This window comes from Nuphar pumila, chromosome 7, assembly GCF_984573655.1.
Source record: "Nuphar pumila chromosome 7, dmNupPumi1.hap1.1, whole genome shotgun sequence".
NCBI lineage: Eukaryota > Viridiplantae > Streptophyta > Magnoliopsida > Nymphaeales > Nymphaeaceae > Nuphar > Nuphar pumila.
The window spans coordinates 110,382,144-110,454,232 of NC_143255.1; the positions used below are offsets into that span (position 1 = coordinate 110,382,144).

Below are 72,089 nucleotides of genomic sequence, written 5' to 3' on the forward strand. Positions count from 1 at the left end.
GATGATTCAAGTGTTGACTATAGTCTTCCCCTTAGAAAGTTTGAACGTTGAAAGATAGCTTGATGAGTTTGAAAAGAGTAGAGATTGATTTGGAAATCAAGTTGGTCGTTATACTTATTAAAGAAAACTAAGGTCGAATCAACCCAGTCAAGTAATTCACAATTAGTACATTACTTACAAATTTTTTATAGTAATATGTGCATTCTTTTCCCTTGACTTGACTCACCCATGTGCTTTACTCTGGCTGATCATTCAACTCATTCAATTCTAATGAGACAATTCTTGCATGACTGATGACCAAGCTTCGTGGGGGAATGCCCACAAGGATTCTGCTCATCTGGTAAGGGTGACTTATGAATATCACCAAGTTGACGAGATGTCACAAGTTCGAAATTCATCGGTGGTAAGGTCTAATCTGAGCATCCTTCCCTGTGAGAAGTGAGGAACTCAAGGATTTTACCAATCGGAGGCCAGTCAATGTGCTGTCGGTGATTGGGGAGGGGGTGTTGATTATCGAAAAAGAAAAAGAAAACTTTGGTAGAGTCAGGTTGGATCAGTGATTCTTGATTTGATCCACTAATTTTTTGAACGGGAACAATCAAGTAGATATTTTTCTTTATGGTTTTCTTTTTTATTTTATTTTATTTTATGAGAGATTCCGTATGGAAATAATTAGATGATTGAGAAGTCTCAACTGCTATCTACTGGCAGAGTCTATAATGACAAACAATTGAATTTCCAAAGTCTTCTTGACTTGGACCATCCAGACGTGTTAAAAAAATAAGTTGGCAGTATTTTGTCCTCTAGAAACCAAAAGAGGAAGGACATTGTTTGTCAAGAGGGAAATTTGGAGGAAGCAGCGAGGGAACACTCGGATGACTTGGTTGAAAGAAACAATTAAAGAGGACAAAAAAATATGGATTTCTTTGTTGACTTGGACATGACCATATTCCATAACTTAAAATGTGAAGGTTCCTAAACTGAGTTTGGTTGGGATCATCAAACAAGGATTCAGCTGAGTATCGGTATCAGCTAAATCGACAGCCCAACGTACTGAGGGCCGATACCGATACTAACAACATTGGTATATATGGTCTTTGTTTCTGGGTAATTTCAGAAACATGTTTGTTCTCTGGAAAATATCAGTGGCATTGTTGCAGTTTAAGGATTTTCTTAGAACTGCTCTTAGACTTTTTCCAAATTGCAAAAAAACACACTCTAGATAGGGTTGTAATTTCTATTTTCTCAAAACAACCCTTGAACTTTATGAAATTATAGAAAAACCACACAAACTTTTTTGTTTAACTTAGAAAGTTTTAAAAATTCTATTTTAATGTTTTGATTTATTATTTTTGCCAAGAACTACCTTCTGACTTTTTTTATTTGGTAGAAAAGCATCTATGGTTTATGGAATACCTCCCAATACTTTATCCAGTTAGGTTTGGATCTGAATTGGATCAAGTTGGTACAAATAGTTTCCTATAGACCTAGTTGAATCCGGTAAATTTTTTTGGATCTAGTTATAATATGCATTGGATCTCTACCTTGGTATAGGAGACCGATCTTTAACATGCATATATATTGGATCCTGAAATATTGTGTGTAATTGTTTTTTTTTATATGTTTTATATGTTTTGGATTGTAATAATATGAATATGGTATGGCTTAGTATTCATCTAGTTTTTTATGATGGATCAAGTTTAACTGGACTAGGATCCATTAGATCTGATGTTTGGATCAATATTGGATTTGATGTTTGGATCTAGTAAAATATTTTAGATCCGATTAAACCTGTATTGATCTAAATAGTCCATTTGAATGACTTTAGATCTAATGAAATATTTTTTTATCCAAAAAACATCATTGAACATGCTTGCACTATTATTCCACTTGAATGAGTCATTTTATGAGTTTTTAAGGTTATTTTAGATGATGAGCAAATAACTCAACATGGATCAAATATTGAGATCTAGTTTAAAATTATTTTTAGACTCAAAGCTCATAATTTTGATATGAACCCGGTTATGGTTTGATATATGTATAATTTGGATAGTTCGTGATTGGGTCCTCTTATTGAATGAATCTAGTGATGGATCATGATAGTATAATGTCTGGATATGAGATATAGATTTAGATTTAATTAAGAGACATATCTGATTAATATATTGTCAGATATATTATATGAATTTAGATTTGATCTAGGTTTTATGTTAGATATGAAAAGTATCAAACCCGATATTTGGACCCCAATAGTATATTCTGTATGAGTCCTAGTTTGACCTGGATAGATCTAGATAAGTATAATGTTGGATGTGTGATGTGAATATATTTGAATTTGGAATATATAGATATGAATTTGGACAATAGTCAAATATCTTGTAATGCATAATTTTGCATGAGTTATTTAAACTTGCATGTGTATCTATTTTTTTAATATGGATGATGTTGGATATGATGATAACATCTCAAGTTAGGTTTTGAATATAGATTCATACAAATCCAATGGATTTGGATATAGACTTTTGTGTAGATCCTGTAATGGATCTAATCTTATATGTTATTATACTTATTGTTTAAGTTGCTTGTTATCATAAGTTAAAACTTTTGAATTGACTTATCATATTTGGCATATCGAAGTGGTAATTGGATCACTCTTATTGGATATAGATTTGGTGCATAACAAATTTTGATTTGGATATAAAGACTTAAGTTTTATTACTTATGCATATTGCTTTTAGTTTGTGATGGCTTAATGAGATATTGCTTAAATGCAATGCATTGGAAAGTAGGAGCTAAATCATAATTTTACATATGCGGATACATATTATTTGTATATGATGATAAATAATCATCATAAGTTATGATCTTTGTGATTTGTTATATAAATGCATGAAAAAATATTTTTATACTTTAGAAGCTTATGTATAATATGCAACATGGCGTTTTTAGTAATACTTATGATTATTTAGATTTGCATATATATCAATCCAAAATGATTAAGTGGTGGTCAACCTGATGACAATTTAAGTATGTTTCCTGTGATGATGATGCACATAGTAAGAGTATAGACTATGATGAAAGTTTTGAAAAGTAAAAGTATTTGCTATGAATGACAAATCATACTTTATCTGAGCTGACAAAAATCTATAGTACTCAATTAGTGTGCATGCGGAGATGATGATGTACTAATGTATGGTCATGAAAGAGCAATATGAAATCTCATGACTAATTAAAAAAGTGAGACCTATATTATGATGCATTAAAATGAATATAACAACTTTATGATATATAACATGATGTTGCATATTAAGAGTTAGTTTTAAAATTTTTGACATGATAAAAAATTCATATAGTCATGTGAAATAAGTGCATGAAAGGATGATGTCATGATGTGAAATAAATCATGGTTAATAGAGAAAATCCACATGACTATGTGCAAAAATAACCCATAGTGTGCAAGAAAGTCTCTTATTTTTTAAAATAAATGATGAAAAATCCAAATGACTACAAGAAAAATAAATATAAATTATGCAAAATTTATATTATTATGTGAAAAATAACTCATAAATTGTGCATCACTTATTAGGTGAATATTTTATCATGAAGTAATATGATAAACTGATTATGATAGAATATGATTGTTCGACTCGTATGGCCAAGTAAGAAATGTTGGATCTAAATAATGGATCCTATGTGGTCATAATGGTCTCACATTGGAATCCAAAGAGGCATACAATGGTGGGCTCGTAACTCACAAGAAACCCAAGATGTATGCATTGAAAATGCATTAAATATATTAAAATATATTTAAATAAGGGTGCAAACGGCTATACCAATGGAGGTAAAATATTATCCATGTGCATATACTTACAGTGAGAAGATGTAGTACGAGCTATCTCCCATTTAGGAGATCCCTCTGTGTACACTCGATCCAAAATTTCCTACAAACTAGACCTATTTTAACTAAACCAACCTAATTTTAATGTGTTCACATAAAATGCAGCACGACTGCATCATGCATTGCCCACACAGCCACCCATCTTGGCATTTTTCAAGATGGGCATGGTATCCATCTCAAGAAATGTTGAGATGAGTGACTGTCAGTGGCACTGCATATGCAGATATGCAGCATTATCATATTCTATAGGCCCGAAGGCAGTGATAAATGGGCAAGGGTTGCTAGGTCGTCGCCCAAAAGCGACGCGTCACACCGGCGCCCGAGTGTGGGGGCGCCCGAGTGTGATGTCAAATAGGCAAGGGTTCTCTCACTTTATTGGACGAGTGGGGGTAAAGAAGATAATTCAAGACCATAAAATTAGGTTAGCCACTTGGAACATAGGGTCTTTAACTGGTAAGTTGATAGAGTTAGTAGATGTTATGTGTAGGAGAAAGATGGATATTTTATGTCTACAAATGACCAAATGGGTAGGTGAGAAAACAAAAGTGATAGAACCTTGGGGATATAAGATTTGGTATACAGGAATAAATAGAAATAGGAATGAAGTAGAGATTGTTATGAGTCGTGAGTTTATAGATAATGTAGTTGAGGTCCGTAGGAAGGATGATAGGATTTTACTTATTAAATTAGTATTAGGTACGGATGTTATTAATATTATTAGTGTTTATGCACCTCAAATAGGTTTAGATGATTCCATTAAGCGTCAATTTTGGGAAGATTTAGATGGAGTAGTACAAGGGATATCTTATGGTGAAAAGCTTTTCATCGGCGGTGACCTTAATGAACATGTAGGCATTAGTAGAGATGAATTTGAGAGTATCCATGGAGGCTATGGTATAAGAGAAAGAAACGAAAGTGAAGAAAGGATTTTAGATTTTGGTTTGTCCTATGATATGATCTTAGAAAACACTTGGTTTAGGAAAAGGGAGTCTCACCTAGTAACATTTAAAAGTGGGGTTAATACGAGTCAGATAGATTTTTTCCTACTTAAAAAGAGAGATATGGGTTGTTGCATCGATTGTAAGGTTATACCGGAAGAAAGTGTAGCTACACAACATAGAGTTCTAATTTTAGATCTTAGAATTAGACAATGCCACAAAAGGGATAGACATAGGATAGATCCTAGAATTAAGTGGTGGGCACTAAAAGGAGCTAAACAAAGAATGTTTGTAGAGCAGGTAGTTAAGGAAGTTGATTGGTGTCTCGAGGAGAATTCAGACTCAATGTGGAATAAGATAGCGGGTGGCATGAGAAAGGTGGCTAAGGAGGTATTGGGTGAGTCTAAAAGCGGTGAACCGCTAGGTAAGGATACATCATGGTAGAACGAGGATGTCAAATTAGCTATTAAGGTTAAAAGCGAGTGTTATAGAAATCTAAGTAAGAGTCGTGATAATGAGAATTTGGAGAAGTATATGATGGCAAAAAAGGAAGCTAAAAAAGTAGTTCGAAACGCGAGGGATAAGGTATATAAGGAGGTTTATGACAAGTTGGATACCAAAGAGGGCGAGAAGGATATTTATAGGCTTGCAAAGATGAGAAATAGAAAATTGAGGGATCTGGGTATGGTTAGATGTATCAAAGATAAAATGCAAAGGGTTTTAGTCAAAGATGAGGAGATTAAGGAGAGATGAAAATATTATTTTGATAAGCTATTTAATGAAAGTCATACTCAGGATCTTGGAGACTTCTCCATTCTTTTTCATGGGCTGAATTGTGACTTCATGCACAAGATTCAAAAGAAAGAAATTATAGAGGCTTTGAAGAAAATGAAATCAAGAAGGGCAGTTGGCCCAGATGGTATACCTATCGAGACTTGAAAATGCTTGAGTGAGAAAGGTTTAGAATGGTTGACAAATCTTTTTAACAAGATTTGATGAACAAATAAGATCCATAATGAGTGGAGGAAGAGTACTTTGGTGCCTCTATATAAGAATAAGGGTGATATACAAGATTGCACAAACTATCATGGTATAAAATTCATGAGTCATACTATAAAACTTTGGGAGAGGGTGATTGAGTATAGGTTGAGGAAGGTTGTCATGATATCGGAGAATCAATTTGGTTTTATGCCTGGAAGATCAACTATGAAAGCTATACATCTTCTTACACAACTTATTGAGAGATATAAAGAGATGAACAAAGATTTGCATATGGTTTTTATTGATTTGGAGAAGGCATATAATAGAGTACCTAGAGATGTTCTCTGGTGGACAATGATGAAGAATGGTGTTTCTCTCAAGTACATTAGTATAATTAAAGATATGTACGAAGGAGTAGTAACCAATGTCCTCACTTGTGGAGGGGTGACAACCAATTTTCTTATAACGGTTGGGTTACATCAAGGATTTGCATTAAGCCATTTCTTATTTGCTATAGTTATGGATGAGCTTACGAGACCAATTCAAGAAAATGTGTCATGGTGTATCTTGTTTGCTGATGATATTGTTTTGATTGATGAGTCTAGAACTGAGGTTAATGCTAAGTTAGAATTATGAAGACATACATTGAAAGCAAAAGGTTTTAAGTTGAGTAAGACAAAATATATAGAATGTCGGTTTAGTAAGCAACGAAGTAGTGATGGGAGTGTAGTGAAGCTTGGTGAGCATGAAATACTGGTGGATGACTGTTTCAAATATTTGGGATCTATCATTCAAAAATACGGAAAAATTGATGGAGATGTAAATCATAGGATAAAGGTTGGGTGGATGAAATAGAAAAGTGCAACTGGAATGTTGTGCGATCGTAGAATGCCATTGCGGTTGAAGGAAAAATTTTATAAGACGACAATTAAGCTCACTTTACTATATGGTACGGAATGTTGGACTGCCAAGATACATCATATTAAAAAAATGAGTATAACTGAGATGCATATGCTTAGATGGATGTGTGAAAATACAATAAAAAATAAGATTTGAAACGAGGAGATACGTAAGAAGGTAGGCGTTGCATCCATTAAAAATAAGATGAGAGAGAATCATTTACGGTAGTTTGGACATATTCGGCGAAGGCCTAATGATGCTCCAGTTAGAAGGATGAAGAAATGGGAAAATATATTAGTTAAAAGGGGTCGAGATAAGCTTAAGAAGACTTGGATGAAGACGATAGAAAAGGATATTAATGCTTTGAACCTCACCGAGGACATGACATTGGATAGAAATGATTGGAGGAGAAGGATTCATGTGTAAGACCCAGAATGATTTTCTTTTTTGGTTCATATCGTCGACCCCAATTGTTTTGGGATGAAGGCGAAGTAGTTGTTGTAAGAGTTATACACAAACATTATTGATAAGGGGGCTCGAGTTTCTCTCTCTCTCTGATGGACGCATCCAGGCCCATCACATTTGTTAATAGGCTGGTGATCTGCTTCTACCTTGTGATACCAGAATAATTATGTGAGATCAAGTTGTGGGGAGCAACCCATTGACAGAGACTAATCTAGCTGCAAAAAATAAAACTCAAAACTTTGGAGAACATATTATTCTTTCCTACATACAGCAGGATCACACCAAAATGATCACAAGAGTACAAAGTGGAGAAGAGCGACAAAAAAAAAAAGGACGAGCTAGACCACAAATAAATAAACACGTTTCCTCCAATGGGTGCCTTATTCAACTCATCATAGTACAGAAACCCAAATATCACCAAACAAACGATGAAGCAAGCAACCCCAACATGACGTAGAGGCTCAATGGCCAGCCCCAACTTGCTCCTTGCATGCGTAAAGCAGCGTTTGATGGACCCCCAGCTGCATTTCATGAAAGGAGAAATATAGACATTAAAGTAAAGATGTTGAAGTTCATAATAAATTATTCAAGAGAAAAAAAATATTAGCTCACATTTCACACGAAAAGTGAGAGACGGGAACCCTTTTTCGTTAGGTTTCAGAAATCATAGTTGCATGTTTTTGCCCTTTTAAAATTTGAAGGTCCCTATCTTGCCCTTTAAAAATTTAATTTGACTATTCTTGGTCTTATAAAAAAAAAACTAATCCATCTTTAAAATAACTATATATTTCCAAAAGACAAAGTATTTGCTACCCCCACAAAATTTGCCATATTGTCAACTTGTGTATTTTTCAACCCCTAGAAAATCTCACACAAGTGTTAGAAAAACATGATTCAAGGGCTACGTTCTACTAAACCAAACATGTAGATGACGTCTACAAGGTTAAATGTCAATAATAATAATTACAAATTTTCACTAGAAGGTTCCTTACCTACGAGGGTAGCAAACATTACCCCTTTCCAAAAATACCACAACTTTTTAGGGTGTATAGGAATTTCTATCAATTGAATGCTGATAAGATATATACAAAACTAAAACATATTATCAACGGTACACAAAAGTGTTTCTACCGCGCTAATATTGCTCTAAAAATGAGATATTTTCAAAGTAGATGATATTTTGAAACTATGCATTTTTTGGTGAATTCCCCATAATATTTTCCAAACTTCGCCGATATTTTTCTAAACAGCAACTTTAGGTAAGCAGGAAGCAACTCACTGGTAGAAGCAGGGCACGTTGATCTGTTGACCAAGGCAGTGAGGATGCTCTGATTTGTATAACCAGCATAAGAGCACACGCTCGCTTCACAGGCACCAGCAGCCGTCGAGTTCCCGATCACCATCTCTGTACCACTGCACTTCATGGAGGAGCATGCAGAATTCTTACCCACAGGATTACAATCTAATCTGGATATCACCAACACAAACAAAAAAAAAAACACCCCAAAAGAAATCAGCAACTCAACAGAAACCCTCCTCAAAAGACAACACCAACATGAAGAAATTCAATCTGCCCCCAGTGAAAAAAAAAGAACCACAGAGTACTAGGATTTTACTGCCAGGAAGAGCTGCTGCATTTGCAGAGGACGCAGTTTTTAGCAGTAAACGCGTAGCTGCCATTAGCCACCACCAAAGAACTGTCCAACGACGTATTCTGGATCTCAGAAGAGCAAACTACATCACATTTCAATCTGTTAGAAACTTGCAACGTCATCTTCAACACAAATATGGATAAGAACTGATCTAGGATAAAAGAATTCCGTTTTACCAAGTTAATCTTGTGATAAAATCATGATATTTAAACATAAAGGTTGTGATAAATTTTTGACAAAAAATTACAGCAACCCAATGTCCACAACAAGACGTAGAATCACGAGTTAGAGGGAGACACGCGTCGGATGAAGGTAGCGTCGGAACTTTACCTCGCAATCAAACTCAACACAACTATACGGGACATTGAGTTTTTAGCAGTCAAACTCAACACAACTAAGCGAATAGGGTGGATCTGGTCATTTCACACTCGCAACTTTACCTTCGAAATCAAACACGCCCGAGATCGTGCTTCAGTTCACCGAAATCGCGTTTTTGTTGGGTTTTCTTTTCTGTTCTGTTAACTCAAAAAACAAACTCAACACAACTAAACGGGCAACTGTGGGAAACAGGAAGCCGAGGGGGAAGTGGGGGTGGGGTCTCTCTCTCTCTCACCTCTGATGGGGACGTCGAGAATATCTTCGGCCTTGAGTTCCTTGGGGTCGGTGATACCGTTGAGCCTCATGAGCTCCGACTGGTTGGTTCCGAACTCCGCCGCGATTCCGGCGAGGTCGCTTCCATTCGCCACCACGTGGGTGTAGTGCGCGACTGGGAAGCCCTCGCCGCCCTCGTCGCAGCTGCAGGGCAGCGGGATCCACAGCTTCTGCCCGGGAAAGATCTTGTTGGCATCCGCGATGTTGTTCACGGAAACGATGGACTGGTAATGGACGAGGCCAGAGAACACCTGCGTGGCAATGAGGTAGAGGAACTGTTCGGGCTTCACGACGTACACGGGCGAGTGGTCGGAGTAGCCGGTGCCGTTGGAGCAGAGGCAGGGGATGGGCACCCGCACCGTCTCGGAGGCGTTGATCGTGTGGTACTCTAAGGTGTCGAAGGGCAGGGAGTTGGGGCCGAGCAGGGAGGAGTGGGACTCCAGGCCGAACAGAGTGGCGATGGCGGAGAGGGTTGTTGCGTTCTTTGGGGAGTAACCCACCAAGGCTTGGCATTTTTTGGTGTTGCTGCTGCACTTGAACCTCAAGTCGCCGTCGCTGGTGGCGAGGGTAGAGACAAGCAGGAAGGTGAGCAAAAACAGGGCAGGAATCATGAGAGGAGAAGACGTTTTTACCACGCTCCCCATCTCTCTCTCTCTCTCTCTCTTACTTATGGTTTACAGAAGAATGGTGGTCGTATTAATACTACACTGGCGATGGCGAGGGTGAGTTTCTGCATAGTGTTTAGTTAAGAGGAAATTATGTAAGAAGCTTCCGTATTTTTGAAAAGGACGTTTTCCTGTTTATTGACGTGGATGTTTTCTTTATTATGTCCATAGAATTTTGGGAGATAAAAGAAAATCTAACGGTACCTTTAAACAAAACAATCCCACTGTTTCGTTTGGTTTTAACTTTTAATCGTGAGTTTTTTTTTTATGGAGCTTAAATTTTTAAATGATCATATTATCCTTATATTTGTAATCCACGTGGTAGACCAAGTCAATGAATTTTAATGTTACGGTGAGCAAATGTTTGGGTTCAGCCCATCCTTCCATTAATAATGTAGGGCAGGTGGAATAACCACCCATGATTTTCCATGAACCTAGAAGAACTTGAAGGGTTCCTTCATTAACGATGGGAAAAAGTAAAATAATCGACACTACAAGAAAATAGGTTATTAGTAACTAAATTATTCTTTCGAAACGGATTAACGAGCGAAACACATTCTTCTCTATAATCAATAAAATTTACGAAAATAACGACGAATTTTGCGAGAAAATATTTTGTCGTAATGAACGCACCATTTAGCGACGCTGTTTGCGACGAAAAATCTTCCATCGCTAATTTGCGACGAAATTGGCGATAAAATATATTATGTCGCCATTTACGTGTTTTGATTTACGGCGGTTTAGCGACGGAAATAATCCGTCGCTAAGCCGTCGTTAATTATTGCATAACCCTAATCCCAGACCTCTTTTTCTTTTCTTCTTTCGCTGCTCCCGCTCCTGCCCGCCGCCCTATCCGTCCCGTTGGCCTCTCTCCGGCCCCCACCGTCCACCGTTCGCCAGCTGCCGATCCTCGTCAGCCTTCCGCTGTCGCCCAGAGACAAGTAATTTGTAAAATTCTGATAAGGGGTTGACCCCTGCGTTTTCGACAGGGGGTCAACCCCCTACGTTCCGGCAGGGGGTCGACCCCCTGCGGTTTCCGGCAGGGGGTCTACCCCCTGCATTTCGGTAGGTCATTGGGTGCTAGGCTTCTCAAGGCCTATGCAAGATGTTTTCATTTGCCTCAGTTTTTTTTTGGTGACTTCATTTTAAAACAGTGTTTTTTGCAGATTTCTCAACGGAACCCGCTTGTGCTCAGCCACCCGTGGTAAGTAAGTGATAAAAATAATGCAAATCAGGTAAATACCTGTGGTGAGTAAGTGATGCAAGCGCATCACATGCTATTTAATTTATTAGATGTAACACTTTATTGTTCACACACTCACTTAGTTGTTGATATCTAGGGCTGCTTTGTTGGAGTTCGAAGATCACGTTGAACATGATTTTAATGTATGAATATAGAAGTGTTCTTATTTTTGGAGTACGGATTTCATGCTAGGCATGGTAGTAGTTAGTGAAATATTGAAGTGTGTTTGCTGCATGTATATGTTTGACATTTGTTTGATATGAATGATTTCGATGTAATTGTATCAATGTTTGCATGTAGTTACTTTCAATTTGATTATGGATTCCATGTGAAATTGTATAATGAAAGCATGCTTCAAATGAATGTATCGTGTCATTAATAGTTTGCACATGAAAATATTAAGTTATCAATGCATGCATCATAATTCTTGTTATTGTATGACATCATATATTGCATAATAAATTTGATATTTTCTTCATCATAGCATTCTGATGGTTCTCTTTTAACTGGTTAGGTTATTATTCGTAACATCATACGAAAATGACTGCAAACCGTGAATGAATGTACCGTAGGATAGTGAACAATGAGTTATCGCATAAATATATGGATGGTGTTAAAAGTTTTATTGAATTTGCAATGGCAAGTGTCAGTACAGTGGATCCCACAGGTCGGATTAGGTGTCTCTGCAAGATTTGTAAGAATAATCAATTTGTAGAACCTTACCATCTATGGAACAAACATTTTCCATGTTTGTTCATACAAGTCGCTCCGCTACTTTCCTATCACTCCTAGATTGCAACGATTGTATATGTCTTCAAGGACAGTTAAACACATGAGATGATATGCAAATAAAGTTCGACACGATGAAAACAAGATCACACATCCTGTTGACGCTGAAGCTTGGAAGTACTTTGATCGTACTCATCAGAACTTCGCAATAGAAGTGCGAAATGTTAGACTCTGTCTATGTACAAATGGATTTAATCGATTTGAGGGTAGATCAACTCCATACTCATGCTGGCCAGTATTTGTAACTCCATACAACCTTCCACAAAGCTTCTGTATGAAACGTCCAAATCTTTTCTTGTCTCTGTTGATCCCTGGTCCAACCTCACCTGGACAAAATCTTGATGTATATTTAAGGTCATTGATTGATGAACTAAAAGTACTATGGGATGACAGTGTTACCACGTATGATGCCCACAAAAAACAAAATTTCAATATAAAGATCATTGTTTTATGGACAATCAGTGACTTCCCTGCATATGGTATGCTATCTGGTTGGAGCACACATGGGAGGTTGGCATGTCCGTACTGCATGGAGGATTCCAAAGCTTTTAGATTGACACATGGAAGAAAGCCTTGCTGGTTTGAGTGCCATCGTCGATTTCTACCCAGCGACCATCCGTTCCGACGACAAAAGAATGCGTTTAGAGCAGACACAACTGAAATGGAAGATTCATCCACAAGTTTGTCTGGCATAGAGATTCTAAGAAGATTGCGATACTTTCCAGATGTATTAACAGATGCCCACAGTCCAACACCCTTCCGTGGATTTGGAAAGGATCACAATTGGACAAAGAAATCTATTTTTTGGGAACTACCATATTGGTCGACCCTATTGATACGACATAATTTGGATGTGATGCATGTGAAGAAAAATGTGTTTGATAATGTGTTCAATATAGTAATGAATGTTAAAGGAAAAACAAAGGATAATCCGAAGGCCCGTATGGATTTAATGACAGATATTGCAAATTTGAAATGTATATTTTTGCCAGATGCATGTTTGACCTCAAAAAAAAGGTTCGTAATAAAGCAAGAGTAGAAGACTATTTGTGAGGCGTACACTTTAGAAGAGATTTCAAATTTCTCATCTATGTACTTTGAACCTCACATTCCAACACGTTACACATGCATGCCTCGTAACGATGATGGAGAACAAGTAACTGTAGCTGACAAGCTGTCGATATTTCAACCACTTGGGCATGCATTTGGTAGTTGTCGATCAAGGCTCTTGACAGATCGAGAGCAAGACGCAACACACATCTATATTCTTTTTAATTGCTCAGTGATCGACCCATACATTGAGTAAGTATATGTAGACGCAACACAATTATAAATCCTTTTATGTTCTATACATGCATACATGGTTCGGTAATATAAGTATTTGTGGTTTGCAGACGATTTGAACTAGAGTTGCGAAGAGAAGTTACACATCTCACTGATGCAGAAGTACAAAAAGAACGTGAAAACTAAGTTTGTGGAGTCGTTGAAACAGTTGGTAAGGACACTAACATAAATTTTGTACTTGTAAGCAATACTAAGTTACTTAATTGGTCGTGATTACAATCATTGTTTATGTCTGTGCGTAGGTCCGCCATGGTGATGTTAAAGATCAAGGAATATGTGATTTAGAAAATGGTCCGACCAAAGTTGTGCAATGCTATAACGGGTATATCGTAAATGGTTATCGATTCCATACAAAAGATTATGGTATAAACAAATCAACGATGAATAGTAGCATGTGTGTCAAGGGTAACAACTATGGTGAAAATGAACCTGATTACTACGGTGTTATAGAGGAAATCATGGAGTTGACTTACTTAGGCATAAATAATAGGGTAACTTTATTCAAGTGTCATTGGTTTGGTCCAACTGCAACACGACTCGATAAAGCCTCAGGCATTGTGGAGGTGAATCATAAATCAAGGTTTGGAACATATGAACCATTCATATTAGCCTCGCAAGCTCAACAGGTTTATTATACTTCATATCCGAGTATAAAAAAGTTAGATAGAAATGAATGGTGGGCAGTTTGCAAGGTGAAGTCCAAACTATACCCTGAGTATGATCAGTTACAGGAAGACAAGTTAGCTGAAGACAGTGATTACTATCAATCAGATGATATCTATGACTTCTCTTATGGTCACGATGTTGCGCATGATATGCATGTCATATCTCAATTGACCGATGAAACATTCATAGAAGAATGTGATCCAAATGATATACCAAGTGGATGGGTAAACAATGAAGAAGAAGAAGAAGAAGAATATGAAAGTCAAACAAGTGACGAGGAAAAATTCTCAAGCTAGTGAGTAAAATCTTGTAATACAAACCTCTATTTGAATGCATTGCAATACTTGATGTGAATGATTTGAATTATTTGAATGTATTGTAATACTTGATGCGAATGATTTGAATTATTTGAATGTATTGTAATACTTGATACGAATGATTTGAATGCATTGCAATACTTGATGTCAATGATTTGAATTATTTGAATATATTGTAATACTTGATGCAAATGAATGAGTTGTATTGCAATACTTGATGTGAATGATTTGAATTATTTGAATGTATTGTAATATTTGATACGAATGATTTGAATGCATTGTAATACTTGATGTGAATTATTTGAATGTATTGTAATACTTGATGCGAATGAATGAGTTGTATTACAATACTTGATGTGAATGATTTGAATTATTTGAATATATTGTAATACTTGATGCGAATGATTTGAATGCATTGCAATACTTGATGTGAATGATTTGAATGCATTGCAATACTTGATGTGAATGACTTGAATTATTTGAATGTATTGTAATACTTGATGTGAATGAATGAGTTGTATTGCAATACTTGATGTGAATGATTTGAATTATTTGAATGTATTGTAATACTTAATACGAATGATTTGAATACATTGCAATACTTGATGTAAATGATTTGAATTATTTGAATGTATTGTAATATTTGATGTGAATGAATGAGTTGTATTGCAATACTTAATGTGAATGATTTGAATTATTTGAATGTATTGTAATACTTGATATGAATGATTTGAATGCATTGCAATACTTGATGTGAATGATTTGAATGCATTGCAATACTTGATGCGAATGAATGAGTTGTATTGCAATACTTGATGTGAATGATTTGAATGCATTGCAATACTTGATGTGAATGATTTGAATGCATTGCAATACTTGATGTGAATGACTTGAATGTTTTGTAATACTTGATGTGAATGACTTGAATGTATTGTAATACTTAATGTGAATGACTTGAATGTATTGTAATACTTGATGCAAATTATTTGAATATATTATATTGTACTTGATGTGAATGATTTGAATTATTTGTAAGTATTGTAATACTTGTTGCGAATCATTTGAATGTATTGCAATACTTGATGCGAATGATTTGAATATATTGTAATACTTGATGCGAATTATTTGAATGTATTATATGACATTTGTTATTTGTTAGAATATGGTTCGTGGAGGTTACAGTGGTCGTTCATCCAGTAGTAGCCAGGCCCAGCCTTCATCTTCACGGGCTCCTGTGATATGTATATCATTTAACTAATTGGATGCTTGATTAGTTGAAATGCACATTCTGAGAATTTCTAACGTATTTTTTTACAGATGATGTTTCGCCTGTACACGACCCACCTACACCAGTTGATCACACAAGTCAGGAGCCAACACAGGATGCAAGGTCTTTTCAGTCTGGAACAAGAAGACTCATTCGAATAGTGTATATCGATAATCGACCGTAAGTATTTTGTTTTCAATTATTGCATATCTTATAAATATTTTATATTGATATTTACTGTCTACCAATTCATATACAACAGGAGGTTTGAGCCACAAGAAGTAGTACGCGAGATTAGAAATTCACTTCTTCAACATCTATCAAGACAAGTCGCTCAATGGAAAGAGTATCCAAAAGAGGTCATAGACAAATTGTGGTCCTCATTCACAGTATACAGTTGTTTGTCATAGTTAATGTGTTTCATATTTAAATTTTTTTTATAATCATGTCTACTAACTTTTTGAAAATATATATAGGCTTCGAATCGCTTCGCGACTACGGTGGAGGAACATGATGCAAGGAAGGTATGGCAAAGGGTGACTGCCAATCGATTTGCAGACATGTTGCATAATATGAAGACTGCAGCAAAAAAAGCATCTGGCGGAATAGATGATCCACTACAGTGGAAAGGCCATGACCCTATTACTATAAGGAGAGATTATTGGGATGGAATGTGCGACAAGTGGGTGGGGGATGCATTTCGAAATCACTCTGCGAAGGATGCACAAAATCAAGCGAAAATGCCCGAAGCCCATCTACACACAGGAGGATCTAAGACTTTTGGGAGCCATCTGAAGAAAATGGTAACTCATCAATATATAATATTAATTTTATAAGTATTGCTGCAAACTTGTTTACTAAATCTTTTATCATTTAACTTCGCAGGAAGCAAAAAAAGAAGGCATTGTACCATATAAGGATGTGTTTGTTGAAACATATAAACGGAAGACCACAAGAGACTTCGTATCAGAGAAGGCGAGAATGACAACGGTATGTATTTATTCTATTAATAATCATTGCAATATGCAAGTTATCATAATGTTATCATTAATTATTAATGCATACTTTAAACATTATTTTGTAGGAGACATATGAGCAACAAATGGTAGAGCGATATGGCGATGACGCTACTCAGCATCCATCATTTGATCCTGCATCATGGGTGACTGCAGCAGGTGAACCCAAAAAGGGTCGTGTGTTCCGGTTTGGGAGTAATATGAACACTTCACCTGTTATTGCTTCTTCCAGTTACGGCTCACAGACTTCTTCCGTCGACATAAGCTCCAAGCAGCATCATATTCTTTCCGGTGATGATGTACACCAGATCGTTAAGGACACATTGCGTGACTACTTCCATGAAACCGTTGCCGACGTTCTCTGAGCTGAGTTCAACAATTTTTTGCTGAACAGGGGAACTTCGATTGCAGGTCCCTCTCAGGTATGAAAGTTTCATGCAATATATTGCATGTCGTTAGATTTCATGTAGCTTTGATTGCCTTAACATATTCAGTTTTTTTGACTGCCTTAGAACACATATGAGCATGCTATAATCACATATTCAGTTTTTCGACTGTCGTAGAACACATATGAGCATGCTAGAATCACATATACAGCTTTTTGCCTGCCTTAGAGCACATATGAGCATGGTAGAATCACATATAGAGTTTTTCTGACTGTCTTAGAATATATATGAGCATGTTATAATCACATATTTAGTTTTTTGACTACCTTAGAATACATATGAGCATGATAGAATCACATATATAGCTTTTTGCCTGCTTTAGAGCACATATGAGCATAGTAGAATCACATATAGAGTTTTTTGCCTGCCTTAGAGCACATATGAGCATGCTATAATCATATATAAAGTTTTTTGCCTGCCTTAGAGCACATATGAGCATGATAGAATCACATATAAAGTTTTTTTGACTGCCTTAGAACACATATGAGCATGTTATAATCACATATTCAGTTTTTTGACTGCCTTAAAACATATATGAGCATGCTAGAATCACATATAAAGTTTTTTTACTGCCTTAGAACACATATCATTCATGATAGAATCACATATAAAGTTTTTTGCTTTGCCTGCCTTAGAGCACATATGAGCATGATAGAATCACATATGGAGTTTTTCTGACTGCCTTAGAACACATATGAGCATGCTATAATCACATATTCATTTTTTTGACTGCCTTAGAACACATATGAGCATGATAGAATCACATATATAGCTTTTTGCCTGCCTCAGAGCATATATGAGCATGGTAGAATCACATATAAAGTTTTTCTGGCTGCCTTAGAACACATATGAGCATGATATAATCACATATAGAGTTTTTTTACTGCCTTAGAACACATATCATTCATGATAGAATCACATATAGAGTTTTTTGCTTGCCTTAGAGCACATATGAGCATGATAGAATCACATATAGAGTTTTTTTACTGCCATAGAACACATGATAGAATCACATATAGTGTATAATTTATTTTAATATATTTTGTTTATCAATACTGACTATTCTTTTCTTGTGTAGGTTGCTAGCGATAATCAGCGTAGCGGAGCTGAAGGGACAAATCAAGGCAATGAACAAGAAGACGCACAAAATCTTGGCGATGATTAGATTAATATGTTGAATTTGTTCTATTTTTTTTTGTTTCGAAAATATAATTGTTGAATTGTAAATAATTAAACTTGTTAATTTTAAAGTGGAACGATTAATTGTTTTAGTTTCCTTTTATATGAAATTTTATGTGTACTTTGTTTTTTATTTACAGAAAATATAAATTGTACAGGAAATATAAATTGTAGTGTTCTCGATATTTAATTTTCAAATAAAATTTTTTATTTTTTTTTCTTGTTTGCGACAGATTAGCGACGGATATATCCGTCGCTATACATATAATTTAGCAACGACTGTAAATCTGTCACCAAGACGAGGTCGCCGTTTAGTACCGGCGGATTTGCGACAGAATTCATCGTTCGTTATTCCGTCGCAATTAGCGACGGAACTGGTGACAGATTTATTTCGTCGCCAATTAGCGTCAAAAAATTCGCGACGTAAGCTATCCGTCGCTAAGCCGGTTAGCGACAAAATAGCGATGGAATGAAGTCATCGCTAATCCACTGCTTTGTTGTACTGATCACTCACTGCCTTCCATTAATGCAGAAGAAGTTGGAGGACCAAAACTTCTTCAATTTCTAAAATAAGTCTAGAAGGTTCACATTTAGAAGGCTCTATGCCATCTATAAATAAAGGTGTAGAAGTTGTGTGCTGGAATTAGAAGAGCAGAGTGTTGTGAGTAGAGTGACAATGTGCAGAAAGAAGAGAGAAAGTAAAGAGAAGAAGAGGAAAGAAGGTTCGTCATCATGCATTGATCTTCAGATAGAAATGTTGGTTGTGGTATGGGTTTTGACTCGGGTTGTGCACCTGAGAGGTAATCTTGTATCCATCTCTTCCTGTGATTCTTTTGTTGTTATTCTCTTTAGCTTTGAGCAAGCTATTGGATGTCCCGTGGATGTAGGTCGTGTTGACCGAACCACGTAAACCCTTATGTTGTGATTTGATTGTGCCTTTGTTAGATCCTATATTGCTTCTGCGAATATTTTTGTTATCTTCATTACTCTACAACATAGCCCAGGTTAAAAACTGTAGTTTGTATTTCAAAAACAACAAGAATGTGTTTGATATACAAACAATACTTTTTTATTTTCCTATAATTATCCGTCCCTTGTAAGGCAAAACCAAAATCATCCTTTCCTTATTCTATACTTCAAAATCATCCTTCTGTTTTTTTTTATACAGTGAAAGGTGGGGTTATGCAAACCCCTACCTGTTTATTGAAAACTTAAACAAAACTATGTGAATCTAGTTGCATAGAGAGGACACAATCAGGATCCATGATGTTGTTTCAATGTGGCTGCTATGTGACGACAAACCTAGGATCTTCCCATCCCTAGAGAGTTCCAGCTCATGATTTTCACAGGGCGATGGTAGGAGAGACTGGATTCAAATAGGAATGGCAGTGGGCCGGGGTGGGGGCGGGAAATTTCATCCCCACATGAGTTTTGATTTAAACTTCCATCCCTGCCTCCATCTCTGTTTCATGTCCTCCATTCTGAGTCCAAACAGAGTGTGGCGGGGTGGGGCCCTATTTTCCCTCAGTTCACTGCTATCTCTAAAGAAGGATCAAGGATGGGACAGGGCGAGGCAAGGCCGAGATCGAGGACGAAGATGGGGCGGGGTAGAGGAAAGCATAAGTCCATCTTTGGATCTATCCCTATACGAGTTTTGATTTTAACCTCCATCCTCGTTTCATGTCCTTCATCTCCGGTCCAAACGAGGCAAGGCGGGGGCGGGACCCCATTTTCCCTCAGTCCACTGCCATCACTAAATTCAAAGAGAGTGGCTTGTCTTCTGATAGAGGGGATTGGTCTACTCCCACATATGGGGAAAGGGTCACCACACATCCTAGTGAAGTAGGGCGAAGCAGGTTATATGCCCCCCCCCCCCCAAAGACGGTCGTTAGCTACATCTTGTGTTTGGGGGTCCTAATGAGTGCCACGTATGTAAGCACGTGTGGCTAGTATCCCCATGTTTGTCAGCATCAGTTAGCATCAGAGTCTGGTGCGGTTGCAAAGACTTAAGTACCCTTTCCTCCATTGGTGCCATAAAACGACGATTCTAGAAAAAGAGCGGTTGCAAAGACTTAAGTACCTCGAAGATGGTTATTTAAGACCCAGTCCCTGCACTGCAGAATTATCCGAGAAAGGAATCCCCCCTAAAGAAGGCCATGAACATCAACCCTCTCTCTCTCTTCATTCTCTTTCTGCCTCTGTGCACATCCAGCAGACGATCCTACACTGCTCCATCAAGCACCGACTGACTGTAGCATGATTCAACTTGATGAGTTATGGAGCTTGATTCAGAGTTTTTGCCCTTACAGAAGGGGGGTCCGGGGGATCCCCCCGGCGTGGGTCCCGTTGCACGATCAACAAGCGGGGGTCCACGGGGTGCCGCCCCTGGCGGGGGAAACAAAATTTTTTGGGGGGGCTTGTATAAATTCTTTCTTTTCTTTCCCTCTTGTAACTGTCGAAAAAGAGCAATAAAGTGTTTTGTTTGATCGTGGCGCTCATATGTTTCCTTCGGTTGTTTTTTGCTTGAGGTTTTCGTAACACCCTTTCCTGCAATTTTTTATTTTTAGTTTTTTGCTACCTGATTTTCGTAAATCTTTACTCGATTTAGCAATTTTTTATTTTTTTTTTATACGCAATTTTTGTAAATCGCTAGTCGATTTAGCGATTTACGAAAATTGCATAGCGATTTGCCATTTATTTTCGCTATGAGATTTTGTTAAATTGCTACGAAAATCGCATAGCCGTTTGCCATTTATTTTCGCTATGAGATTTTTGTAAATCGCTACTCGATATAGCGATTTACGAAAATCACATAGCGATTTGCCATTGATTTGGCAGAGAGGTGGGTCCTGTTAGAGAGCACGGCGTTGGAGGTCGAGATGAGGACCTTGCGGTGCTAGAACCCGACGAATGCCCACCAAGACTTGAGGGTGCAAACACACGTGTTGAGCAGCGCCAGGGTGCCCTGGAAGGCATAGCCCTGATTGAAAGTATTGCTGACGTAGAGGTAGACGGATTGTACTTTGAAAGACTCTGTTGTAGGAGTACTTGAAGAAGATTCCGTTGTAGGTGCCCTTCGAAGGCAGTGGAGGGGGCACCGCTAGGGATGGCAGTGGATCGGAGGAAAGCGGGGCCCTACCCCGCCCCGTTTGGACCGGGGATGAATGGGTATGAAACGGGGATGGAGGCGGGGACGAAGGTTAAAATCCATCCCCATTCGAGGATGGATGTACCCTTCCCCCCCCCCCCCCCCCGCCTCGTCCCTGCCACTTTTCCCCGCCTCATCCCTGCCCCGCCCTGCCTCATCCCCGTTTGAATCGGGGATGGAGGACATGAAACGGGGATGAAGGTGGGGGTGGAGGTTAAAATCCATCCCTGCCGGGGATGAAGGCGGGGATGGAGGTTCTAATCTTGAGGCGGGGCGGGGGTGGAGACCTTGTCCCCCGCCCTGCCCCACTGCCAACCCTAGCCGCCGCAGCCGGTTGCTCGCTGAACGAGGACAGCATTCTGGATACTGCTATCAGAAAGATGACGACGATCACCATCGGATTGCCGGCTCTTTGCTCCCCTTAATACAGTGTTTCACAGAGAAGGAAGAAGAGGAAGATGACGACAGAAAGTTCAAACGGAAAAGAAAGAGAGCGTTTTAGGTTTGTTTCGCTGTTTAGACTTTGAAGAGTTAACATCATCCCCGACTTTCTAGATGAAGAATATTTTTGTCCTTTTTTTGAATCGTCGTTTTTCTTTTTTTGAACGAAGGACATTTTTGTTATTTTCTTGAACCATCATTTTATGGCAAGAATAGCAAGAAAGGGAAATTAAGTCTTTGCAACCGCACCGGACTTTGACGCTAATTGATGCTCACAAACATGGGGATACGAGCCCCATGTGCTTACATATGTGATGCTCATTGAGACCTCCCGAACACGCGATGTAGCTAACGGTCATCTTCGGGGAGAACACACACCACCCTCTCGAAGTAGGAACCTCTGTAAGCTGGGTTGAGGATTCGGGAGGGCTTTCAGTCATTAAACGCCTTTGTTGTAGGCATTTGGAACAGTCTTAAGTAGATGAGGATACGTTGTCACGAACAGCGGCCATGGTTCATTCAAAGGCACCTGCTTTATATCGCCTTCTACTTCAAAGTAAAGTGGACAAAGTAGTCAAAGTTGCAACAGACAAGCCTTTGAGAGGAACATTTTCCTTTGATTCTTGCAAGCAGAGAAGAATAAACCACGTGACACTGTTTTATTTGGATTCTTCTGATCGAGCTAGTCAAGGTGAGGAGATGATGTGGTCGGACCAACCATGTACAAACCATCTAGAGGTGGGCAATAAGCTAGGCGCCTGCCGGTCAGGTCTGGGGTTGGGCCTATAAATTAGGCCCAAACCGGGCTTTTGGCCAGCCCCGACTTGAAGCTAACTGCTACTGGGTGGGCCATGGGCTGGCCCAACTCAACTCGTATATATAAAGAAATTGGTTGTTGCTTACACGTTAGGTGCTAAATGGATTTTTCTACCTTTTCAGTATTTTTTAGGAGTTACGACCTCATAAATGTGTTGGGAATGGTTGATTTACGAGGAATCCAAACCTGTACATATATAGATCACATTTGTAAGGTCAGAATTTATAAATAAAATGAATAAAGACTGAAAAACCCATTTAGCACCTGAGCAACTACCAATCTCTCTCTCTCTCTCTCCTGTCTCTCTCTCCTCTCTCTCTTGATCTTCGTCTCCTTCAGCGGCCAGATGCGGAGGAACACACAGAGAGTTTCGGCCTCCGCGGCAGTTTCGGCGGCAGGTTTCTTCTGGAGAGGCTTCTTCTGGTCAGCGGCTGCGGGGCTCTCTGGGTTGGGATGGATCGCGTGAAGGGCAGGTCGAGCGGTAGCAGAGGAAGGGGCTAGGGTTTCGGGGGGTCTGGAAGTGGGAGTCTTGGCCTTGCGAGGAGGATTTTGTCTCACCGTCGGCGGAGGGCTCACGATCTCCATCAGATCGAACGAACACACCCGCCCGTCTCTGTGTGGGAAGGTCCTTCCCCCTTTTGTTATACAGTGATTCTCCTTCCCATCTTCCCTCTCCATCCCGAGTTTGATCAGACGACCACCTCCGGGGACGAGCACCGACGATGAGAAACTCGCCGGAGATGAACTCCCTCTTCTGCTCTGTTGAGCACCATGCCATCGCCTGCTCTGTCTGATACCTCTCTCTCACCGAATCCAGTCGTGGGCGGCCTTGATGCTCGCACTCTTGTCGGTGCCTGCTCGCCGATGACTCTGCCTTCCCCCACCCCCGTTGCTCGCCGGTCATCGGAGCCCATCTCTCTCTCTCTCTCATGACCTCTCGACCTCCGATCTGGATTGACCGGACAACCACTTTTTTTGCCATTTCCCGCCCATCGTAAACCTGTCCCCATGCTCGATAGCCTCTCTCCTCCCTCCCCAGGCATTCTCTGTGGTGTTGAGGCTAGTTGATTGACCACTCTCTGTGGTGTTAAGGAACCGGAGAACCCTAGCCCCATTGGAGGTCCAATTGCCGGGTGTAGGGGCATCAACAGCGATCCAGCGGTGCGGTGGCGGGTGAGTTGGTGATTGAGGCATCGTCAGCTCTCAGCGATGCACGACGGGAGGTGGAGTACGTGCTGGAGGCCGTCCGGAAGGGATACACGGCGGTGGGCGTCCGCGGCACCGACACCATAGTCCTCGGCATCTAGAAGAAGTCCTCCGCCAAGCTCCAAGTCTCCCGAGTGTAAGGGGTTTCGGCCATCGGCGTCAAGGATTCCGACCTCCATCGCCAGTCCTACGGTGGGACACATGCCTCTCTATCTAGTTTAGAGGATAGAGCATGTTGGTTGGCCTGCAGGGAGTTGGCCTGCAAGAATAGCAAGAAAGGGAAATTAAGTCTTTGCAACCGCACCGGACTTTGACGCTAATTGATGCTCACAAACATGGGGATACGAGCCCCATGTGCTTACATATGTGATGCTCATTGAGACCTCCCGAACACGCGATGTAGCTAACGGTCATCTTCGAGGAGAACACACACCACCCTCTCGAAGTAGGAACCTCTGTAAGCTGGGTTGAGGATTCGGGAGGGCTTTCAGTCATTAAACGCCTTTGTTGTAGGCATTTGGAACAGTCTTAAGTAGATGAGGATACGTTGTCACGAACAACGGCCATGGTTCATTCAAAGGCACCCGCTTTATATCGCCTTCTACTTCAAAGTAAAGTGGACAAAGTAGTCGAAGTTGCAACAGACAAGCCTTTGAGAGGAACATTTTCCTTTGATTCTTGCAAGCAGAGAAGAATAAACCACGTGACACTGTTTTATTTGGATTCTTCTGATCGAGCTAGTCAAGGTGAGGAGATGATGTGGTCGGACCAACCATGTACAAACCATCTAGAGGTGGGCAATAAGCTAGGCGCCTGCCGGTCAGGTCTGGGGTTGGGCCTATAAATTAGGCCCAAACCGGGCTTTTGGCCAGCCCCGACTTGAAGCTAACTGCTACTGGGTGGGCCATGGGCTGGCCCGACTCAACTCGTATATATAAAGAAATTGGTTGTTGCTTACACGTTAGGTGCTAAATGGATTTTTCTGCCTTTTCAGTATTTTTTAGGAGTTACGACCTCATAAATGTGTTGGGAATGGTTGATTTACGAGGAATCCAAACCTGTACATATATAGATCACATTTGTAAGGTCAGAATTTATAAATAAAATGAATAAAGACTGAAAAACCCATTTAGCACCTGAGCAACTACCAATCTCTCTCTCTCTCTCCTGTCTCTCTCTCCTCTCTCTCTTGATCTTCGTCTCCTTCAGCGGCCAGATGCGGAGGAACACACGGAGAGTTTCGGCCTCCGCGGCAGTTTCGGCGGCAGGTTTCTTCTGGAGAGGCTTCTTCTGGTCAGCGGCTGCGGGGCTCTCTGGGTTGGGATGGATCGCGTGAAGGGCAGGTCGAGCGGTAGCAGAGGAAGGGGCTAGGGTTTCGGGGGGTCTGGAAGTGGGAGTCTTGGCCTTGCGAGGAGGATTTTGTCTCACCGTCGGCGGAGGGCTCACGATCTCCATCAGATCGAACGAACACACCCGCCCGTCTCTGTGTGGGAAGGTCCTTCCCCCTTTTGTTATACAGTGATTCTCCTTCCCATCTTCCCTCTCCATCCCGAGTTTGATCAGACGACCACCTCCGGGGACGAGCACCGACGATGAGAAACTCGCCGGAGATGAACTCCCTCTTCTGCTCTGTTGAGCACCATGCCATCGCCTGCTCTGTCTGATACCTCTCTCTCACCGAATCCAGTCGTGGGCGGCCTTGATGCTCGCACTCATGTCGGTGCCTGCTCGCCGATGACTCTGCCTTTCCCCACCCCCGTTGCTCGCCGGTCATCGGAGCCCATCTCTCTCTCTCTCTCATGACCTCTCGACCTCCGATCTGGATTGACCGGACAACCACTTTTTTTGCCATTTCCCGCCCATCGTAAACCTGTCCCCATGCTCGATAGCCTCTCTCCTCCCTCCCCAGGCATTCTCTGTGGTGTTGAGGCTAGTTGATTGACCACTCTCTGTGGTGTTAAGGAACCGGAGAACCCTAGCCCCATTGGAGGTCCAATTGCCGGGTGTAGGGGCATCAACAGCGATCCAGCGGTGCGGTGGCGGGTGAGTTGGTGATTGAGGCATCGTCAGCTCTCAGCGATGCACGACGGGAGGTGGAGTACGTGCTGGAGGCCGTCCGGAAGGGATACACGGCGGTGGGCGTCCGCGGCACCGACACCATAGTCCTCGGCATCTAGAAGAAGTCCTCCGCCAAGCTCCAAGTCTCCCGAGTGTAAGGGGTTTCGGCCATCGGCGTCAAGGATTCCGACCTCCATCGCCAGTCCTACGGTGGGACACATGCCTCCCTCATCCCTCTTCTTCTGGGGCTTAGGAGCTTCCAACTCCCTGCAGGCCAACCAACATGCTCTATCCTCTAAACTAGAGGCTTTGAACGATTGGGGACTCGCTTTCGCCCTTCGCTGCCAAGGTGCTTTTGTTGCTCTCCCTTTTCGCTTATCTTTTCGTGTGTTTTTCTCTCTATCAGAGGCCTTCGCGTCCTGTCTCGCCGCCGGTTCTCTACTGGCTCGTGATGTCGGGCGATTTCTTAGAGCTGTCAGGGTGGAATCCCTTCAGGCATGCTCTGTTGGCGCCACTCTACAAGCTCCATTTTTCTTTCGTAGGCCGCCCAGCTCGATCGACGGTCGGGGCTGGCAGGAGGTGCAAGCTACCTGGCAACGGTCTTTCTCCAAAAAGCTTTCTCGCTCTTGTCTTTCACAGGCGAAGCTGGGTGACTGGTGGTGCGCGGGTTGCCTTTCACTCAACTTTCGCAGGCGTCGTGCTTGCCTCCATTGCGCCTCGTTGTTCAGGTCTCGGCGACACCCAGTGTTGAGGCACTCGTGGGCGGTAGTCCCTCCTCCCTCCCTCGGTCGAGCCTCTTCGCGAGGTATGCACCACCCTCGCAAAGCCTCTTTCGCGCCTTGAGTCCAGATCGGTATCTTGGAAGATCCTTCGTCGTCATTTTTGGGATTCAAGATCAGCTCCGTTTGGGTGCCGATGCGATCGTCTATGGCTGCTCCGATGTCTTTCACAGGGAAGCGTTTCAATCTAAACCATCTTTGTCGTGACCGTACCAGTGGCTCGCCTGCCATCTTGGGTCAGGACAGTTTCTGCTCTGCTGTGTCGGGCCCGCCTGTCCTTTGTGCTGCCTCTGTCTCTGAGGGTTCCGCGTCCGTTGACTTCTGCAGCCAGGGAGTGCCTGCGACATGCTCGGGGGGTGCAGGCGGCTTGCTCGGGGATGCCTGCGATTTATCCATCCTTTTCTCCTCGGCGTAGATCGGGGATGCAGGTCGCGCGCTCTGGAGTGCCTTTGATTTATTCTCCTTTTTTTGTTCGACGAAGGTACTTTTTCTCTTCTTTCGCTCTTTTTGATGTGCAAGGAGTTGTTTTGGACAGAGGTGAGGCAAGCAGGCTCTCCCCGATTCAATTATCGAGATCTCGCCTCTCCTTGTCTTGGTGGTCGTGCTGGCCACTAGGTTTTCAAGCCGTACGAAGATCGGTGGATAGCGTGGGTCCCTTTAGCGACGTGGTGAGGTCTTCTTGGGTGAGCAGGGATTCTCTTTGTCCGCTGTCGCCATCTTGCTCTCCTTCGGGGGCGTTGGGGTTCGGGCTACCGCGACTCCTTGGCGGTGTTTGTGTCTCTGTGTCAGCAAGGGGCGTTTTGCAACCTCGGGGTGCGAGTCTGCTAGCATCATCATCATCTGTAGGGTCTTCCTTTCTGGGCTCGTTGTTCGAAGCGGGGCGGGTTTTCAGGTGGAATGACGGGTGTGACGAGGCATCTTGGCCTCGGTCAGGAAGATGTTGGCTGTCGTGGCTTCCCGGGTGGTCTGAGTCTTGGGCTATGTTGTTGCGGAACCTTTTGGTGGATCCTTTCTTCGAGCCTGATGGGGATCGGGGACCGTCAGGTGTCGCCTTGGCGTCTAAGGATTCTCTCTGCCTCTCGGCAGCTGCAACATCCTCTATTTCGTTTGCTTCAACCTATGGGGCATCTGAGTTTGGGACTTTCTCACATAAGAGGTCTCATCTCTCGGAGGACTCTCTCCTTGCTCGGGCCCACAGGTCGCCTATTATCGGAGTCCCGATCCGACAGTGTTTCTTCTTCAAGCTGGTTGATGGCCTTTCAGTCTTGGTTTCGTCTTTCTCAACAAAGTGCATCGTCTGTCCGATTCGCTTGGTCTCCATCAGTTTGGTAAGTGCCCCTCTGTTAGCCGTGTTTTGCAGGGCTCCGTTGGCATTGAACTCCTTCTCTTTCATCCAGGAGGGCGACTTCGCAGGCCTGGAGGGCTCCCCAAACTTGGTCTATCCGTCAATTGCGGGTTCGTCATCTATGAGTGGTCAACTCTCATCCTTTTTGGGTCTGTCTGTGGACGATGCAGCTCGGCGGCTCAAGCTTGCGCTTTCCCAAGCCCAGCTCCTCAACGTCGATTTTGTTATGCGTGAGTCCTTGGCCGCGATCGCAGATCGTTTACCGACCTTGGTCGCGGATGCTGGGCGTATCTCGTTCATCAACACCCCATCTCCTTCGGTCGAGGGGTTATCTCCTCCTGGGTGGGGTGGTCTCCCTATTAGGAGACGTCGTCGACCTTCGCTATCTCCATCCGGCGAGTCTGGGGTCTCTCCTAGGCGGTCTGTGAGGATCCACACTCGGGTATTTCTGGACTTTCAGTTATGAAGATCTCGTGTTGGAATATTCGGGGACTGAATTGCCCCACCAAACGTCTTTTCCTGGCGAGTTGGATCCGTCAAGAAAAGCCCGATCTTATTGCTCTTTGTGAAACGAAGATGGCAGATATCTCGAGCTCCGTCGTCTCCGAAATCTGGCGTGGTGCAGATTCCTTCTTCAAGCCTGCGACTCAATATGCGGGAGGCATCCTCATCCTCGGAAAGCATTCTCTAGCCTTACAACAGGTGGACGAAGGTACGTTTTCCATATCCATCACTCTTCCCTTACCTACTTAGACTATTCTAGTTGTGGTTACTATGGTGTATGGTCCCCACCGTCAAAGCCGTCGGGAGGAGTTTTGGTTGGACTTAAATAGGGTAATTGCTTCATTCGGGGACCAACATATTGTCATGGGAGATTTCAACTGCCTTATGTCTCCTATCGATTCTAGCTTTCCGATTAATTTCTCGGCTTCAATGAGGGGCTTCCAAAATTTTATTCAGATGAACCGGTTGTACCACGTTCCCCATGTTGGTGAAGCTTTCTCGTGGTCCAATCGACGATCTACACCGTGCTTCCGTCTGCTAGACATGGTGCTCGTTTCGTCAGAGCTGCTGTTAAGGATGAAATTCGTTGGAAGCAGCGGTCAAGGGTGAATTGGCTCAAAGCGGGTGACGAGAATACAAGGTTCTTTCATTCTTTAGCATCTCACAGGCATCGAAGACATGCGATTCACACTATGTATATCAATGGTGTCTCCTTTTCGGGCGATTAGGTAATCAATGTTGTCTCCAACTATTTTTCTAACCTGTATTCCTGCAACCAAGCTGTAGGTGGCAATATGGGTTCAACTTTATTTTTGTCCATGGATCGAGCGCTAGCCAACTCGATTCAGGGGTTGTTCACCGAAGAAGAAATTATCTCGGCGGTGCGGGAGTCGTCTGGGTGGAAAGCTCCAGGATTTGATGGGTATCCTGTGGATTTCTTTCGCATATTCTGGCAATGCGTTAAGAGTGACATTCTTAGTGTCTTCGCCGAGTTTCATCGTAATGGCCGATTGCCGGTTCATTCTCACCTAGCAATTGTGTCGCTTATTTCTAAGGAGGAAGTCGCATCGGATATCTCGCGGTTTAGACCTATATCAGTGTTAGGGAGTTTATATCGCATTATCGCTAAGGTCTTAGCTAACAGGATGCGGTCAATTGCTCCTAGGATTTTCTCAGAGGCTCAGTTCGCCTTCATTCCTAACAAAAGACTTCAACATTCCTTCATTTTGGCCACAGAAGTGTTGCACTCTCTCAAGATCAGCGGGGGGGCCTTTTCACTCTGAAGCTTGACTTTCATAAAGCCTACGACTCGGTTCATTGGCCGTTCCTCTTCAACATGTTGGCAAACTTGGGCTTCAGTAGGTGTTTCTCTAGCTGAGTGCATGAGCTGGTAACCAATGCCCAATCACAGTTTCAGATCAATGGGGTCAAGGGAAAACAATTCAAACTTGGTCGTGGTCTTCGACAAGGATGTCCTCTGTCTCCGTTACTCTTTAACGTCGTCTCTGAAAGCCTGGTGGTCTTGGTTAAGAGGGTAGTGGAGGGTGATCTAATTGAATCTCTCGGTATTCAAGAGTGTCGTAGTCAGATCCTGACATACGTTGATGACATAATTATCTTCGGAAGGGCCTCCATCCAACAAATGTTAAGATTCAAGGTTGTTCTTCTTTTTTTCCAATCGATGTCAGGTCTATCCTTGAACTACGAGAAGTGTTGTCTTTCCATGGTCAACGCCCCTGCTTCAATGTTGGACTTGGGCCAGCGGATATTCGGATGCTCGGTTTCGGATAACTCTTTCTCTTATCTGGGTCTGCCGCTTCAAATCAGTCGTGTATCAACGGCAGCCTGGAGCACCACTATCCAAAGGGTTCAGAAAAAAATTTTGGGCTGGCAAGCGTCCTACCTTTCTATCGCGGGTAGACTAACTCTTATCAAGCACGTTCTTTCTACTATGCCAGAATTTTTTATGTCTATTTTCCTGATGCCCATGGGGGTTAGTAAGAAGATAGCTCAGGTAGTGACGCACTTCCTGTGGTCTGGGCGTGGTCTCAAAAACAAGCGCCACCTAATAGGGTGGGACACTCTTCGACTACCCCAAAATAGGGGGGTTTGGGAATCAAGGACCCCCGGCTGAGAAGTATGATTCTTGTCGTGATGCAGAGCTGGCTTGCACACCAACCTGGCTCTTCGTGTGCAAGCGTGCTTCTAGCTAAATACGGTGGTGTGGAATCATTGGTGGGGGCCACAAGCATGCGTCAGCGATCTATGTCAAAGCTTCAGCGATCATGGATCCAAGCATGGTCTGCAGTTCTGTCTCATAATGGCAATGTTGAATCGCAGTCTCAGTTCTTTGGTCGTAACCTTGCTCCGAATGGATCTTTCCGCTCTAAAGAAGGCTACCTCGCTCTCCTTCCGTCGGGGGTGGACCGGTTTCCGACGAACCTGATCTGGGGCAAGGGTCCCACTCCGAGATCATGTTTCCTGGCTTGGCAAATCTTACACAATCGGGTGCAGACTGACAACTTCCTCAAATCCATCGGATTTCATCTGCCGAGTAAATGTGTGTTGTGTGAGGCGACTGAAGAATCTGCCTTTCACCTTTTTTGGGAGTGCTCTGTTTTTCAAAACATCTTTAAGGTGACTTGGAATAAGCCGGGGGTCAGCGTGCGTCAGGAATCGTTCGCCAATGATTTGTTGTGGGGTCCTCAACCAGTTCGTCATTGCAACAAATGGCGTATTATTTGGCGAACTTGGCTTCTCTCGTCATGGTGGGCCGTATGGATGACTCGCAACAACGCTATTTTTCGGCATATTTTGGCAGTGTTCAACAAAATGGTGAACCTTATTTTGGCGGACGTATACGCCATTCTCCGCATCAACATCCCTAATCTGCAACACCATCTGCCTCCAGGGACCATTCATGATCCTGGGTGATGCTCGTCGCCTAACTGTATTTGCTTCTTGTTTCTTTCTTGCTTTTCTCCTTGCATCTCTACTTTTCTTTTTATTCCTTTTTTGGGGCTCCATGGCATGTCTTGGGCCCGTGTTTGGTTTCTCGGTAGGTTCAATGTTGGTTGAACCTGTTTTTCGTATCGTAATGTTGATGGTTATAGTTCGGCTCTCTCTCTCTCTCTATATATATATATAAAGAGAGAGAGAGAGAGAGAGAGAGAGAGAGAGAGAGAGAGAGAGAGAGAGAATCTGTTTGAAGATACGTTGAACAAACAATCACCATTGATCATGCGTGATCAAACAACCATGATTCATCATTTTTTTTGTGCACACTTTCGAGATTTAGTGGTCTTGACCATCGCTAAATCTTTGGGCAGAAAAATCACATTTAGCAGCCTAAATATCTTTTTTTCAAAAATAAAAAGAATGTGCGACATCACACCGAATGTTCAAATGTATTTGAAGGAAAACCAATTCTAAGAAATGGGTTTTTCTGTATATATATATATATATATATATATATAGATAGATAGATAGAGAGAGAGAGAGAGAGAGAGAGAGAGAGAGAGAGATATGAGTCAGTGCCTGACGCTTTTTGTACCTACTGCATGCCTACCACCGGTGCATAGGGGTTTTTAAGGTTGCTTTTCAAAAATCTAAATATGTTCTTGATTTGCTAGAAAATCGTTTTTCTATTTTTTGAGAAAAAAAGATTATTTTTTTAATCATTGAATTTTTTTTAAAATTATAGATCATTGATTTTTTTTAATCTTATAAAAACCTAACTTGGTTTTAGAATACCACGAACTAAAAGTAGATACCTATAAAAATCAAACATGTAGATCACATTTGTATGGTCAGATTTTAGAAAAAATGAAAACAATCTTTGCAAAGCTCGTTAGGCACGCGATAGACACAAAAAGAGAATAAGGCACCAACACATCTCTCTCTCTCTCTCTCTCTCTCTCTATATATATATATATATATATATATATATATATTTATATATATATAGGAGCATGATCAATCAGAGCATGATGAAAGCCTAACAAAGCTGGCCGTTGGATTTGATTCAGATCCAATGGCCAAAAAAAGGACTACTTAAAACCCCTTTCACCTATCGTGACCCCTCTTTCTTTTTCACATTTTGGCTGAACTCCCTCTCCCAACCAAACCCCTCCCCACCCCTCATCCTCTCTCTCTCTCTCTCTCTCTCTCTCTCTCTCTCTCTCTCTCTCTCTCTCTCTCTGTCGCCAAAGGAGATGAAGCTCGCCGGTGCCTTCCCCCAACCCTCAAACCCGATTAACTGGTCATTGAAACTCGTCAGAGACCCCTGTTGGTATCCCCAAACAAATTCTAATGCAAATACGAGCAGCAATATTCTTTTGTTGAATGCCTACTTTCATTCTCAAGGGTGTTTCAGAAAAAAATACGAGAGGGGCGGTTGTTCACAGTCAGCAAGGAAATTTACAAAAAGTTGTGTGGGACCCGAAATTAATTCAAGGGAGTCATGCCGATATGAAAAGATCAGGTGAAAGGTGCAATATGATTGCACAAATATTTGTGCATTAAGCACCTGATCGTCCTCCATCAGGCCTTGAGCCCACAACTGACAGGCCCTGTCCCCAAGATGGAGGGCGATCAGGTGCTTAATGTACAAATTTTGTGCCATGTGATTGCACCCGATCCGGATTCCATGCCGAGGGAGGCAAACTTGAGACTTTCCCTTTCAATATATAGTGAAGAATAACCAACGGCTTGTCTGGCAGGAGCAGCTGTTGGGGTTTTTCCTGTTCCAGTGGTGGATTTCCGGCGAAGCCTCAATCAGCACCCCTGAGCAGTGGTGGCCCTGCGTGAAAACAGAAATAACACAGCAGCACGCGTACCTGATGCCGCCATTGATGGAGTTGTTGTGCTCGTCAGAGATGGTTGTCAGAGTTTCTCTGCTCAGCCGGATTGCTGCCCTCCGCGAGCCCAGGCTTCCGGATGCAGTCGGTGAGTAGACCTTTTTCATTTCTGGGAAGTCACCATATCAGGGTCGCTCATGATACCCTGTTTTTATAAGCATAGGGTGAGAACAATTTGCATAACCGTTCCCCCTTATCTTATGCTGATTTATCGGCAGGATCATCTCGTATCGGGGATGTATCCACATTGTGGATAACCACCACGTTAATCGTGGTGGTTAATCCAACATTCTCCCACTTGATCCGACGATAAATCTTTTTAACCAGAAAACCTTATGGAAATAACTTGATGAATAGATTGGCCTTTATAATCTATTTAAAAGTTCCTTAGTTGAATCTCTAATCCTTATGAGATTAACAACAACCATAATGAGAATAAAAAACTGAAAGTGATCACTTTATTTATATGCATACATCAAAAAGAGTTTAACAATCCCATCCTCATTACATGTTCGAAATATAATCCCGGTGCTAGCCCTTTAGTAAGAGGATCATCGATCATCTCTTTGGTACCAATATTGACAATATGCACTAAATGATTCTCCGTCCTTTCTTTAACAACAAAATACTTCAATTCCATATGCTTGCATGACGTAGTACTTTTGTTGTTGTTCGAAAAGGACACCACAGCTTCATTATCATAGTAGACCTTCAGTGGCTTCCCAATGAAATCGACCACCTTTAACTGTGATATGAAGTTCTTTAACCATATAGCCTGCGAAGTAGTCTCGTACAATGCTATGAATTCTGCCTCCATGGTGTGGGCAGTAGTGGTCGTCTGTTTTCCACTCCTCCAAGAGATCGCGCCCCCAGCAAGTAAGAAGACGTACCCAGTAGTAGATTTTCTACTATCAAGGCATCCTCCTAAATCCGCATCTAAGTAGCCAATGACCTCGAGGTGATCAACTTTATGATACGTTAACATATAGTCTTTTGTCCCTTGCAAGTATCACAAGACTTTCTTGGCAGCCTTCCAATGGGGTAAACCTGGGTTAGACTGAAATCTGCCAAGTACCCCTACTGCAAAAGAAATATCTGGTCGAGAACATGTCTGCGCGTACTGCAAGCTGCCAACAACTGATGCATATGGATAAGCACTCATCTGTGCTTTGTCAATATCATTCTGTGGACAATCATTTAGGCTTAGTTTATCACCTTTTGATATGGGTGTAGAACTAGGAGAACAATTCTCCATCCCATATCGCTTTAACACCTTTTCTATATAGGATCTTTGGGAGAGGCCTAGAAAACCTTTTGCTCGGTCTCGACGAATCTCAATGCCAAGAACGTAAGCAGCCTCGCCCATATCTTTCATATCAAAATGTGATGCAAGAAACAGTTTTGCCTCTGAAAGCAACTTTATATCGTTGGTTGCAAGTAAGATGTCATCTACATACAACATCAATATAATGAACTTACTCCCACTTTCCTTAAGGTATATACATTGATCAATAATGTTTTCTGTAAACCCGAAAGTCACAATGACTTGGGAAAATTTAATATACCATTATCGGGAGGCCTGTTTAAGTCCATATATTGATTTGTTAAGTTTGCAAACCAAACGATCATTTTCAGAGAAACCAAGAGGTTGTTCCATGTATACCTCTTCATTCAGATCCCCGTTGAGGAACGTTGTTTTCACAAACATCTGATGTAGCTCTAAGTCATAATGAGCTACGAGGGCCAAAATTATCCTCATTGACTCCTTAGTTGAGACAGGAGAAAATGTATCATTATAGTCAATGCCCTCCATCTGGGTGAATCCTTTAGCAACCAATCTTGCTTTATGTCTCTCTATGTTACCTTTGGAGTCCTTCTTGATCTTAAAGACCCATTTACACCCTACGGGCTTTACTCCTTTAGGTAACGTGACAAGATCCCACACTTGATTTTTAGCCATAAAGTCTAACTCTTCTTTCATGGCTTCTATCCAGTGCGAAGATTGTTTGCTTTCAACAACTTCCATAAAAGTCAACGGGTCATCATCCATATCTATGAAATCACCAGGCTTCTGAAGGTACACCACATAATCAGGATGTATGACAGATCTCCTAATCCTTGTGGATCTCCAAACAGGTCGTTCCTCAGGCTCAGATTGAACTTGATCATCCTGTTCGTGCTCTTCCGCATTGTCCACAATAGGTTTACTTTGGATTTGTGCATTAACAATCGAATGATCGACCATACCATCATTAGGAATAACAATGTGGTATCTTTTGATGTTTTTCTTAACAGGTGATGAAACTGAATCCTGTACTTCCTCAAAACCAAGGCTTTGAAGTGCACTCAATCCTACTGAACCATCTTCTAGGAATTTTGCCTTATCCCTTTCAACAATCTGTGGTGAATGAGATGGGCAATAAAACCTATACCCTTTTGATCTTTTTGGATAACCAATGAAATATCCATTGGTTGTTCTTGGATCAAAGGCTTTAATGTGGGGGTTATACAGTTTAGCTTCTGCAGGACATCCCTATATGTGCATATAAGACAGTGATGGTTTCCTACCTGTCCACAACTCGTAAGAAGTTTTAGGCACAGATTTCGTAGGAACCTTATTCAAAATATGCACAGCAATCCTTAAAGCTTCACCCCACAACTTTATGGGAAGCGTTGAATAATTTAACATAGCTGTGACCATTTCTTTAAGCGTACAATTTCTTCTTTCAGTTACACCATTCTGATAAGCACTACCAGGCATGGTATATTGAGGCACAATGCCTTCCTCTTTGAGAAATCGCGCTAATGGTCCTTCCCTTTGCCCCATCTTAGTAAACCTACCATAATATCCGCCACCTCTATCAGACCTGACTATCTTAATAACTTTATCGGTTTGTTTCTCTACTTTTTTCTTAAATTCCTTAAACATCTGAAAAACATCAGATTTTTTAAAGATCAAGTAGAGATACATATACCGAGAATAGTCATTAATAAATGTGACAAAATATTTTTCGCCTGTGTAACAAGGAGAAAACGGTCTACATACATACGTATAGACTATTTCTAATATCTCACTATTGCGTTTGACACCCTCTTTATATGTGTTTGTATGCTTAGCCTTTATGCAATCAACAAATGGGTCATTGTCAGTAAAATCTAAAGATTGCAAGATCCCTTCATTTACCAGTCTCTTTATTCTCTTTTCAGATATATGACCCAACCTTCGATGCCAAAGCATGTAAGATTTATCATTCGTCATGCTACGTTTATTTTCAACCAATGCGTATTCAGAAGTCAGAGACTCCTGAGTTTGGATCTTCATATTCAATCTATATAAACTATCATAAACTGATGCAGAACCAATTTCAATTGAATTTCTGAATATGAACAATTTAGAATTTTCAAACTTAAAACAATATCCAAATTTATCCAACTTTGAAATTGAAATTAAGTTTCTACTATACGATGAAATATAAAAGACATCCTGAAGATCTAAAACTACGTCTGTATCCAGAGTAATCCTGCAGGTTCCAACACCCTTCACATGTGAACACATCTTGTTTCTCGAATAAATGCTTTTCTCATGCATTGTTGGTTCTCTTCTGCTCAAGAACAACTGTAGACAGTTGGAAATATGAACAATAGCACCAGAATCAATCCACCAGCTATTTTCAGGAATTTGTAATAAATTACATTTATGAGAAACAAATGACAAATTACCTCTCTTTTCCAACCACTTCTTGTACTTTATGCAATTTGCCTTTATGTGTCCCTTCTTCTTGCAAAAGAAGCACTTTATGGGAGCAGAGTTGAATTGCTTTTCTTGGGATGATTTATCTCCAGTTGGCTTCTTCCTAGCATTTCTCTTAAATGCATTCTTTCTTGGTCCTACCTTGGATGTATGAGAAGCCATATGTGCATTCTGCACATTCTCCCCTTTCAACCTCTCTTATTCTTTAACACACTTGGACATAAGTTCATTGAACGTCCATTCATCATTATGTGTGTTGTAAGAGATTTTGAAAGGTCCGTATTCCAAAGGTAAGGACGTTAGAACTAAATGCACTAGGAAAGAATCAGAGATGGTGAGCTTCATGTCATTCAGCTGAGACGTTATATTTCTCATCTCCAAAATGTGCTGGCGAATGTTTTCCCCTCCAGTATATTTCTTAGATATCAGTTTTGACATCAGGGTACTGGCTCTGACCTTGTTTGAACTCACAAACTGTGCCTCAATGACACTCAGAAATTCTCTCACTGTTCTGCATTGTGGGATGGCACTGTGAATGTTCTTAGCCACTTTAGATTGCAAAAGCAATAAACTAAGCCTATTCGAGCGCTCCCACTTCTCAAAAGTAATCTTTTGATCAGCAGTGCTCTGATCAGTGAGGGCAGCAGGTTCATCTATCCTTAGGGCCAAATCTAGATCCATATACCCTAATGCAAAAAGAACAGTTTCTTTCCAATCACTAAAATTAGATCCATCTAGAAAAGGTATAGAGCTAGAGTCATCTAAAATCACAAAACTAGAAACTGCATGACAAAAGACACGTATCAGGAAGCATTCGTACGAGACTAAAACTTTAGTGAAAAAAAAAGAATAAAGGTCATTGATTTACTTCTTTCCAGGCGAGTGAAGGGGGTCATCGGAGTCCTACTTTGGTAAGAGCTCCGACACGCGAAACCACTTCGCCTACCGACCATATTCGGTAAAACTAAGGTTCTTGTGAAGTTAGACCATCAATACAAGGTAACTTTGGATACTCATGTGTGATGTATCTCGACACAATTACCTTATTCTGCCCTACTTAAATTTCAAACACGATAAAACTACCTTTGGGTCGTTTATTGTTTCATGAATATAAGTACAATAGTAATATTGACTAAAACTATATGATAGTACACCATTTTGAGAATATACGTGTATTCAGTCACTTTGGTGACATTAATACACTAAGTTATCTAACTATCCTTAATGTCAATATTATATACACATTTATATATGCATAATTACAAATAAATGCATGAGCAATAACCCAAACCAAACTTAAATGGGTAAAACCTTGGATCCTCTAGCAAGAACCGATTTGAAAGCACTCTGAACCGGTCTGAAACAGCTCCGAATCAGTCATCCAAGGGTCCGAACCGGTTCTGAACCTTATGAACCGGGTCAAGTAAGGACAAAAGTTCATAAAAACCCTAAACCGTATGCCAAAATCTCTGTATTTTCTTATATTTAAGAAAATAAGGTCTTAGCATCTCGGGACCGGTGAGAAACTGGAAGGAACCGATCAAAAATGGCTACGAACCGGTCTCGAAAGGGGGCCGAATCAGTCCCTGATCCGGTTCAGGCCAAATAGTGCATGGACCCTACTGGATCCAGGTCAGACCCGACTGAGAACCGGATCCGGGTCGGACCTGGTACTATTTGGATCTGGGTCGGGCCTGGTAAGAACCGGATCCGGGTCAGACCCGGTAATAACCGGATCCGGGTTGGACTCGGTACAAAAACGGATTCGGGTCAGACCCGGGGTTTAACTGGATCCGGGCCAGACCCGGTAATTACCGGATCCGGGTCTGACCCGGTAGCTATCATATTCGAGTCTGACCCGGTACATACCGGATCCGGGTCTGACCCGACACGACCTGGATCCGAAAACGGATCCCGATATAAAACGTGAAACACGAAATAGGGTTTTCAAAACCCTATTTTGCAGTTTCACTCACCGCTCTGTAGAGGGCGATGGCCACCGCCTGTCGGCGACCAACGCCGCTGCCTGCCTACGACCAATGTCGCCGTCTGCTGGCGACCAATGCCGCCGCTTGATGGCGTCTCTCCTCCGGTGAAAGCCTATCCATCCGCCGACGAAAACGGGAAACTGCATAAGCCTTTTTTAGAAATTCGGCGACTCAATAGTCGCTGGTGACAGTTCTGGGAGCCTTTTAATGGCAAATGAAGAAGGGAAATGCCGGCGGTGTCCTCACCGACAGAAAACCCCCCCAAAAAGAGGTAACACAATTTATATATATATATATATATATATATATATATATATATATATGCCTGTCTATCGCCCAATGGCGACAGTTGCCGGCTTCAGAAGACTAGCAACAGCGTCACCCCACGGTGACCTGCTTTGCTGGACGGCCAAAAGGCACACCCCGCAGCGGAAGCGGGGTGTGGGCCCATAACCCATTGTTGGGGTTTTTCCTGTTTCGGTGGTGGATTTCCGGCGAAGCCTCAATTGGCACCCCTAAGCAGTGGTGGCCCTGCGTAAAAACAGAAATAACACAGCAACACGCATACCTGATGCCGCCATTGATGGAGTTGTTGTGCTCGTCGGAGATGGTCGCCGGAGTTTCCCTGCTCAGGCGGACTGCTGCCCTCCACGAGCCAGGCTTCCGGATGCAGTCGGTGAGTAGACCTTTTTCACTTCTGGGAAGTCACCATATCAGGGTCGCTCATGATACCCTGTTTTTATAAGCATAGGGTGGGAACGGTTTGCGTAACCGTTCCCCCTTATCTTATACTGATTTATCGGCAGGATCATCCCGTATCGGGGATGTATCCACATTGTGGATAACCACCACGTTAATCGTGGTGGTTAATCCAACAGCACCTTGTGTTGGGATGTTGCATGTTCAAACCTGCAACTTTTCATTTTTTTTATATTTACAAGGAGAAAGCCCTTCCAAGATCAGAGACCTACCTGTTAGAGTACATGATCTCCTACCCGAATCCAAAATCCATCTCTCATAAAAAGTCCTCACGTAAGTAGTCCAAAAAAGCAAGACTTCAAGATCAAGAGAAGTCCAAGACAGCAAGACTTATAGAGAAAGATGATTAAGATGGAGTGGGTGCTTTCCCCTCTCATAAAGAAAGTCCCAATTGGACTCTTGTTATTCAAAGAGAGCCCTCTAAGGACTCCTGTACAAAACGGGACCTTGTTGACTTTGTATTTCATTGATCCATGATTCATGACAACTGTTGTAAATCTCTCTATAAACATCAATGGAGGACGTCTTCACCGTGTGAGTTGTGCTGAGGCTCACCGTGGATGTAGAATCATCCAGATCTGAACTATGTAAAATCATTTTGTGTGTGTAAAGCATCGTATTGTGATAGTTTACTAACCATGCTGGCTCTGCCTGTCATACTTATGATCATCACTCAGGTAGCGCCTCCACATCTCTCTCTCTCTCTCTCTCTCTCTGTGTGTGTGTGTGAAGCATACATCTTTCTAAGACACATCTTAAAAAAGCTGGCACTCACATGCTGGAAAATCATCATTTAGAAATTCCAAACTTAAAAACTCGTTAAATATCATGAGATTAAAGACATAAAAATACCCATTTTAAACTGTAATCTAAAATCAGTTCTTTAAACCATATTATCACGACGACTATATCACACACACAGTCCCATGGTGCAGTTGGAAATCTCCAGCAGTGTGGACGTGATGTGGCCTCCTTCTCAGAGAATGGATCTCAAAAGTTGCTGTGGATGTCTCATCGATCTGTATCATATATTGAGAGACTAATTTGATCAAATATAAGCTTTGATTATATGAATTCAAAATTATTATTATTACGCACTTGATCAGGGCCGGCTGGCCTCTTTGATATTTGATGCCAGCTAGGGGTGGCAATCGGGTCGGGTTGGTGGGTCGTATCAGTTGGTTGGCGGGTCAGCATACCTCAACACGAACTCGACCCATTTATTAAACGGGTCGGCTGTGGCAAACATGAACCCAACCCATTTATTAAACGGGTAACCCGACATGACCTGGTTAACCCGTTTAATAAATGGGTTAGGTCGGGTAAACGGGTTGGCGGGTCGGGTTGGCGGGCGAGTCGGGGTCGGGTAAAACAAGTTGACGGGTTGGGTTCGGGTAAACGGGTTGACCCGCCCGCCTAACCCGTTTATTAAACGGGTCATCTGGGTTGGCATACCCCTAACACGAACCCGACCCGTTTAATAAACGGGTTAGGTGGGTCGACCCGCTTATGATACGAACCCGTTTAAGCCAAAACCCGAACCCAACCCGTTTAATAAACGGGTTAGGCGGGTCGACCCGTTTATGATACGAACCCGTTTAAGGCAAAACCCGAACCCGCCTAAGAGGCGGGTTGGCGGGTCGTGTCAGGTTTTGCCACCCCTAGCCACAGCCTAGGGCCTCAAATGTGCATGTCATACATTAATTACGTTCACGATGGTCTCCCTTGATTTAGTAAACTTGCTAACAAATGCTCAAATATCCAGTAAAAAGTTTTTTTTTTGTTTTTGCAAGGAATCTCTTTCATAAGTAAAATAAAAATCTGATGGAAACCAAAGTCTATTTCGTGCAAAATGGGACTGGTTTGGCACCCAGAATGTTTATTGAATACAAAACGATAGAGGGGAAATTGGCTTTCCATAATTAAAGCTGAGGATGAAACATACCTTTCAACGACTAACCTATGTGGCCTATGAAGTTTCTTTCCCACTGGAAAATTTGTGTTTAGCTTTGTCTTGGTCTCCTTGAAAACGTACCCTATGCGCCGAGGCGAGGCGGAGCCAGAAATTTTAATTAGGGTGGGCACAAATGCACAGTAAAAAGAAAAAGAACTCATGGAAAAAAACACAAAAAACTTTAAAATTATTATAAAATCAAACAAGAAATCATGATTAATGCTAATTGAAAATTAGACAAAAAACCCTAAATTTTTAATAGAATTCAAATATAGAATGATTATTATTGTTAATTGAAAAGAAAAAAAAACAGAGAAATCAATCAAAACCTTAATCAGACAATCGACCAAATCAATTTCTTGACTTTAATGGATGCCAAAACCAACTTCTTGGTCGTTCAGATTTTAAATCAAAATCCAAAATAAAACTAGACAACCCATCAATCTATGGTACTAATTAAATCAAAATAAAACATAATGGATCTAAACAAACATGGTCTCAGATTTTAATTTTCAAAATCCAAAAAGGAACCAACAAAAGAAAAGAACATACATAGAACGACAAAATAAAACCAGATTTGAAAGGCACTGACCCGCGGGCAACAAAAGGATGGGTTCGTAGGAACAATCACAGACGCAAGGAGGGCAAGAGGCAACAAGCCCATCAGCCAGATGCCAGTAAAGAGAGGGACCCAAGATATACGCAGTCAAGCAGAACTTCAAAACGATTTCAATAGGTTGGGGTTACAAGATGGTTGTGGACTCACCTCGCCATCTTCTCTTAAACCCCAAAAGCACCACCAAGGGCTGTCGGGTACGAGTGCCCGCATAGAATGCGGGTCAAGGTGGGCACTGACCACCCTGACCCATACCCCCTTGGAGAGACTTTCGTAGGTCAAGATGGGTACGTACCCATCCTCCCTACAACATGGCTCCGCCTATGGATCTTCCATTCTCATCTGCAACATTCATGGAACATGGTAGAACATTCATATTACATATATTTCGGGTATTAAATTAATTAATGAATTAATCACTTAATATATCCCCAGCAATTTGAATCTCTTTTTTTTCACATTCAGGAATAGTAAGAGTAACCCATTCCAATAAATCTCTGGGTTTCCCAAAGCCAATAATTGACTTATCTTATTATTAATCAACGATTTCTTATATAGCTAGAACGTCCGTAACAGGGCCCGTGTCTATAAATGTAATCTACTGAAGACTTTTGTTGCCCAGAGAAACTCATTGGAAATATTGGCCTACAGTGATATAATAGGAAAATATTGTTCTCAACCATGGTACTATTTGTACCTACAATCTAGTTTGAATCTCACAATGCAGATACAATCTAACTTCATTGATGTGTTCAGCATTCTCGATTTAGTAGGTATCGACTCTTGAATCAATTTTTTTTTTAATGAACATGTTTTTATGAGTCAGAAAAAACATGACTTCATCGCCATTGATTTCTCCAAAAAAAAACCTATATATAGTCCAAAAGCCTGTTCTCACTGAAAAAACATGTAGAGCACATATATAGTGTTAAATGTGAAAAAAAAGAGGGTTCCGCCCCCCCATCATTTTCAGTTGTTTTCATTTTCATTTTCATTTTCATATATATATATATATATATATATATTTATATATATATATATAGAGAGAGAGAGAGAGTATTGAAGATGTTGAATGAGGCCAAACGCTCGCAGGTACCACACCGGATGGAACAAATTGGTCGTTAGGTGTTTATGTTAAGAAATAGTTTTTTTTAGAAAAATGACAAATTGGTCGTTAGGTGTTTATGTTAAGAAATAGTTTTTTTTTTTAGAAAAATGACAAGAAAACTCAACAAAAGAATCACAAAGCAGGCCAAAAATGAATTGTGCATGTTATTAGGATGCACAAACGATTGTCCATTGCAATGATCGATGTTAAGTATTTATGCTGGGAGGCAGGGGGGGTGGTCAATGGACGTAGCTCATCAATCCTATACCTTCTTTCAGTTTCTTCTTTGCTACCATTAACGTGTGGCTAGTCGACTGTTGGTGGTGAGTGGCGCTGCTGCAGGTGGCAAGTAATGGCCCTCCTTTCTCCCCCTATTCTTTGAAAAGTTGAACACCTCTCTCTCTCTCTCTGGTTGGAAATATGTTGCAGGTTTTTCTTGTGAACAAGCATTCTGCTACATATAATTGATGGTATCTTGAATTTTTTTATTGGTTAAACAGTTGATTTTGTGGCATGCTTCACCTAATGTCTATGTCACAGTGCGTGTCACGAATGACACTCTCGGACACGACGATACATTATATCGTGCGACAGTAGGGATGGCAGTGGACCGGGGCGGGGGCGGGGGACAAGGTCTCCACCCCTGCCCCGTTTCAAAATCCGAACCTCCACCCCCGCCTCCATCCCCGTTTCATGCCCTCCATCCCCGGTCCAAACGGGGGGCGAGGCGGGGCCCGTTTCGCCTTAGTCTATAGTCATTCCTTAAAGAATTGGGGACGGGGCGGGGTGGGGCTAGGCGGGGGGATTGGGACGGGGCGGGGCGGGGAAAAGCGTAAGTCCATCCAACCTTCATCCCTGCCTCCATCCCCGTTTCATGTCCTTCATCCCCAGTCCAAACGGGGCGAGGCGGAGCCCCGTTGTCCCCCGGTCCACTGCCATCCCTATGCCACAGGATGATGACATACGCTAAAACCTGTCAGGCTCGTGTCTCAAGCATTGGAGTTAAAAAATAAACCTTTTTAAAAAAAGGTCTTGTTGTCGAGAGAGAGAGAGAGAAGATATGTTATTGTTTTACATTTTTTTTTTATCAATTCACGTGAATTACCTTAAGTGGGTGGCATAAAATATTTTATATTAATTATATTATTAATATCAACATGCTTTCATAAGATTTAAATAAAAAAAAACTTTTTGAAGAAATAATACAAAATTATACATATATATATACGTGTCAGTATCTTACTTTTGAAAAAAAAACGAATCCGTGTCACGTGAGTTAAGTATGCGTGTACCTGTATCATTGTGACATAGAAGAAATAATACAAAATATTATATATATACATGTGTCACGTAAGCGTGCGTACCTGTATCATTGTGACAGCATAATATGTGATTTGGAGCATGAGCTTGGTAACCATGTCGATAAAGGATTTGATGGTTATTCTTGACTAATCTGTTATGGGATCCCTTAATTGTGTTTGAAACAGGGTTACTGGAAACTTCATAGATAGGTGGGAAGCTAGTTTCTCAGAAACTCCCTTTGAAAGCACGAAACTGGATGGAAATCTTATTTCTCTCACGTTTTTCTATGCTTCCTACACAATTTTTACTTGCTTTCCTACCTGCTTCCTAATGCTTCGGTCACACTCTTTTTCATTTTTTCATGTGCTTCCTTTCACACTTTTCACTCACTTCCCATGTTCTTTCTCTAACTTGGTAATCATCATTTCTGAATTTTGAGAAAAATTTAATTATTATGCTATAAAATTACAAAATTTAAGAATCAACAATTTTATTTTTATTTTTATTTATTTTCCATTTGATTAATATTTTGCTTCCCATTCAATATCATATCACTTACTTTTCTATTCCTATTTTTGTTTTTAAATTAACTTCTTACATCCCACTTATAAAATTTAAAATACCTTGCTTCTCGTTTCGTTTTTTCGCTTCCGCTTCTTGGTTTGGAATCATGGAGAGGCCTATACTAGACCAAATATAACCTTTTCTTATTTTATTTGAAGAGCAGTTACAGTTTGAATTGTATAACTAGTGAACTCAATATTGAAATTTCTTTATGTTTATGTTTTTACTATTTTAATGTATCTGTTATATATCACAAACCAGTTTCTAAACTTTTTTTTTATTAAAAAATATTAATTCAGCTCATGGTAGATTAAAGTGTGGTTAGTATTAAAAATCAGTTGTTAGTGTTAATGTAGTTAGCAAGCTTGTGGAGTCAACATAGGAACAATTCATGCATTAGATGATAAATGATAATATACAAAGAAAACTGGTTTTTAGTACTTTCACCAAAATATTAGAATAAGTAGAAATAATTGGGTTTTTATGTTTTAATTCTTTTAGTTTTAATATATTTTAATTATTTATCATGATACTTATATATATACACACACGAAAGGGGGTAACATCGAACCCCTTTTAATCAGACAACAATCAGATGTGCTAGGCACGTCCGATTGTTGTGCCGCTAAATGTCTGGGCAAAAAAAAAGGAATTTAGTAGTAAATCCTTTATTTCTTATGAACGTGCATGCCAATGATCGTGCACCCTACTATATATCTGAGAGTAAGTTGTAGCTTTCATACCATTCATCTCCCAGATCCTTTTAGAAAATGCACTTGCATGTATTTTTTGTTTAATCTAAACCCGTAGATGTGATCTCTATACTTTATTTAGTAGAAAAATATATTAGTTTAAGCATTTTTTAATTTTGTATATGTTTTTAGCTCAACAAAAAAATTAACGGCATATATTGCATCAAAAACTTTATTAACTAAAAATGAAGAATTTCGTTTTTAATAAATAAGCAATGATAAACACATCTACATGCTTGGATTAAGCAAAACACTTATTCAACATATGGCTGCTCAAAGTTCTTCAATTCTATAATTTGGAATAGTTGCCGATAATTTTTAATGGACAAGAAGAGAAGATGCAGAAAGAGCTAAAGCATTTAATCCAAAATGAATATGGCTCTGCAAGAAAGTGAATACATACATGAGACTGTTCGTTCATCGAACTCTGGAATCCATTCTGGCTCAACCACCTTTCCAAACAGCATTGCTAAATATTCTCGCCAGGTGGTAACTCGGGAAGCTTTGGGGTAGTACCAAGAACTCGCTCCATATCAAAGCGCACCTCAATATTCCGGATGCTGTAACCGACCACCATCAGCCAATAGACCAAATTCGCAAGCTCTGGGGCTGAAGTCTGGGTTGCCGTTGTCTGCAGAATGATAAAAAAGGGACATGGGAATTAATTCAAACAAGAATACCAGTGGACATGCATATGTGCAAAAGATGCTGCAATGTAGGTTTCACATGTTTCTGTTTCTTTCACTTTACAGTTAAATTTGCATAAGCAAATTGAGCACATCTAAAAGACTCAAGATTTGCATCCATACCAATACGATTGCAGGAAAGAGCCAAACACGGTGGCAAAAGGGCTTACAAAAACAAATAGGCCTTGCTGCTCACATGCATGTATGCGTGCATGCACGCATATATGTGCAGGAATCTGTAAATATTTACGGCAATTCATGAATATCAACAAGTTCACCACAAATTTATACCCCTAACAACTTGGAAGATGACATGGCCATTTTGATGCACTGATCACCATCTTGCAGTTTAGCAATTTTATTAAGAGCAAATGATACATCTATTAACTGTAACTGGAAATGCATAATGCCTAAGTGTATTTTCTTTATCCAGTTACTACAATGAAAACCTGATCGACATTCAATGCATCAAACCAACATCACATTTAAATTTGTTAAGAGATATAAATATGTGGTGGATGTGTTAACATTCACGGATGGCTGTGAACATTAGCACACACATGCGCAGATGCAGACACTCACATGCCTGGGTCGCAAGTTTCAGTTGTTCAACTATGCATTTTCAGATTCCCTTACTTCCTTGGAAGCATAAATATGCATATCAATATTCATGTTTGAGCCCATCCTTTTGATAAAGATGACTTTGCAATAACAGTTATTCATGAAGCATTAGTCCACATATCATTGTCATTTCAGTTAAGCCCCCTGTACTCCATATTTTATTGAATGTAAGAGCTTGCATTCTTGATCAAAGAGCAAATGAGGTATGCCGATTCCAAACCTTCATTTTTGCAGGATCTGAAACCACAAGAAGACGCTTTATGAATGCATTCATTGCAAGCACAGCATCCTCACCAGCGCTGCTGGTCAGTTCCTACATAAGCTAGTTATATCAGCGGCAGCTAAAGAACATATGACCAAAACAAACATCAAACGTATGAGAAGTGGAGGATCTAAAGCATACATATCATACAGACCAGTAAAATGTCAAACACAGATGATGGATAAGCAATTAAACATAATAAAGGGAGATCTTCATGCATCTCCATCCTTATCGCAATAATCTGCAAAAGCCTTTTAAAATAGTAGGAATAAGGTTCAGGATGGTAACCTTATAGTCACCAAGCAATCAAAGACAAACAACTATATATATATATATATACTCCTATGTCACATAGGTGCGGGTGCGGATGCGGCACTTTAAAAAAACTTGGTTGCGGGGGTGCAGGGGTGCCGGGTGTGGGGAGGATATATATATATATATATATATATATATATATATATATATATATATATATTAACAGTTTTAAGTTAACACTGCGTGTATGTGTGTTCATTTATGTATTTATATATATAATATAGATAAAACTGGACTTGGTTAGGGTTAACTGAATCTACTTTTGGACAGAAATGGACCTCAGGGTGGTTGACTTCACCTGACACAAAGGAAGCCGTATCAAAGTGTCGCACCAGCATGGCTGCAGGTACGACGCGGGTGTGGTGCCCTGTTAGAAGAGTCCGTGTTATATAGATATAGTCAAAGGAAAATTTCCCCATTACAGAGCAAAATCACAAACTATTGGAATCATGAAGAGTTCACTACAGCGACCCTGATTTGGTACTTCAAAATCTAAACCTAGAGACTATCATGTGTGTGTATTTTATATGGCTGGGCAACTCCATAGGCTCCAAAAACCTAGTTGAGACTGGTAAGGTTTGTGCCCACAGCTGGAGCCAGTGTAGAACATGAGACCAAGCGTAGCCTAGCATATAACCAGGTCAGGGTTGAAAATAGTTTTAATCAGGCACAACTCAGCCCCATGAATCTCATCCATCTCATATGAGTTTGTACACAGCTAAAAGGCCAGTGACCAAACGGACTAAGACTAAGCCCATTCCAGTATCCTAGCACACTCAAAGTCTAAATTTGCCACAAGCATAACATGTTCCTGCAATGTGCAACTCAGCTCAGTCAAATGTCCATCCTAGTTGCAAGGCTTCAGAAGAATTGGTGCGTTGAATTTAAAATTCCTAATACAGTGCTCATGAAGAAACCAAGACAAGTTTGATGTTGGCTGGCTATGCTCATGACAAGCTCGAACTTGAACTCATTCTTCTTTTTCTCTTTTCTTCTTTAACAAACTATGCCATACATGCTTTTATATTCCCCCCCTCCAAAAAAAAACTATGCCTAAACAACCTAAAATTTGACCAGAATCCAGATCAGCCTATTACTAATTTGTTTGAACACCCTTACCTCCAACTTTGGTACAGGATCAAGGATGTCCTCCTTGACTTTCAATAAGTTGATGAGCAACAAGTACACTAAGTTGCTGGCCAACAAGTAATTATAACTTAATACTGATAATGAAGAAACTGAAAGAGCCAGAATTGTTAAAATGTAAAACTGTACATATATGTATATATAATAATATTATATTATTATATATATATATAAATACATTTTTAATTTCTTTCTTTTCTGTATTTTTTTTCCTTTATTTTTATTTTTTGTCTTTATGTCATCTAGTTCAGTTTGAACTAGAATGACTGTTGCTAGTCAAGTCCTGTCCAGACTTGACTAGCAATAGAGCTGTTGGACTGACACATTCCAACAGCTCTAAATAGAGCTGTTGGACTGTGCCCAACAGCTCTATTGAGTCCTCTTTCAGCTGTGTATATAAAGGGGTGCAGCCCCTCTTGTATTTTACTCCAATGCTTCTTAAGCAATTGGTTTTTCATATCAATAAAGAATACATTTTTATTTTTATTTTGTTTCCAGTTATACCCTTTTTAAGGGTTATGCTTTATTGTCATTCTTGACACTTGCTCTTGTTAATCAAAGCTCGTGTTTCGAAGATCCTCATTTCATTTCATGGTATCAGAGCCGCGGAAGTACTAAATCTTGAGGAAAAGCTGCCTCGGTTTCCGTGCCTGTTTGCAAAAGTGTTCGCCACTTGAAGAGAAGTGTTTTATCACTTCATTGGAGAAGATTTCACATCTTGTTGTATTGTTTTTTTTTTCTTTCTTTCTCATTTTCCTTCTTGTTTCTCTTCTATCCCTATTCTTTCTCTCCTTGTAATCGATGGATGACAATGATAAAGTCACCATCATGCCTATGAAACTAAGCGATACGAACTATGTAACATGGGCTTCAATCATGAAGCACCATATATGGGGAAAGGGCTTATGGGGGATTGTGGATGGTTCCGATTCGTAACCTAAGCTATCTCTTACTAAAAAGGAGGGAGATAAAGACGTCCCTCTATCGGAAGAAGAGAAAATCAAGGCTATTGCCTCATACGAGAAGAAATGGAAAGAATGGAGAATATCTCATGCGAAGATAATGTCATGGCTTATCAATAGCGTTGACATTAAAAAATGCTCAAGTCTTGCCAAATTTGATCATGCCGATAAGGCATGGGAATACCTTAAGAATATGTATTCCCTTAAAGATATTGCACACGTGTGCAACCTCCAAGAAAAAGTTCGAATGATGACACAAGGAGACAAAACTATTCGTGAATATTACAATGGGTTGTCCGAACTTTGGGAAGAACTTTCCCTTTTAGAACCAAAGTGACATTGTGCCGAAGACATCGAGCTTCGTCAGAAACAACTCGATGTTGAACATTTTTACCAGTTTATCACTGGATTAAGGCCGGAATTTGAAACCACTAAATCGGCCCTACTTCACCGGGGAAAAATTCCTTCTATTGTTGAAACTATTGAAGAGTTAACAATGGAAGAAAATCGTCTCCGGAAAGGTTCTTTAAAAATTGAAGATGATTCCGTTTTAGCCGTGTCTAGACCAGGGAATCATGTTCGATCATATAGGCCTCCTCACTTTAACCGACAAAATGGTGACTATGATAAGAAGAAAGTTATTTGTCATCACTGTCATGAACCGGGACACTACAGGCCACAATGTCCCAAACTTAAGGAGCTGAGAGAAAAAAGAGCTGCAATTGCTGGATCGGAGCCTAAAGATCAGGATGCACCAGTTTCCCTGGCCCAACTAATGGAGATCCTTCAGCCTCTCATCAAAGGTGCCTCTTCCTTATCTGAAGCTTCAACCGGCCCAGCAGCCTCATCTTTTCCTGATTTAGGTAAAATTTCTTGGCTTCTTGACTCTGGTGCATCTTTTCATATGACCCCAAATAATCAAAGTCTATCCAAATGTGTTAAAAATAAAACAAGTGTGTCAAAGGTCTTTACTGCTGATGGGACTTCTCTTGAAATAGAAGGAATAGGAGATTTTAAAAAAATTTATAAAACAAAAAAAAATTTTTATTCCAGAAATTAGACATGTTCCCAAATTAAATTTAAATCTTTTATCTGTATCTCAAATTTCTGATTATGGGTGTAATATTTCTTTTTCTTCTCATGGTTGTTGGGTACAGGATCGCCAGTCAGGCAAGCTGATTGGGGAAGACCATAGAGAAGGAGGACTCTATTACATGGATTTTTTGGAAATGCCGAAGAAAGCTTTTTGTTATAATATTCAAAAAATAGAGTTGGAACTGTGGCATAAGAGACTTGGTCACCCACATATAGCCAAAATCCAACATTTTCCAAATCTAGGGAAATTTTGTAACTCTGAATCATTTGATTGTAAAGATTGTATTCTCGGCAAAATGAAAAGATTACCATTTCAGAACAGAACCTTTTTCTCTTCAAGACCACTTGAATTAATACACTCGGATGTTTGGGGTCCTGCACCAGTAATTTCTAAAGGAGGATTTGTTTACTATGTTATTTTTGTCGATGATTTCTCCCGACATACGTGGATGTACTTTCTCAAACATAAGTCTGAAGTATTTTCATACTTTCAAACTTTTCATAATATGGTTAAAAACAAATTTCAAAATGATATTACTATTTTTCGCACAGATTCAGGGGGAGAGTTTTTATCCACAGATTTTCAAAATTATCTTAAATTGCATGGCATCACACATCAAAGATCTTGTCCTTATACACCTCAACAAAATGGACTGGCAGAACGAAAACATCGCCATATTATAGAAACCACTAGAACTTTATTAATAGCAAATCAAGTCCCTAAAGACTTTTGGGCAGAAACTGCCTTAACTACCACCTATCTCATTAATAGGATGCCATCTTCTTCGTTACAAAATATCACTCCCATTGAAAAACTTATGAACATTTCTCCAGACTACTCTAGATTAAGAATATTTGGGTGCAAATGTTTCATATTTACTGACAAAAATGATAAACTTTCCCCTCGTGCGATTCCCTGTGCCTTTTTAGGATATGCTGAAAACCAGAAAGGTTATAGATGTTTTGACTTCAAAAATAATAAACTGTGTCTAGAAATGTTTCCTTTCTTGAAAAGGAGAGCTTCTTTGATTTTAGAAAATTAAAAGACGTCACTGAGTACTCCTTTTTGCTAGATCTAACATCAACATCTGATGAATATGACCTTGATTGTAACTTTGATGATGATCCAAGAATTATTGATCTTAATGTTGAAAATGAAGAAGTTCATAGAGATACTAGTATTCAATATTCCAGGCGACAAGAGTCTAATACTCCATGTGCACTTGAGAAATATTCTAACATTCCAACTAGACAATCATCCCGAATCTCGAGGCCTCCAGAAAAGTTTGTATCATACGAGTCTTTCTCACCCACATATAGGGCAGTTATTGCATTAATTCACTCATATGAAGAACCATCCACATATTTTCAAGCAAAAAATGATATCAAATGGATAGAAGCCATGAAAGTTGAATTAGATGCACTTGAAAAGGCTTCTACATGGAATATTCAAGATCTTCCTCCAGGGAAGAAAACTATAGGATGTCGATGGGTTTATAAAATTAAAACCAAGAGTGATGGTACTCTTGAAAGATATAAAGCCCGTTTAGTTGCCAAAGGTTATGCCCAAGAATATGGGATTGATTATGAAGAAACCTTTGCTCCGGTGGCTCGTATGACTACTGTCCGAACCTTAATTGCCTTAGCTTCTATCAAAAAATGGTCTATTTTTCAAATAGATGTCAAAAATGCTTTTTTAAATGGAAAGCTAGTTGAAGAAGTATATATGGAACCCCCTCCTGGTCTAAGTATTCCTAAGGGTAAAGTCCTTCGCTTAGAAAAAGCTCTTTATGGACTTAAACAAGCACCAAAAGCTTGGTATGATAGGTTTAGTCGTGTTATGATTGATATTGGTTTTCAATTCTGTTTAACTGACACTGCTTTGTTTATTAAGAATTCTGATGCAGGGATCATTGTGCTTCTTCTCTATGTGGATGATATGATCATCACCGGAAGCGATAAACAGGGAGTTGAAACAATCAAAACACTTCTTAAATCTCATTTTGAAATGACTGATTTGGGCTTGTTGAGATATTTTTTAGGCATTGAAGTTGCTTATTCTCCTAGAGGACATTTATTATCTCAGACTAAATTTGCTTTTGATATTGTTTTCAGGTCTGGTATTCCTGATGATAAGAAAGTTGACACTCCAGAAGTTGTTAATGTTAAAATGAAGATTGATGATGGAGAACTTCTTGCAGACCCTACTCCTTACAGACAGCTTGTCGGGGCACTTTCCTATCTATCCATTACCAGACCAGATATAGCACATGCTGTTCATACAGCAAGTCAATTTCAACATGCTCCTACTTTTGTTCATATGGGAGCAGTCATGCGTATTATCAGATACATCAAGTCCTCTCTTTCACGAGGACTTTTCTTATCTTCCTCCTCTTCTCTTGATTTAATTGCATATACTGATGATGATTGGGGAGGGATCCCAATAACAGACACTCAACCACTGGCTTTTGTGTCTTTTTAGGGGAATCATTAATCTCGTGGAGGTGTAAAAAGCAGCAGAAGGTATCTCTCTCATCCACCGAAGCTGAATACAGAGCCATGACAACCACGACCATGGAAGTAGTTTGGCTCCGACGACTGCTTGCTGACATGGGAGTTGAAGCAACAAAGGCTTCACAAATGTGTTGTGACAACAAAAGTGCGATCTACATTGCCAGTAACAGAACATTCCACGAACGCACCAAACACATCGAAATGGATTGTCACTACGTCAGAGAGGAATATCTACACGGGATAATTGATCTGCCATATGTCACTTCAGAATATCAGTTAGCAGACCTCTTTACAAAGCCTCTCGCTGCTCCCCGATTTCACTTTCTCTTAGACAAACTTTCGCTCATTGTACCGTAAGTTTGAGGGGGAGTGTTAAAATGTAAAACTGTACATATATGTATATATAATAATATTATATTATTATATATATATATATATAAATACATTTTTAATTTCTTTCTTTTCTGTATTTTTTTTCCTTTATTTTTATTTTTTGTCTTTATGTCATCTAGTTCAGTTTGAACTAGAATGACTGTTGCTAGTCAAGTCCTGTCCAGACTTGACTAGCAATAGAGCTGTTGGACTGACACAGTCCAACAGCTCTTAATAGAGCTGTTGGACTGTGCCCAACAGCTCTATTGAGTCCTCTTTCAGCTGTGTATATAAAGGGGTGCAGCCCCTCTTGTATTTTACTCCAATGCTTCTTAAGCAATTGGTTTTTCATATCAATAAAGAATACATTTTTATTTTTATTTTGTTTCCAGTTATACCCTTTTTAAGGGTTATGCTTTAGTGTCATTCTTGACACTTGCTCTTGTTAATCAAAGCTCGTGTTTCGAAGATCCCCATTTCATTTCAAGAATGACATGGACAGATCCAAATCTGGCCAGGTCCCAAATTGAATTCCTATTTTGAAATTTAATTAGCACACTTACATGATCAGAGACAGTATGCAAATGCAAGTAACTAAAATCAATTGTCCACTGGAAACAAAGCCAAACCAGAAATTTAGAGTTTATGTTATATACCAGTCTCATTATGCTAATTAATTATGATCCTTTATTTCCTTCAAGAATATATGCCTGTAATGGATACAACATAAAGTAAATAAGGGTTTTCCTTTTATAAGAATTTTAAAAGCAGCATGAGAGAAAAGCTATCCAAATGGCTAGCCCACTATCCAAGGAAACATAATCAAGCTAAACAGAAGGAGAACATGCTTCACATAACCAACCGAATGTGAGAACAAGATAAAAAAATCTATAGGAACACAAGCACAAGATGAGATGCAAGGATTCAAGATCCCATTCCTATCCTAACAGTCTTGCCTAGATAATAATCCTAAGGCTGTGCACCCAAGGGAACATAAATCACGCTACAATGGAAGGAGATCATGCTTCCCATAACCAACCCAATGTGAGAACAAAGATAAAAGATCAATAGGAACACAAGCGCAAGATGAGATGCAAGAATACAAACAATAAGCACTAGGATTTGGATATATACACATGATACATACACATGAACATACGTACAATATATGTGTAACTGGTGTTGTGCTGGTAAACTTTGTTCGAGCGTGCACCCAAAAGTAGAGGGCCCAATAACCACAATCCTATGCCCCTAATCTGTCACAACCTAATGGGACACAGAAAAAAATTTCTGCAGTTTCTTTTGGTGTTTTTGAATGGAATTCTTAGATGATTATAACAATGTCATACGTCACAGGATACTTCAATTTATGCCTGTCATGTCCTCTTAGAGGCTATTCATAATAGGAAACAAACTGCACAAGAACGGAGTGTCCTGTGTCCTCTTGGACATGTCCATGTGACATAGCAACTGACATGAAAACTGCACCAATGGTGGTTGCTCAAGCAACTTGCATAGTTACAAGGTCAGCTTCAACTACCAGGTTATAAATATAACTTGTTTGAACAAAGAATTTTTTGAAACAATATTCATTGTATGCAGATGCAGGCCACAGTAAATAAGAAAATTTCATGAAGAGCAACACTCACCTCTCAGCTATATTGAAAGAAATAGAATGATTTAAGTATGTGCAACACTTTGGACAATACCTGCAGATTTTGAGGTTCAAGAGATTTAAGGTATTCCAGAAGTTCATTCTGCCCATTTGCAGATCTGCGTTCTACTTGCTGTGTTAACTCCTCAATTTCAGCTTCTAGTATTTCAATGTACTTTACTGCATCAATTCTCTCTGGACCAGAAACATTGTTCCACCTGATGACTTCACCAGTCACATTTTTCTGTGTACCAGGTGCATAATCTGGTGCATCCTGCATTTTGGAAAAAAAAAAGGTTAAATGGAAAATCTGAATTGCCATAAGGCAACCAACATCCCTTTTTTGTTTCTCCAACAAGCTCTATGTCCCTTTCTGTTTGTGTTTCAGGAAAACGCCAATAAATTTCAAAAAGATTATTGTGATTTAGGTCAAAATTCCAGGCACTGCCACCCCTCTACCCCCATACCTATTTTGTCCTTAACCTAACAAATTCTGAGCCTAAAAGGTGTAAAGATTCTTTGTTGGGATTTCCATCCCTACAGATACTGACTTCATAAACACAGTCCAAACTTCACAGAACTTTCTCTCAACAGAAGATTGGTAAAGCTATGGCTCAATTAATTCATTTGCTCATACATAACAAATATGAAAGAAGTTGATATTCGCTATTCGACCGTAACTAGACAAGGTACAGATGGGCAGTCTTTCTTTATTAGCAGGAGTGTAAAATACAACTCATCCATTTTGACAATACACAATGGCAACTCTGTAGGACAGCCTAGAAACTCCAACTCAAAAAATTTCATTATGAGATACCATGCAAGATTGGATGGAAGAGCAAAGCCACAAAATTTAACTGTATATAGATTAACTGCTCTATGTTTGGTTTACAAGTGGGGTTAAATAATAGACATCAATCAAGCCTTGCATTCATAATTTTGCATTCTTTCATTTTTATGCTTCTGAGGAGCTGCGATGAGGAATAGAAGGCATGAGACAGTAAATTAACCTCGTCATGTCTACAAAGCTAGAAAGTTCTATTTAATATCTTTTCAGCTAGAAGAAAAAACTTCCAGATAAATCACAATAGATGAAAAGTTTGAAATGAATCAGAAAAGAGAAGATAGAATAAAATATTAAATGAATTAAGTACCCTATACAATTTTACATTCTCTAGACCAAAATGGGTGTTTCAGGACATACTTTGGTGATCCAAGTTTCCAACCATCTTTGGAACTTTCTATGGCTAATTTAAGGGGCTCCTTTAGTTGTTAAATTGTTAATACTTTAGTTGCAGCCATACATTCCACCATAGAGACGAGGCCAGAAAGACAGTTCAAACAGGCATCAAGCAAAGAGGTCATTAGAAGCCTCAATATTCTTGCTTCAAAGATTGTACCTCCTAATCTAGTCAAAAGAAACTACCAAAGTTTTAGAATGCAGCTCAAGATGATTACATCCCAAGAAGCACCAAACAAAAATACTTTTTAGCTCTAGAGAATAACCCTGGATTTTGTGAGTATTTGATTGGGCAGGGATTCAATCAACCAACTATCCACAGCAACATTTAATAGATGTCCTGCAAGATATTTCAACATCTCATCTCAACTCATCCTCTTAGTTGTCTATTGCCATGGAAGACAACTAAAGAGCATCAAACAATTTCAGTTAAATCCATATCCAAGTCAAATAAATATTTCCATTAGAAATTAATGTCATGTTCATATAGAGCCAGAAGGTCCAGAGCCTAATCAAAAGTTGCATAACTATAACACAGGGTTCCTGCAAAAGGAAGAAAGGAAATAAAAATAACAATGGTATTTTCGTTTATGTGATTATAGCAAGGGTTGCTTTGTGCAGACTCACGTGTCAAATGTCAACACTGGCTTCTTTTCTAGCACTAACCTTTTTTTCTTTTTGGAGTTCTAGCAAAAACATATTCAAACCAAAACCTTATTGCTACAGTCCACACCGAAAATTTGAGAACACTTGCAATGTCTAAACTCCCAAAGAACCCCTAACCAGAAACAACAATCTTGACAAAGAACAGGTTCTCTCCTCTGTTTTCTTTTTTCCCTTTTTTAATCATGAATTTCAACCAACCTTACCTATAACTTTTGGAATAAGAGATGCCAAAATTCATTCTCGAAGGCTCTCATATGGAAAATGCTGAAAACCTTCTATATTCTGATATAACAAGCATGAATTTTGGACAACCATTGCAGAAGCAACATGGGGGTAGAGAAGATAGACAACAATGATATTGACAGCTAGTTCAAAGGAAATCAACAGGAGCACAAAAGAACTTTTCCTGACTAACGCATAAAGTCATCATTACACAAACCAACACAAAAAATAAAAATGCATGTCAGAAGGAAATGAAGATGTCGACTGCCAGCCTACACGAAGGCATGTCACCAAACAAAAATTCACTCCTCTGGCAGTGCTTCCAAATAAACAATTCAGATACATATATGAATATCTGACACACAAATGACTAGCTGCTCTCTACAAAACGCCATCACCAAAAAATCAGTCATCTAGCAGATGTATTTGTGCACTTGCATGCATGAACCGAACTGCACTACAACTCTTTACATGATAGGAACAAACATCCACCTTGTTCATTCCGGAGACAACCATAAAACAGAGTGAGCACATTTTAAAAATATGCACACCTTATTGCTTTGGACATCTGGAAGAGCAACTTGATTTAGACTCTGTTGGAGTTCCAACCGATATTGCGCATTCCTAAACATGTACCCCGTCATCATGACACTGTACATGAGCTGTGCAAGATTCTCTGCAACCTGAATTGGAACCACATATTTTAGCATTAATAATAGCATAAAAAAAAAGCAAATATATAGTGACAGACTTGAACTATACTTACAGTGGTTACAGTGACAGCAAAAAACTGAGGGGGAAGAGTTCCTATCATATTTGTAACTGTCTGCCGCATTGCTTCCACAACCTTTGGCAATACAAAACTAAAATCATGAACACTAGCAGAACCCATATAACATTACAACCATCATGTCATCATTTGATAAGAATTTCCACGAGCATAAATTGCATAGTTAGTTGTTAAAGCTGCACAACAGTTCCTTCACATAAGCAATAAATCAAATGACTCAAGATCCAGCTAGAAGGATATCTCACCTGAAGAGGTGCTCTTTTTGCAAACAACTCCATAAATTCTGGCTGTACGTTTTTGACATATTCCAAGAGAATGTCCCTCCGACTCTTTGGCTGATTGAAGACATTGAAAAAGGAAACTTTAGGCCTCCAAATATCCAAGAAGCAAGTGGGGCATATCATGCATGGATCTCCAATATGAGCAGACATCTCTCATGTGATACTAAGTTGAACAAAATGACAAGCGACGTGTAAATAAATGTTTCATGTAAGATGGGTTTGTTTTAGATGCAGCTTATGACTCATACCCATATAAGAATTGAGCATTCACCAAACAATCAAGTAATTATCAAGCCAATTTGGGGATCCCATCATGGTGAAACTTAACCTTTAACTATGCGAGAGAGAGAGAGAGAGTACCATAGAGCCACCAGGAGGATTCAAATCGCTCGACGGCCCATTAGGGGTAGATTCCGCCCGAGCTACCAACCGTGTCCTATTTGTCTTCCGTGATACTTTTAAAGCCCTCCAATGTATACAGTTCAACCTATGGAAGCAAAGAAGCTCCGAAGAAGAAGAGGATGAGGAAGAGGAAGGAAGGCAGGAATGGCGGTCGACAACCAGAGGTTTGAGGGTGAAGAGGTGAGCCATGAACGAAACCCAATTTGGCAGGCGACAATTTCTGCAAATTGGTGAGGATTAATATCTGAGGGGAGTTTTAGGAACGAAGCCCTCCTCCACAAGGCAACGGTTTAGTTCTGATGGAGCTAAAAGCCCAACAACCGTTCTGCGGTTCTCTAGAAGATAAAAGAGGGAAGGGCAAGCAACCAATGGACCATAAACCCCCGGGTTTGGTTGAGACTTGAGAGTACTCGTCACCTTATTGATAGCAGTCAATTTTGGGTGCAACTGGGTTTTGATTTGGTTCAGACCTACGTGGGTAGTTGGTTCATGGTTTCTTGGACCCAATCAGAGCAAACTGAGCAACTCGTGACTGGTCTCTGTTCGACTGGTGACTCGTCTGGATACAACTGGTTTATGTATAAATAACATGAAATGTTTAGCCCAACTCGCTTTCAGCTCGTCTCATTCAGAGACACGCCGAGCTTGGCTCGACTAAACAGAAACATGAGCTGAATCAAGAGTTCAATTTATTGGTAAATGAACCAAGTCTAACATGCCTTCTTCAGTTCGTTCGGCTAGTTTACCAGCCCTAGACCCAATCATTCTAAATTTAGTAGCAGTGAAAGGATGACCTTATGTAGAATCTAGCATCGACAGAAAATTTTGCTGCTGTTTGTGTACAAACACAAGAAGAAAGCACTCTCTCTTAACTTAAGGGAGAAAGAAAAGATATATCTTAGCAGATTGATCTTTTTCTAGTCAGAAAAAAGAAAAATTGGGGTCTGTTGTAAGTTAATAGTTCACATGAAATTAAATTTTGAACAAAAGGCTGCCACTCTTTGAGGTTTGCTTTTCAAACGCAACATAGCAGGCGTTGGTATCAAAGGAGTGGCCAAGTGCCATGGCTATGTTACACTAGCCAATCACACGACAGCATTGCAGGCCCCACATGAAATGCTGTCGTGATTAGCTGTGTCAAATAACCATGGCACTTAGCCGATCTCTAGATCCCTGCTCACATAGTCTGATGAATCATTTTCTTTTCCCAAGCTTATAGTCCTGTTATTAGCTATGTTTAAGGCCTAGGACCAAGTTGGATAAGACAGCTTGATGCTTGAGTCGCTCAAAATTATTTTAACTGCCATCTAGGGTTTCAGTTCAGTCACCCACCAAAGAATAAAACATTAAAGGCAAGCTTGCCAGCCCATGAACCATTTTTGAATTATAGATGCTGCAGAGAAACTGCATGAGGAGGTATCTTGAAAAATCTATGAAGATAGAACAGGATTCCAATGGGCGAATCATTGTTTTATCAGTGGTCATCGGTTTTATCTTGGACATGACTCATGCTGTAAGTTGCCATAAAATATTATCAAGTGACGCTTCAAAGATACTTTTTGTTACATTTTTCAAATACAAGAGTTCAGTATCTTATCACGCATTAATGAATCAAATAGGGTGTTTTGGTGATAAATAACACAACAGCCAGTGGATCGGTCTTCATACAAATGTGTGAGGAAGATTGAAAGATACGCACAAGCTAGTTTCTGGTTCCTACATCTTTGGACTTTGATCACTATTAAACATTGAGGTATGGAAATGGAAAACTTTGTCCCCTCCAAATTTGTGTCATTTTGCAACTAAAAAATGATTCACATACCAGGGAGGTGGTATCCCATGTGGTAAGAGGGGTCCTGTGTCAAGCTGAAGGCCCAGGATCGAATCCCTTTGCCACATGAGGTGGCTGTTGTTCTGGTAGGGGGTCCGCCTAACCCAAGCTTGCCTTTCAAAAAAAAAAAAAATGATTCACATGTTTGCAGAACTTGTGAAAAACTTTCTTAGATGTGAAAAAGTCATCTTACTTTCCCAAGTGAAAAAAGTTTTATAGGTTACTATCATATTATAATATAGCCAGCATATTCCTCGTCAATAACAAGACGGACAATGTTGCTGCTATGGCCTGTTCCAGCAGAGCAACATTTAGCAGTGTTTGGCTGATTATTTCAAATTGTGGGAACAGAACTTTACAACGGTACTGCTTATGTTGTTATGTTGTGTGTAGAAGGAGATGGTTCTCTCTCTTTTTTCATTAGGTTCAGTTAGGACCCTCTATAAAGCCTACTTTTAAGTACTTTTTACTTGATAAGAACCGTTAGATGCGTTTATCATTGTTTACTCAATATAAAACATGCAACACATGCATTTCATTGAGATTTTTTATGCACGTACGTGTATTTTAAAGAGGTTAAAAAAATAAATGGTGATATCATACCAAAATTTGATGATAAAATATTTTGATTTTTTACATCAAATCAATTTGAAAGACAGCTTGTTTCTTAGTAAATAAGTAATGATAAACCCATAAACAGCTCAGGTCAAGCAAAAAGTACTTGAATGTGTGATTTTTTGGAGAGTCCAGCCTCACAGGACCTAAAGAAAAAAGGGGTAAGACCGTTCCCCTTCTCCGTAGAGAGGGAGAGGCGGGTACTAAGAATTCCTTTAAAAAAAATCAATGCATTGAAGTACAAATAATGTGAAGGAACGCATTTTCGTCTTACTTCAACTCAAAGACTCATGATGCACTCCCTAGAGTGACAAATCTGCCAACAATATTCTAGTACTGCTGAAGAAAACGGAGTGCAAACAACAACACTTATCTCTTACGTGAACCTGGTAAAAAACAAACAAGTAGAACAACTATTTGGGCAAATAACAAAAGCCCTCTACAGAGAGATCAAACCATCAACAATCACATGCATAACAGCACAACAATCTTTAATGTGGAAAAACTTCTCAAAACAAGGAGTAAAAAAAAATCACAAGATCATAATCCATCAAACTTCTTCACTATTCTCAAAGTCATGGGCACATACAAGTTCTCTCTAGTTAAAATTAGAGGCATATAACCACAAAGTATCTCAAGACCAATCAATCTTGGTAAAGAGATAACTTCTACAAGGAACCAAGAGAGGATTGAGGAGATTTCACCAAAAATGGTGGCCCAGAAACTCTACATAGAAATCTATTGACAAAGAGAACCAATCACGATCTCCATCGTCCATATTGAAAAGTCATGTGTTATAAACAAGTTGACCAAGTTTCAGCTCAATCAAACCATAGATCAACCTAACAATGATCTCTTGATCAAAAGCTGGTAGCACCTCTTCAACCCATAAATTTCTTGTAGCCTCTTATGTCTTTGTATCTTGTTCTTCTCTTTTTTTTTTCTTTGCCCTCTTCATACCAAGAGGCACTCTCTTTTGCAAAACCACCCGCTGCAAGCATTCAATGCATTTGTAGGTGGAATAATTCAAATGTCATCTCCATGTGGACTTTTCAACTACATGGGCTCAACCCATTAGATGAAGTGGGTCATCTTCCATATCTATGAAAATAACCCAACAAATCATTCCATTTTCGACCATGTAGAGGGATTCACCATTCCAGTAATCGAATAATAAGCTTCAAGCTTCTCTCTAGGTAGTGCCTTCATCAACATATCTGAACCATTGTGATCGATGTGAATCTTCTCAATTTCAAACTTGTCATTGAGAGCATCTCTTATCTAATGGTACCTCACATTAACGTGCTTTGATCTTGCATGAAAGGTAGAATTCTTACTCAGGTGAATAGCGCTTTGACTGTCACAAAATAGTATATAATGTTCTTAATCGATGTTGAGTTTTTGTATAAACTTTTTCATCAACAACTCTTTACATACTTCAATTGTTGCAATGTACTCTGCCTCTAGTGTAGAAAGTGTGACACATTTCTGCAGCCTTGATTGCCAAGATACAACCCTGCCTATGAATGCCATCAGATAACCTCAAGTGGACTTTCAAGAATCCACATCTCCTACTATATCTGAATTTGTGTAGCCAACTAGTACTGGTTTCCCACTTTCAAAAGTGAGTCTTAAATTGAAAGTACCTTGCAAGTATCTTATAATCCACTTGATTGCATTCCAATGCTCTTTTCTTGGATTAGATAGAAATTGGCTAACAACACCAATTGTATAGGCTATGTTTGGTCTGGCATATACCATTGCATACATCAAACTTCTTACTCTTGAGGCATATAAAACTATTTCCATATCTTCCTTCTCCTTGTTAGTAGAAGGGCTCTACTTGATACTTAACTTAAAGTGTGTAGCAAGAGAAGAGTTTACAACTTTAGTCGTATTCATATTGAACCTTTCAAGTACCTTTTTGATGTATTGCTCCTGTGATATATATAATTTCTTGGCTGCTTTGTCTCGATAAATTCGAATGCCAAGAATTTTCTTTGTTGCCCCTAAATCCTTCATAGCAAACAATTTACTTAACTCCTTCAACTTGCCAATTCTTGAAGAGTTCTTGCCAATAATCAACATGTCACCAACTTAAAGTAGCAATACAATAAAACCATCATCAGAGAATTTTTGCATAAAAACACAATGGTCAGAAATTATCTTTCGGTAGCCTTGCTCCCTCATAAATGACTCAAACTTCATGTACCACGGTCTAGGTGCCTACTTCAAACCATAAAGGTTTTTCTTCAAGTTACACACATAATCCTCTTTTCCTTTCACTTTAAAGCCCTCTAGCAACTCCATATAAATATTCATGTCTAAGTCATCACGGAGGAAAGCAATTTTCACATCCATCTACTCAATCTCCAAATGAAGACTAGTTGCTAAACCCAAAACCACATAAATGGATGACATCTTACCAATTAGAGAAAAGATTTCATCAAAATCAATGCCTTTCTTTTGACTAAATCCCTTGACAACCATTCTAGCTTTGTAACGTGGCTGTGAAGTGTGTTCATCATGCTTCACTCTATACACCCACCTGTTTTTCAAAACTCTTTTGCCGTTAGGCAATTTCACCAACTCAAAAGTGTGATTCTCATGCAATGGCTTCATCTCATCTTGCATGGCTTCAACCCATTCATTTTTACGTTCATCTTCCATGGCTTTTGCATAATATTCAGGTTCTCCCCCATTAGTCAATAACACATACTCATCAACAGAATACCATGTGAAACGTCGGTCTCTAGTAGGCCTCTTGAGTGGATCATCTGGTGAAATTTCTGGTGCTGGCATCTGCTCAAGGATGTTATCATCTCTCTCAACATCTATGGGAGCATTTGTATCAGCGGTACCCTAGTGGTCATCTTCAACTTCATCCCCAACTTGTGTTTGCACATGTATTTGAGAAACTGGATCCAAGTCAATCAAGTCATCAATATGTCGTGGAACTATTTATATTTCATTTCTCTTCTCAATGTCCTAGATGGTTTGATCTTCCATAAACACATCTCGGCTTCTCACAAATTTCTTCTTCACTAGGTCATAAAACCTGTAGCTGAACTCATCTTGGTCATAACCAATGAATACACACTGCGTAGTCCTGATGTCAAGCTTAGACCTCTCTTCTTTGAGAACATGCACAAAAGCCTTGCACCTAAAGACACAAAAGTGATCATAGGAAACTTTCTTTCCTAAGCAAACTATATCTGGAGTATCAAAATTTAAAGGAACATATGGTGTGAGATTCAACTCAGGTATACTTAAGGCCTCACCCCAAAAAGAAATTGGCAAGTGAGCCTTTGAAATCAAATATCTCACCCTCTTAATTAGTGTTTTGTTCATCCTCTTAGCCAAATCATTCAACTGAGGCATCCTTGGAGGTGTCTTTTGATGGTGAATTCCTTGTTGTTTGCAGTACTCATCAAAAGGTCCAATATACTCACCCCATTATTGTCCCTTATGCATTTCAATTTCTTCTTAATTTGTCTCTCAACTGAGACATGGAACTATTTCAACACATCTAACACTTGGTCTTTTGTTTTAAAGGTATAAACCCACAATTTCCTTGAATGGTCATCTATAAAAGTCACAAAATAGAAAGAACCATAAAGTGTTTTTGTCTTCATGAGTTCACAAACATCAGAATATACTAAATCAAGTATATTTGGCTTTCTTGAAGGAGGAGAAGTCTTAAATGCAACTCTGGTTTGTTTTCCTGTCAAGCAATGAGTACATTTTTTCAATGATATACTCTTCATTCCGGAAAGAAAATTATTCTTGGCCAAAACTACCAAACCCTTCTCACTTATGTGACTAAGCTTGTTGTGACATAGCTCTGTTGTACCTTTATTCTCTACTGAATTAATAATGCCCTGAGAGACTCTTGCTTGCATGAAGTACAAAGCCGAACACTTCTTGCCCCTAGTCACAACCATAGAACCTGAATTGCAAAACCTCTCATCATCGAGCTTACTTGCTGAAATCAAATTCAAGCGAATATCAAGAATATGTTTGACTTTTTTAAGAACCAATGTAGTACCATTGTTGGTTTTCAGACACAAATCTCTCATGTCAATGGCTTTAGCCAAGCCATTGTTGCCCATCTTAACATTTCCAAAATCGCCAGATGCATTCATAAGATGAAAAAGAATCATTTCGAGATGTAGCATGAACGGAGGCACCACTATCAATTACCCAACTGGTCTCATGGCATGCAAAGTTCACAACATCGTCATCATACATAACAAGTCACTTGTGATAGTAGCAACTTTATCACCAGTATTATTGTCATTTTTCTTTTCTTTCTCTTTGTCCTTGTTGTCTTTCTTAAGTGTCTAACAACGCTTCTTTATATGCCCCTTTAGACTGCAATGATAGCACTCAACATTGTCAAAGTTGTTGGACTTGCTTTTGCTTTTATTTCTATTCTTCACCTTTGCTCTTACTCCTCCCCTTATTTTTCATGACTAAGATCTCTTATTGTGAAGAAGAACCTTGTGACTTTCTTCTCGTCTCTTTACTCGTAGCCTAATCTAATAAAACATCATTTAGGGCTGAGTTAGATAATGGCATTTTAAACGTTTTCTATGAGTCTTGCAATGTACCAAGAAGCTACAATCCTTGTACCTTATCTTCAAACTTGATGTTCATTCCGACAAGCTAATTAATAATTCTTTGAAATGCATTCAAGTGATTAGTTAAAAAGGCCATCATTAGTTTTTTTTAAATAGTTTGTTGTCCTCAATTTTTTGAGCATATAATTGCTCAAGCTTATTCCACAAAGAGCGTGCATGGTTTTCTCCACTTATATGGTTCAAAACATTATCATCAATCCATTGTCTAATATACCCAAACACCTACCAATGAGAAAGTCTATTCATCAGTTTTATTTTCAGGTTTTTCTGTAGCAAACACCCAAAGATAATAATCCTTCACATATAAGAGATCCTTTATTTTTTCTCTCCAAATATAGTAGTACAAACTATTTAGATTTATCATTCTAGTTGTATTGGTTTCTATCGTTCACCACAAGGGACAAAATCAATTAACTACCTCGCTCTAATACTACTTGCGGGGGAAAATGAAGCGTAAACAACACTTCTCTCGTGTGAACCTAGTAAGAAACAAAAGGTAAAACAATTATTTGGATAAATAACAAAAGCCCTCTATAAAGAGATCAAACCATCAATCACACGCATAACAACACAACAATCTCTAACATGAAAAAACTCCTCAAAATAAAGAGAAAAACCCCCAAGAGATTGTAATCCATCAAACTTCTCCACTATTCTTAAAGTAACAGGCACATACAAGTTCTCTAGTTAAAACTAGGGGCATATAACCAGAAAGCATCTCAAGACTAATGGGTCTTGATAAAAAGATAACTTCTACAATGAGCCAAGAAAGGATTGGAGAGATCTCACTAAGAATGGTGGCTCAACAACTCTACACTTGACAAAAAGAACCAATCGCGATCTCCACCGTCCAAATTGAAGAACCAATCATCATAAACAACAAGTTTCAGCTCAATCGGACCACAGATCGACCTCACAACCATCTCTTGATCAAAAGCTGGTAGCACCTCCTCAACCCTAAAATTTTCTGCCTCTTATCTCTCTTTGTATCTCGTTCTTCTCTTTTTTTTTCTTTCTTCTTTGCACCCTGTTTTTCAAAAACCGCCAGCTGCAGGTGGAATGACTCAAATGTCATCTCCACCGCATGGGCTCAACCCATTAGATGAAGCGATGGATATAACCCGTGCTTCCACCACAGCAGCTGATACTATCCTATCCATTCCGTTGGGGGAATTTCTTAAAAGCAACAAACTATACAACTGTTCCAGAGGCTTATTTACAGGAAAATCACCCCCAAAACAGTGATCAAAGCAGTAACAAAAGAACCCCAAAAAACCAAAACACAAAACGAAAATAAAAGAAAAAGAGCAAAGAATCGGTAACTACAAAAAGCTCCAACCGAGGGTCGGTTGCTAGTCGGAAAGTATATCTTCCAACTCAGCCTCTTCTGACCGGATAAATTGACCACAATCTGCATCTGTTCCATTGAATTGTTCTCCTTCTGGAGAAACCAATCCATCCTCCACACAGTCCAATTCAGACAGGTCAGGTTCATTGTCAGCTGAATCATTTTCAACAGGTTCAGTTCCTTTGCTACTCATTCCTTTTCCATCCATACTTACGTTATTTGCTTGGAGACTGAACTTGTCTCCTGTCTCAGCCTCCGGTACTTCACAGATACAAGTTGAAGGATTCTCATGAAATTCTCCCCTTCCTGGTCTCATCTCTTTCGGTTCTCCCATGAATCCTCTCTGGCTTGTACGGACCCTTGACGCAAATGCCTCCCAGCTCATGTTTGCTCGGTTGCGGAACAAAGAGTACAGTTTTTTGCTGTTTGGTCTTATTGTGCGTTTATGTCGAAAATACCTCCTAAAGCATGGAGACCAAGAAAGGAAACAAGAAATAAGTGAACAAACAAAACAGTTGCTATACTGCATTTGTCTTCACCAGAAAAGAGAGAATATATAACCATACCTTCGTCCAGCCAGCATTTTGGCCATATTACCATTGTTATTTGTCACAAATACATCACTCTCATCACAGACAATATAATCAATAGCAGCCATTCGAGACGAAAATGAAGAAAAAGGTGCCAATTCATCTTTTGTGGCCAATGTCTCCTTTGAGTAAAAATTTGGAAAGAGTTTCTTAAGTGGTGCTAGTGTTGCTTCCCCGCCGTATACTTCCCCTGATGCTACATAAAGGAATACATCACTGCCAAAACCCAGTGCCCTGAGCATCAGACCCACCTCTTCAGGAGAAAGAGGACATTTTCCGTGCCGCCTTTCCTTTTCAGGGTTGCTAGTCTGCAAAAGAATTTCATTTTGTGCATCAGTTATAGACTAACAGAAGTACCTTATTGGTATTCACAGGTACCATACTTCATGATCTTACATGTAAAGTCTTCCACCTCCTGCGTATTGCACCCAGTTCTCTTCTTTCTTTTTCACCACCTCCAAAATCACACCCTGAAAATGCAAGCATATCCGGCTCAAACCTGTCATATTCATAAAACAGGACATATTAATAAAATATTTTCTTCAGTCCACTTTCCTCAGACCATAACTTCTACAATAAAGTTACCACAGTTCAGCAAAAACAGAGAAAAGGACACATGGGAAAGTGTTCTGCACTTAATACACCAGTGAAACTAGAAAAATCAGGGGATTTACCTAATATTTACCTGAGGTGAAGAGCAACAAAATGGCCACGTTTCTCCCTCATTCTGTGGACTAGTTTCTGCCCCATTTCTCTAATGGACTTTGTGAACCGTAATGCATGATAGTTGGCTCTACATCTCAACTTTTGTAGATCTGTATCTAGTTTATTTGCAAGCCTAAAATCAAACTTGGTGAGCTCCACAGCCTGCATTAGACAAGCAAAATCATCCAAAATCACACCATATGTATAGCAATGATTGTTTTTGCATTAACAACAGATAATTAAGTACAACTTTTAGTGAATAGAATAAATCAAACTACAAAAATGAAAAATGAAACAAGTCAAGATGTAAAGCTCTTGAATTTTCTGCCAGAAAATGGAACCCAAGAAAGACAAGTTTCAACAAATACCATGAATGAAAAGAAATCCACTCAACACAGATTGCAAACAGCCATGATTTAAAGAATGTGGTCATTAGAAGATCTTTAGTGCAGTTGAAGCCTTGAAGGGACATCAAGAGAATTGAATTACATATAGCACCTATGGTCAGACCAAAAGAGACAAAATATAGCTCCAATAGTCCAATGTCACTTTTTTAACCAAACAATCATGAAAATATGGGAGCTAAGCTAATGTACTATTTATACATTTTTTAATTTGTTTTGCCTTTTCAAAGCTTTTCTTAAAAAAGTCACAATACCATGATATCTTTTTGAAAAGAAAATCTTCAAAATGAAATTAATAGATAAATACTGTGGAAGAATTAACAAATATATATCAGGATATTGTCAGTATATGTAAATGCTTACCAGAAACACATAGTACAAAGTTACAAACATACATATATATATTCACAGTAACTCCTTTAACATGGCATCAATACAAAAAACAATACCATATGATCATATATGGGCTCACAAATGCACCAAAGTTACACTATAATCACCCAAATTTGTTCAAGTCTTAGTTTGTCAATTCTCTAAACATGGCCAATGTACTTGGATTTGCATGTACATGTTCCTTCCTAAACAATAAATAAACAGAAGCCCAACAGAATTAGCAGTTCAAGTTCACGATATTGGCATGCAAATGTTCTTCAAATCCAGCTTAAATAACTACCATCATCAAAACACATCAATTATGACCACATGCATATTGCAACTATTTTCACTAACGGCAATACCATATCATTCAAGTTCATGATCATGAACAAACTGTAGAAAAATCAGACAAGGTATGCAAACTGAATAGGGGAGCCATGTCCCATATTGCATTCATGTCAAGGGTTTTCACTTGTCAATGGCTATAGTTTCTGAAATTGGGTAACTCATAGCTGGAAGTGTTCTATTTGCTACATATGTAACTCATAAGATGCACAGGAAATGTGAAGAAAAGTGATATAACTAAAAGAGTGGCATTCATTACTCAGGAACTCCAGATGATTGATTGGTAACAAACACATTGTTGCTAGAGTCTAGACCTAGTTTTCTTATCTGCAACTAGCAGAATATCAATACGAGTGTGTGTGTCCCTGAAACTCATTATGTGCAACATGATTCCAAATCTCTACCCACATCCCAAAAAATCTTTATTAAAAGAACTGTGGATGGGAAAATGAAGTTATGTAGTGCGACTGAATGAAAAAGTGTGAGAAAAGATCAGGTTATCATATTTCCTTTTCTTTCCATGCCAACACAACAACGGATGGCAGAAGAAATAGATTGCGTCAAGCACCTAAGGAAGAACCGAAAGGCTTATAGAACCACAAAAAGGATGATGCTAAAATCATTGGTTCAATGACGCTGGAAAAGTGGATTTCTTGCCAAACAATGGACATCTTATGAATAAGATTAAAAATAGGATGGGACAAAAGAAGGCTACATTCAAAATCCAAAATAAAGAATGAAACAATGATATGTCAGCAACATTTATAATCAATGCTAAACAAAGAAGTAATAAATATGTTGATGACCAAGGAATCAGGACAAAGAGTGGAGAAAGCCATAAACATAGATAGCACTTGAAACAAAGATAAAATAGCACCAAAACAATGCAGGCTTAGCTAGACAGAGAATGGAAAGCTTAAAAAGCTAACATTTGCATAATGAGCTAAAGAAATATTCCTTCAGAAATACTGAAATAGACATGCTAAGTTAGACAAACTCATAAACTTTAGAGAACAACAAAATAAGTTTGTTAAAATAAAAAAATTACATGGAAAATTACAGTACTTAATTTGAATTGTTAGAATCTATGCCTTAAAATGACCGTGCCCATCTCAAAAATGCAAACATGAGCTTTGATTTATAAGAACACTCACATGTTTCTTCAGAAGCACAGGCAACACACGGGTTTGATAACATCTGGGAGTGCATTTTCTTGGAACACGCATGGTATATGGAGATCCCCCAGACTTTCTGGATTTCTTAGGGAGCTGTTTGATGATAGTAACATCTTTTGCAAGATAAGATATAAACCAATCAACATCAAATATTTCACTGAAGTTGCTGTGAAAGACAGGTTAGAAGGTAACACATTAGTTTCTGTACTACTTGAGTTACAAACATGGCACACTAGCAAATCCAGATTTAAGTGTAATGATAAAAGGAACACAAACCTAGCATCCTCCCAAAAAGATTTTTGGTCTAGTTTAGGGACAACAAGAGTAGCATTGAGAATTCGAGCAGCAACAACAGCATCAGTGATCTGCATACATAATGTCTTTAGTATGATTTAACATCAGCATTTTTATAATAAAGTTTCACTGAACCAGCAAGTTACTTATTGCAGATCCAAGTGTCAA

General features: G+C 39.7%; 3 protein-coding genes across 5 annotated transcripts in view; all 3 read right to left on the reverse strand.

The window, feature by feature from the left end:
• Positions 1-7,409: 7,409 nt before the first annotated feature.
• Positions 7,410-10,148, reverse strand: LOC149832912 (lysM domain-containing GPI-anchored protein 2-like). Its single transcript, XM_090012639.1, has 4 exons — positions 9,448-10,148; positions 8,799-8,916; positions 8,462-8,649; positions 7,410-7,703 (listed from the first exon to the last, which is right to left on the reverse strand). Exons 1-4 carry the CDS (start codon positions 10,127-10,129, stop codon positions 7,597-7,599), a joined length of 1,095 nt encoding a protein of 364 aa, XP_089868765.1. The 5' UTR covers positions 10,130-10,148; the 3' UTR covers positions 7,410-7,596.
• A 36,486-nt stretch (positions 10,149-46,634) lies between these two features.
• Positions 46,635-60,156, reverse strand: LOC149832913 (uncharacterized). Its single transcript, XM_090014776.1, has 7 exons — positions 59,555-60,156; positions 59,159-59,248; positions 58,890-58,970; positions 58,675-58,806; positions 56,051-56,269; positions 47,896-47,988; positions 46,635-46,999 (listed from the first exon to the last, which is right to left on the reverse strand). Exons 1-7 carry the CDS (start codon positions 59,783-59,785, stop codon positions 46,838-46,840), a joined length of 1,008 nt encoding a protein of 335 aa, XP_089870902.1. The 5' UTR covers positions 59,786-60,156; the 3' UTR covers positions 46,635-46,837.
• A 7,156-nt stretch (positions 60,157-67,312) lies between these two features.
• Positions 67,313-72,089, reverse strand: part of LOC149832914 (O-fucosyltransferase 16-like) — an 11,772-nt gene continuing 6,995 nt past the window's right edge. For all 3 annotated transcript variants that reach the window (XM_090014772.1, XM_090014773.1, XM_090014774.1), the window contains 6 exons: positions 71,904-71,992; positions 71,607-71,793; positions 69,309-69,490; positions 69,020-69,122; positions 68,600-68,931; positions 67,313-68,494 (listed from right to left, as the gene is read on the reverse strand). In XM_090014772.1, coding sequence (XP_089870898.1) covers positions 68,038-68,494; positions 68,600-68,931; positions 69,020-69,122; positions 69,309-69,490; positions 71,607-71,793; positions 71,904-71,992 — 1,350 coding nt within the window. In that variant the 3' untranslated portion in view covers positions 67,313-68,037. The remainder of the gene's footprint in view (positions 68,495-68,599; positions 68,932-69,019; positions 69,123-69,308; positions 69,491-71,606; positions 71,794-71,903; positions 71,993-72,089) is intronic.

What these genes read in the sequence shown, in the direction of transcription:
- LOC149832913 (XM_090014776.1), bottom strand. Translation starts at nt 59,785, where the DNA reads ATGGCTCACCTCTTCACCCTCAAACCTCTGGTTGTCGACCGCCATTCC. An exon ending in TTGCTGTCACTGTAACCACT is followed by an intron (nt 58,807 to 58,889) that starts GTAAGTATAGTT and finishes GTTCCAATTCAG; the next exon opens with GTTGCAGAGAATCTTGCACA. An exon ending in CAGATCCTGCAAAAATGAAG is followed by an intron (nt 47,000 to 47,895) that starts GTTTGGAATCGG and finishes ATCATTCTGCAG; the next exon opens with ACAACGGCAACCCAGACTTC.
- LOC149832912 (XM_090012639.1), bottom strand. Translation starts at nt 10,129, where the DNA reads ATGGGGAGCGTGGTAAAAACGTCTTCTCCTCTCATGATTCCTGCCCTG. An exon ending in TGCAGCAGCTCTTCCTGGCA is followed by an intron (nt 8,650 to 8,798) that starts GTAAAATCCTAG and finishes GGTGATATCCAG; the next exon opens with ATTAGATTGTAATCCTGTGG. An exon ending in AACGTGCCCTGCTTCTACCA is followed by an intron (nt 7,704 to 8,461) that starts GTGAGTTGCTTC and finishes CATGAAATGCAG; the next exon opens with CTGGGGGTCCATCAAACGCT.